The sequence below is a fragment of the Camelus dromedarius genome, unplaced genomic scaffold (assembly GCF_036321535.1).
Source record: "Camelus dromedarius isolate mCamDro1 unplaced genomic scaffold, mCamDro1.pat HAP1_SCAFFOLD_195, whole genome shotgun sequence".
NCBI lineage: Eukaryota > Metazoa > Chordata > Mammalia > Artiodactyla > Camelidae > Camelus > Camelus dromedarius.
In genome coordinates this window covers 859-72,947 of record NW_026989809.1, presented here as the reverse complement: position 1 = coordinate 72,947, position 72,089 = coordinate 859, and positions in this window count along the sequence as shown.

The window sequence follows — 72,089 nt, the reverse complement described above, 5'->3', positions numbered from 1 at the left end:
TTCTATTTTGATGAAAGTCTGGAATCCACATGCAAACAACTCTGTAGTGTATTTTTTTGAACCATTTCTGCATGTAGCGTGTTCCGAACACGGAATATCACGGTGAGCGAATCCATGGAATTTACATATCTATTGGATAGAACACGCTCCAACAGTTTTTTCCTTTGTAAACTGCCTGATTTTCAAAACTGCTATTAGGAAAAAGCTGCGAACTCAGAGGTAATATTTCTAGGTGTACATATGCCTTGTATGGTGGATGAAAGTTCTGTAATACACATGTACACAACTCATTAAAAATGTTTGTCAAATCCGTGATGAATGTAGCCTGTTCGGAACACGGACTGTCACGGTGAGGGAAACTATGTAAATTACATATCTATTGGTTAGAACACGCTCCAGGAGCATTTTACTGAGAAAACTGCCTCAGTTTGGAAACTGGTGTTATGAAAACGCTGCAAAACCTGAGTAAAGGCTTTAAGGTGACAATATGTCTTCAATGGGTTATTAAAGATGTGTAATTCACATGCTAAGAACTCAGCAGTGTATATTGGTTGAATCCGTGGTGCATGTACCGTTTTCCGAACACGGAATGTTTCGGCGATGGTATCTATGAAAATGAGATGTCTATTGGATAGAACATGCACCAAGAGTGTTTTTCTGCAAAAACTGCCTGATTTTCTTAACTGACGTTAGGAAAACCAACGAAATCTATGTAAATGTTTCTAGGTGTAAATATGCCTTGTATTGTGGTTGAAAAATCGGTAATCCACATGCTCACGGTCATTAAATAATGTTTGTCAAAGCCGTGATGAATGTAACGTTTTCGGAACACGGAATGTCTTGGTGAGTGAAACTCTGAAAATAACAATTCTACTGGATAGAACTCGCTTGAATTGAATGTTTCTGTGAAAATTTCATGATTTTTGAAACTGGATGTAAGGAAAAACCTACAAAATCAGAATAACTACTTCTAGGTTTAATATGCCTTTTATGGTGGATGAAAGTTTGGTAATCCACATGCTCACACTCATTAAAGAATGTTTGTCGAATTCGTGATTCATGTAACTTGTTTGGAATACGGAATGTCATAGTGAAGGAAACAATGTAAGTTACATGTCTATTGGTTAGAACTCACTTGAAGAGAATTTTTCTGCGAAATGTGCCTCATTTTCAAAACTGCCATTTGGAGAACACTGTGAAATCTGAGAAAATGCTTCTAAGTGTCAATATGCCTTGAATGGTGAATGAAAGTCGGTAATCCACATGTTAATAACAGTGTAGTAATTATTTTGTAAACCGTGATTCATGTAGCGCTTTTGGAAAACGGAATGTCACGTTAATGAATCGATGTAAATTACAATTCTATTGAGTAGAACGAGCTAGAAGAGAATGTTTCTGCGAAAATTGCATGATTATCGAATCTGAAGTTTGGAAAAAGCTGCAAAACGGGAGTCAATATTTGTAGGTGTAAATGTGCCTTTATGTTGCAAGAAAGTTCGGTAATCCACATTTTCACAACATACTAAATAATCTTTTTCTAATCCGTGATGCATGTACCGTGTTCAGAACGTGGAATTTCACGGTGATTGAAACAACGTAAATAACTTCTCTATTGGGTAGAACTAGCTCGGAGAGTGTTTTTCGGCGAAAACTTTGTCATTTTGAAACTGGCATTTGCAAAACGCTGCAAAATCTGAGAAAATACTTCTAAGAATCAATATTCAATGTATTGTGATGAAAGTTCGGTAATCCACATGCTTACAAATTTGTAGTGAATATTTGTCGAATCCTTTATGCATGTAGCATGTTCGGAACACGGAATTTCACGGCCAGGGGATTTATGTAAATTACATTTCTCTTGGTTACAAATCACTCCAAGAGATTTTTCCCCAGAAATTGGCCGGATTTTCAAAACTGGTGATAGGAAAACCATGCAAACCCAGATTAATAGATTCTCGGTGTAAATATGCCTCGTATGGTGGATGAAAGTTCGGTAATCCGCATGCTAACAACTCTGTACTAAATATTTGTCGAATCCGAGATCCGTGAAGCGTGTTTGGAACACAGAATATCACGGTGAGCGAATCTATGTAAAATACATGTCTCTTCGGTAGAACTCGCTCCAAGAGATTTTTCTGGGAATCTGCCTCATTTTCGAAACTGGCGTTTGATAATATACGCAAAATCTGAGAAAATGCTTCAAAGTGTCAATATGCCTTTTATTGTGATGGAAGTTCGTAAAACCACATGCAAACAATTCTGTGGTGAATATTTGTAGAAAGCGTTATGCATGTAGCGTGATCGTTTCACAGAAATTCCCGGCGATGGAATCTATGTAAATTACACGCCTATTGGTTCGAATTCGCTCCATAAATATTTCCCTGAGAAAACGGCCTGATTTTCGAAACTGGCATTAGGAAAAAGCTGCAAATTCAGAGTTAAAGTTTCTAGGTGTAAATATGCCATGTATGGTGGATGAAAGTTCTGTAATCTACATGTTCACACTCATTCGAGAAAGTTTTTTGAAACCTTGATGCATGTAGCGTGTTCGGAATTTGGAATGTCACTGTGAGGAAAACTATGTAAATTACCTTTCTATTGTGAAGTACTGGCACCACGAGTATTTTTCTGCGTATCTGCCTCCTTTTCAAAACTGGCATTAGGAAAATATTTCGAAATATGAGAAAATGCTTCAAAGAGTCAATATGGCTTTTATGGTGGATGAAAGTTCTGTAATCCTTATGCTAACAACTCTGTAGTGAATATTAGTCGAATCCGTGATGCATGTAGCTTTTTCGGAACACGGAATTTCACGATGACCGGTTCTATATAAATTGCATGTCTATTGGGTAGAACTCGCTCCAAGAGGATTTTTCTGCAAAAACTGCATGATTTTAGAAACTGACATTAGGGGAAATCTACTAAATCAGAATAAATCTTCTATGTATATATATGCATTGTCAGTTGGATGAAAGTTCGGTAATACACATGTTCACAACTCATTAAAGAATGTTTGTTGAATCCTTGATGCATGGAACTTGTTCAGAACACGGAATGTCACGGTGAGTGAAACTAGGTAAATTACATATCTTTTGGGTACAACTGGCTCCAAGAGCATTTTTCTGCCAAATCTGCCTCATTTTCAATACTGGCGTTTAAACTTAACTGTGAAATCTGAGAAAATTCTTCAAAGTGTCAGTAAGCCTTCTATGGTGAATGAAAGTGCTGTAATCTACTTGCTAACAACTCTGTAGTGAATATTTGTCGCATCCGTGATGCATGTAGCGTGTTCCGAACACGGAATATCACGGTGAGCGAATCCATGGAATTTACATATCTATTGGATAGAACACGCTCCAACAGTTTTTTCCTTTGTAAACTGCCTGATTTTCAAAACTTCTATTAGGAAAAAGCTGCGAACTCAGAGGTAATATTTCTAGGTGTACATATGCCTTGTATGGCGGATGAAAGTTCTGTAATACACATGTACACAACTCAATAAAAATGTTTGTCAAATCCGTGATGAATGCAGCCTGTTCAGAACACGGACTGTCACTGTGAGGGAAACTATGTAAATTACATATCTACTGGTTAGAACACGCTCCAGGAGAATTTTACTGAGAAATCTGCCTCAGTTTGGAAACTGGTGTTATGAAAACGCTGCAAAATCTGAGTAAATGCTTTAAGGTGACAATATGTCTTCAATGGGTTATTAAAGATGTGGAATTCACATGCTAAGAACTCAGTAGTGTATACTGGTTGAATCCGTGGTGCATGTACCGTTTTCCGAACACGGAATCTTTCGGCAATGGTATCTATGAAAATGAGATGTCTATTGGATAGAACATGCACCAAGAGTGTTTTTCTGCAAAACTGCCTGATTTTCTTAACTGACGTTAGGAAAACCTGCGACACCTATGTAAATATTTCTAGGTGTAAATATGCCTTATACTGTGGTTGAAAAATCTGTAATCCACATGCTCACGGTCTTTAAATAATGTTTGTCAAAGCCGTGATGAATGTAACCTTTTCGGAACACGGAATGTCTCGGTGAGTGAATCTCTGAAAAATACAATTCTACTGGATAGAACTCGCTTGAATTGAATGTTTCTGTGAAAATTTCATGATTTTTGAAACTGGATGTAAGGAAAACCTGTGAAATCAGAATAAATACTTCTAGGTGTAAATATGCCTTGTATGGTGGATGAAAGTTCGGTAATCCACATGCTCACACTCATTAAAGAATGTTTGTCGAATTCGTGATGCATGTAACGTGTTTGGAATACGGAATGTCATAGTGAAGGAAACAATGTAAGTTACATGTCTATTGGGTAGAACTCGCTTGAAGAGAATTTTTCTGCGAAATGTGCCTCATTTCAAAACTGCCATTTGGAGAACCCTGTGAAATCTGAGAAAATGCTTCTAAGTGTCAATATGCCTTGAATGGTGAATGAAAGTCCGGTAGTCCACATGTTAATAACAGTGTAGTAATTTTTTTCAAACCGTGATTCATGTAGCGCTTTTGGAAAATGGAATTTCACGGTAATGAAACGATGTAATTTACAATTCTATTGAGTAGAACGAGCTAGAAGAGAATGTTTCTGCGAAAATTGAATGATTATCGAATCTGAAGTTTGGAAAAAGCTGGAAAACGGGAGTCAATATTTGCAGGTGTAAATGTGCCTTTATGTTGCAAGAAAGTTCGGTAATCCACATTTTCACAACATAATGAAGGATCTTTTTCTAATCCGTGATGCATGTACCGTGTTCAGAACGTGGAATTTCACGGTGATTGAAACAACGTAATTAACTTCTCTATTGGGTAGAACTAGCTCGGAGAGTGTTTTTCGGCGAAAACTTCGTCATTTTTGAAACTGGCATTTGCAAAACGCTGCAAAATCTGAGAAAATACTTCTAAGAATCAATATTCAATGTATTGTGATGAAAGTTCGGTAATCCACATGCTTACAAATTTGTAGTGAATATTTGTCGAATCCTTTATGCATGTAGCATGTTCGGAACACGGAATTTCACGGCCAGGGATTTATGTAAATTACATTTCTCTTGGTTACAAATCACTCCAAGAGATTTTTCCCCAGAAATTGGCCGGATTTTCAAAACTGGTGATAGGAAAACCATGCAAACCCAGATTAATAGATTCTCGGTGTAAATATGCCTCGTATGGTGGATGAAAGTTCGGTAATCCGCATGCTAACAACTCTGTACTAAATATTTGTCGAATCCGAGATTCGTGAAGCGTGTTTGGAACACAGAATATCACGGTGAGTGAATCTATGTAAAATACATGTCTCTTCGGTAGAACTCGCTCCAAGAGATTTTTCTGGGAAATTTGCCTCATTTTCGAAACTGGCGTTTGATAATATACGCAAAATCTGAGAAAATGCTTCAAAGTGTCAATATACAGTCGAGCGCTGCGTAAGTTCGTAAAACCACATGCAAACAATTCTGTGGTGAATATTTGTAGAAAGCGTTATGCATGTAGCGTGATCGTATCACAGAAATTCCCGGCGATGGAATCTATGTAAATTACACGCCTATTGGTTCGAATTCGCTCCAAAAAATGTTTCCCTGAGAAAACGGCCTGATTTTCGAAACTGGCATTAGGAAAAAGCTGCAAATTCAGAGTTAATGTTTCTAGGTGTAAATATGCCATGTATGGTGGATGAAAGTTCTGTAATCTACTGTTCACAACTCATTCGAGAAAGTTTGTTGAAACCTTGATGCATGTAGCGTGTTCGGAACTTGGAATGTCACTGTGAGGAAAACTATGTAAATTACCTTTCTATTGGGAAGTACTGGCACCACGAGTATTTTTCTGCGTATCTGCCTCCTTTTCAAAACTGGCATTAGGAAAATATTTCGAATATGAGAAAATGCTTCAAAGAGTCAATATGGCTTTTATGCTGGATGAAAGTTCGGTAATCCTTATGCTAACATCTCTGTAGTGAATATTTGTTCGAATCCGTGATGCATGTAGCTTTTTCGGAACACGGAATTTCACGATGACGGGTTCTATGTAAATTGCATGTCTATTGGGTAGAACTCGCTCCAAGAGGATTTTTCTGCAAAAACTGCATGATTTTAGAAACTGACATTATGGGAAATATACTAAATCAGAATAAAACTTCTATGTATATATATGCATTGTCAGTTGGATGAAAGTTTGGTAATACACATGTTCACAACTAATTAAGAATGTTTGTTGAATCCTTGATGCATGGAACTTGTTCAGAACACGGAATGTCACGGTGAGTGAAACTTGTAAATTACATATTTTTGGGTACATCTCGCTCCAAGAGATTTTTTCTGCCAAATCTGCCTCATTTTCAAAACTGGCGTTAAAACTAAACTGTGAAATCTGAGAAAATTCTTCAAAGTGTCAGTAAGCCTTGTATGGTGTATGAAAGTGCTGTATCTACTTGCTAACAACTCTGTAGTGAATATTTGTCGCATCCGTGATGCATGTAGCGTGTTCGGAACACGGAATTTCACGGTGAGCGAATCCATGAAAATTACACGTCTTTTGCTTACACCCGCTCCAAGAGGATTTTTACCATGAAATCTGACTCATTTTGGAAACTGGCATTTGGAAAGCTCTGCGAAATCAGAGAAAATGCTTCAAAGCGTCAATATGCCTTCTATTTTGATGAAAGTCCTGGAATCCACATGCAAACAACTCTGTAGTGTATTTTTTTGAATCATTTCTGCATGTAGCGTGTTCCGAACACGGAATATCACGGTGAGCGAATCTATGGAATTTACATATCTATTGGATAGAACACGCTGCAACAGTTTTTTCCTTTGTAAACTGCCTGATTTTCAAAACTGCTATTAGGAAAAAGTTGCGAACTCAGAGGTAATATTTCTAGGTGTACATATGCCTTGTATGGCGGATGAAAGTTCTGTAACACACATGTACACAACTCATTAAAATGTTTGTCAAATCCGTGATGAATGTAGCCTGTTCGCAACACGGACTGTCACGGTGAGGGAAAACTATGTCAAATTACATATCTATTGGTTAGAACACGCTCCAGGAGCATTTTACTGAGAAATCTGCTCAGTTTGGAAACTGGTGTTATGAAAACGCTGCAAAATCTGAATAAAGGCTTTAAGGTGACAATATGTCTTCAATGGGTTATTAAAGATGTGTAATTCACATGCTAAGAACTCAGCAGTGTATATTGGTTGAATCCGTGGTGCATGTACCGTTTTCCGAACATGGAATGTTTCGGCGATGGTATCTATGAAAATGAGATGTCTATTGGATAGAACATGCACCAAGAGTGTTTTTCTGCAAAAACTGCCTGATTTTCTTAACTGACGTTAGGAAAACCAACGAAATCTATGTAAATGTTTCTAGGTGTAAATATGCCTTGTATTGTGGTTGAAAAATCGGTAATCCACATGCTCACGGTCATTAAATAATGTTTGTCAAAGCCGTGATGAATGTAACGTTTTCGGAACACGGAATGTCTTGGTGAGTGAAACTCTGAAAATAACAATTCTACTGGATAGAACTCGCTTGAATTGAATGTTTCTGTGAAAATTTCATGATTTTTGAAACTGGATGTAAGGAAAAACCTACAAAGTCAGAATAACTACTTCTAGGTTTAAATATGCCTTTTATGGTGGATGAAAGTTTGGTAATACACATGCTCACACTCATTAAAGAATGTTTGTCGAATTCGTGATTCATGTAACTTGTTTGGAATACGGAATGTCATAGTGAAGGAAACAATGTAAGTTACATGTCTATTGGTTAGAACTCACTTGAAGAGAATTTTTCTGCGAAATGTGCCTCATTTTCAAAACTGCCATTTGGAGAACACTGTGAAATCTGAGAAAATGCTTCTAAGTGTCAATATGCCTTGAATGGTGAATGAAAGTCCGGTAATCCACATGTTAATAACAGTGTAGTAATTATTTTGTAAACCGTGATTCATGTAGCGCTTTTGGAAAACGGAATGTCACGTTAATGAATCGATGTAAATTAAATTCTATTGAGTAGAACGAGCTAGAAGAGAATGTTTCTGCGAAAATTGCATGATTATCGAATCTGAAGTTTGGAAAAAGCTGCAAAACGGGAGTCAATATTTGTAGGTGTATATGTGCCTTTATGTTGCAAGAAAGTTCGGTAATCCACATTTTCACAACATACTAAATAATCTTTTTCTAATCCGTGATGCATGTACCGTGTTCAGAACGTGGAATTTCACGGTGAATGAAACAACGTAAATAACTTCTCTATTGGGTAGAACTAGCTCGGAGAGTGTTTTTCGGCGAAAACTTCGTCATTTTTGAAACTGGCATTTGCAAAACGCTGCAAAATCTGAGAAAATACTTCTAAGAATCAATATTCAATGTATTGTGATGAAAGTTCGGTAAACCACATGCTTACAAATTTGTAGTGAATATTTGTCGAATCCTTTATGCATGTAGCATGTTCGGAACACGGAATTTCACGGCCAGGGGATTTATGTAAATACATTTCTCTTGGTTACAAATCACTCCAAGAGATTTTTCCCCAGAAATTGGCCGGATTTTCAAAACTGGTGATAGGAAAACCATGCAAACCCAGATTAATAGATTCTCGGTGTAAATATGCCTCGTATGGTGGATGAAAGTTCGGTAATCCGCATGCTAACAACTCTGTACTAAATATTTGTCGAATCCGAGATCCGTGAAGCGTGTTTGGAACACAGAATATCACGGTGAGCGAATCTATGTAAAATACATGTCTCTTCGGTAGAACTCGCTCCAAGATATTTTTCTGGGAAATCTGCCTCATTTTCGAAACTGGCGTTTGATAATATACGCAAAATCTGAGAAAATGCTTCAAAGTGTCAATATGCCTTTTATTGTGATGGAAGTTCGTAAAACCACATGCAAACAATTCTGTGGTGAATATTTGTAGAAAGCGTTATGCATGTAGCGTGATCGTTTCACAGAAATTCCCGGCGATGGAATCTATGTAAATTACACGCCTATTGGTTCGAATTCGCTCCAAAAATGTTTCCCTGAGAAAACGGCCTGATTTTCGAAACTGGCATTAGGAAAAAGCTGCAAATTCGGAGTTAAAATTTCTAGGTGTAAATATGCCATGTATGGTGGATGAAAGTTCTGTAATCTACATGTTCACAACTCATTCGAGAAAGTTTGTTGAAACCTTGATGCATGTAGCGTGTTCGGAAATTGGAATGTCACTGTGAGGAAAACTATGTAAATTACCTTTCTATTGGGAAGTACTGGCACCACGAGTATTTTTCTGCGTATCTGCCTCCTTTTCAAAACTGGCATTAGGAAAATATTTCGAAATATGAGAAAATGCTTCAAAGAGTCAATATGGCTTTTATGGTGGATGAAAGTTCGGTAATCCTTATGCTAACAACTCTGTAGTTAATATTAGTCGAATCCGTGATGCATGTAGCTTTTTCGGAACACGGAATTTCACGATGACGGGTTCTATGTAAATTGCATGTCTATTGGGTAGAACTCGCTCCAAGAGGATTTTTCTGCAAAAACTGCATGATTTTAGAAACTGACATTAGGGGAAATCTACTAAATCAGAATAAAACTTCTATGTATATATATGCATTGTCAGTTGGATGAAAGTTCGGTAATACACATGTTCACAACTAATTAAAGAATGTTTGTTGAATCCTTGATGCATGGAACTTGTTCAGAACACGGAATGTCGCGGTGAGTGAAACTAGGTAAATTACATATCTTTTGGGTACAACTGGCTCCAAGAGCATTTTTCTGCCAAATCTGCCTCATTTTCAATACTGGCGTTAAAACTAAACTTTGAAATCTGAGAAAATTCTTCAAAGTGTCAGTAAGCCTTTTATGGTGAATGAAATTGCTGTAATCTACTTGCTAACAACTCTGTAGTGAATATTTGTCGCATCCGTGATGCATGTAGCGTGTTCGGAACACGGAATTTCACGGTGAGCGAATCCATGAAAATTACACGTCTTTTGGTTACACCCGCTCCAAGAGGTTTTTTACCATGAAATCTGACTCATTTTGGAAACTGGCGTTTGGAAAGCTCTGCGAAATCAGAGAAAATGCTTCAAAGCGTCAATATGCCTTCTATTTTGATGAAAGTCCTGGAATCCACATGCAAACAACTCTGTAGTGTATTTTTTTGAACCATTTCTGCATGTAGCGTGTTCCGAACACGGAATATCACGGTGAGCGAATCCATGGAATTTACATATCTATTGGATAGAACACGCTCCAACAGTTTTTTCCTTTGTAAACTGCCTGATTTTCAAAACTGCTATTAGGAAAAAGCTGCGAACTCAGAGGTAATATTTCTAGGTGTACATATGCCTTGTATGGTGGATGAAAGTTCTGTAATACACATGTACACAACTCATTAAAAATGTTTGTCAAATCCGTGATGAATGTAGCCTGTTCGGAACACGGACTGTCACGGTGAGGGAAACTATGTAAATTACATATCTATTGGTTACAACACGCTCCAGGAGCATTTTACTGAGAAATCTGCCTCAGTTTGGAAACTGGTGTTATGAAAACGCTGCAAAACCTGAGTAAAGGCTTTAAGGTGACAATATGTCTTCAATGGGTTATTAAAGATGTGTAATTCACATGCTAAGAACTCAGCAGTGTATATTGGTTGAATCCGTGGTGCATGTACCGTTTTCCGAACACGGAATGTTTCGGCGATGGTATCTATGAAAATGAGATGTCTATTGGATAGAACATGCACCAAGAGTGTTTTTCTGCAAAAACTGCCTGATTTTCTTAACTGACGTTAGGAAAACCAACGAAATCTATGTAAATGTTTCTAGGTGTAAATATGCCTTGTATTGTGGTTGAAAAATCGGTAATCCACATGCTCACGGTCATTAAATAATGTTTGTCAAAGCCGTGATGAATGTAACGTTTTCGGAACACGGAATGTCTTGGTGAGTGAAACTCTGAAAATAACAATTCTACTGGATAGAACTCGCTTGAATTGAATGTTTCTGTGAAAATTTCATGATTTTTGAAACTGGATGTAAGGAAAAACCTACAAAATCAGAATAACTACTTCTAGGTTTAAATATGCCTTTTATGGTGGATGAAAGTTTGGTAATCCACATGCTCACACTCATTAAAGAATGTTTGTCGAATTCGTGATTCATGTAACTTGTTTGGAATACGGAATGTCATAGTGAAGGAAACAATGTAAGTTACATGTCTATTGGTTAGAACTCACTTGAAGAGAATTTTTCTGCGAAATGTGCCTCATTTTCAAAACTGCCATTTGGAGAACACTGTGAAATCTGAGAAAATGCTTCTAAGTGTCAATATGCCTTGAATGGTGAATGAAAGTCCGGTAATCCACATGTTAATAACAGTGTAGTAATTATTTTGTAAACCGTGATTCATGTAGCGCTTTTGGAAAACGGAATGTCACGTTAATGAATCGATGTAAATTACAATTCTATTGAGTAGAACGAGCTAGAAGAGAATGTTTCTGCGAAAATTGCATGATTATCGAATCTGAAGTTTGGAAAAAGCTGCAAAACGGGAGTCAATATTTGTAGGTGTAAATGTGCCTTTATGTTTCAAGAAAGTTCGGTAATCCACATTTTCACAACATACTAAATAATCTTTTTCTAATCCGTGATGCATGTACCGTGTTCAGAACGTGGAATTTCACGGTGATTGAAACAACGTAAATAACTTCTCTATTGGGTAGAACTAGCTCGGAGAGTGTTTTTCGGCGAAAACTTTGTCATTTTTGAAACTGGCATTTGCAAAACGCTGCAAAATCTGAGAAAATACTTCTAAGAATCAATATTCAATGTATTGTGATGAAAGTTCGGTAATCCACATGCTTACAAATTTGTAGTGAATATTTGTCGAATCCTTTATGCATGTAGCATGTTCGGAACACGGAATTTCACGGCCAGGGGATTTATGTAAATTACATTTCTCTTGGTTACAAATCACTCCAAGAGATTTTTCCCCAGAAATTGGCCGGATTTTCAAAACTGGTGATAGGAAAACCATGCAAACCCAGATTAATAGATTCTCGGTGTAAATATGCCTCGTATGGTGGATGAAAGTTCGGTAATCCGCATGCTAACAACTCTGTACTAAATATTTGTCGAATCCGAGATCCGTGAAGCGTGTTTGGAACACAGAATATCACGGTGAGCGAATCTATGTAAAATACATGTCTCTTCGGAAGAACTCGCTCCAAGAGTTTTTTCTGGGAAATCTGCCTCATTTTCGAAACTGGCGTTTGATAATATACGCAAAATCTGAGAAAATGCTTCAAAGTGTCAATATGCCTTTTATTGTGATGGAAGTTCGTAAAACCACATGCAAACAATTCTGTGGTGAATATTTGTAGAAAGCGTTATGCATGTAGCGTGATCGTTTCACAGAAATTCCCGGCGATGGAATCTATGTAAATTACACGCCTATTGGTTCGAATTCGCTCCAAAAATGTTTCCCTGAGAAAACGGCCTGATTTTCGAAACTGGCATTAGGAAAAAGCTGCAAATTCAGAGTTAAAGTTTCTAGGTGTAAATATGCCATGTATGGTGGATGAAAGTTCTGTAATCTACATGTTCACAACTCATTCGAGAAAGTTTGTTGAAACCTTGATGCATGTAGCGTGTTCGGAATTTGGAATGTCACTGTGAGGAAAACTATGTAAATTACCTTTCTATTGTGAAGTACTGGCACCACGAGTATTTTTCTGCGTATCTGCCTCCTTTTCAAAACTGGCATTAGGAAAATATTTCGAAATATGAGAAAATGCTTCAAAGAGTCAATATGGCTTTTATGGTGGATGAAAGTTCGGTAATCCTTATGCTAACAACTCTGTAGTGAATATTAGTCGAATCCGTGATGCATGTAGCGTGTTCGGAACACGGAATTTCACGGTGAGCGAATCCATGAAAATTACACGTCTTTTGGTTACACCCGCTCCAAGAGGTTTTTTACCATGAAATCTGACTCATTTTGGAAACTGGCGTTTGGAAAGCTCTGCGAAATCAGAGAAAATGCTTCAAAGCGTCAATATGCCTTCTATTTTGATGAAAGTCCTGGAATCCACATGCAAACAACTCTGTAGTGTATTTTTTTGAACCATTTCTGCATGTAGCGTGTTCCGAACACGGAATATCACGGTGAGCGAATCCATGGAATTTACATATCTATTGGATAGAACACGCTCCAACAGTTTTTTCCTTTGTAAACTGCCTGATTTTCAAAACTGCTATTAGGAAAAAGCTGCGAACTCAGAGGTAATATTTCTAGGTGTACATATGCCTTGTATGGTGGATGAAAGTTCTGTAATACACATGTACACAACTCATTAAAAATGTTTGTCAAATCCGTGATGAATGTAGCCTGTTCGGAACACGGACTGTCACGGTGAGGGAAACTATGTAAATTACATATCTATTGGTTAGAACACGCTCCAGGAGCATTTTACTGAGAAAACTGCCTCAGTTTGGAAACTGGTGTTATGAAAACGCTGCAAAACCTGAGTAAAGGCTTTAAGGTGACAATATGTCTTCAATGGGTTATTAAAGATGTGTAATTCACATGCTAAGAACTCAGCAGTGTATATTGGTTGAATCCGTGGTGCATGTACCGTTTTCCGAACACGGAATGTTTCGGCGATGGTATCTATGAAAATGAGATGTCTATTGGATAGAACATGCACCAAGAGTGTTTTTCTGCAAAAACTGCCTGATTTTCTTAACTGACGTTAGGAAAACCAACGAAATCTATGTAAATGTTTCTAGGTGTAAATATGCCTTGTATTGTGGTTGAAAAATCGGTAATCCACATGCTCACGGTCATTAAATAATGTTTGTCAAAGCCGTGATGAATGTAACGTTTTCGGAACACGGAATGTCTTGGTGAGTGAAACTCTGAAAATAACAATTCTACTGGATAGAACTCGCTTGAATTGAATGTTTCTGTGAAAATTTCATGATTTTTGAAACTGGATGTAAGGAAAAACCTACAAAGTCAGAATAACTACTTCTAGGTTTAAATATGCCTTTTATGGTGGATGAAAGTTTGGTAATACACATGCTCACACTCATTAAAGAATGTTTGTCGAATTCGTGATTCATGTAACTTGTTTGGAATACGGAATGTCATAGTGAAGGAAACAATGTAAGTTACATGTCTATTGGTTAGAACTCACTTGAAGAGAATTTTTCTGCGAAATGTGCCTCATTTTCAAAACTGCCATTTGGAGAACACTGTGAAATCTGAGAAAATGCTTCTAAGTGTCAATATGCCTTGAATGGTGAATGAAAGTCCGGTAATCCACATGTTAATAACAGTGTAGTAATTATTTTGTAAACCGTGATTCATGTAGCGCTTTTGGAAAACGGAATGTCACGTTAATGAATCGATGTAAATTAAATTCTATTGAGTAGAACGAGCTAGAAGAGAATGTTTCTGCGAAAATTGCATGATTATCGAATCTGAAGTTTGGAAAAAGCTGCAAAACGGGAGTCAATATTTGTAGGTGTAAATGTGCCTTTATGTTGCAAGAAAGTTCGGTAATCCACATTTTCACAACATACTAAATAATCTTTTTCTAATCCGTGATGCATGTACCGTGTTCAGAACGTGGAATTTCACGGTGAATGAAACAACGTAAATAACTTCTCTATTGGGTAGAACTAGCTCGGAGAGTGTTTTTCGGCGAAAACTTCGTCATTTTTGAAACTGGCATTTGCAAAACGCTGCAAAATCTGAGAAAATACTTCTAAGAATCAATATTCAATGTATTGTGATGAAAGTTCGGTAAACCACATGCTTACAAATTTGTAGTGAATATTTGTCGAATCCTTTATGCATGTAGCATGTTCGGAACACGGAATTTCACGGCCAGGGGATTTATGTAAATACATTTCTCTTGGTTACAAATCACTCCAAGAGATTTTTCCCCAGAAATTGGCCGGATTTTCAAAACTGGTGATAGGAAAACCATGCAAACCCAGATTAATAGATTCTCGGTGTAAATATGCCTCGTATGGTGGATGAAAGTTCGGTAATCCGCATGCTAACAACTCTGTACTAAATATTTGTCGAATCCGAGATCCGTGAAGCGTGTTTGGAACACAGAATATCACGGTGAGCGAATCTATGTAAAATACATGTCTCTTCGGTAGAACTCGCTCCAAGATATTTTTCTGGGAAATCTGCCTCATTTTCGAAACTGGTGTTTGATAATATACGCAAAATCTGAGAAAATGCTTCAAAGTGTCAATATGCCTTTTATTGTGATGGAAGTTCGTAAAACCACATGCAAACAATTCTGTGGTGAATATTTGTAGAAAGCGTTATGCATGTAGCGTGATCGTTTCACAGAAATTCCCGGCGATGGAATCTATGTAAATTACACGCCTATTGGTTCGAATTCGCTCCAAAAATGTTTCCCTGAGAAAACGGCCTGATTTTCGAAACTGGCATTAGGAAAAAGCTGCAAATTCGGAGTTAAAGTTTCTAGGTGTAAATATGCCATGTATGGTGGATGAAAGTTCTGTAATCTACATGTTCACAACTCATTCGAGAAAGTTTGTTGAAACCTTGATGCATGTAGCGTGTTCGGAAATTGGAATGTCACTGTGAGGAAAACTATGTAAATTACCTTTCTATTGGGAAGTACTGGCACCACGAGTATTTTTCTGCGTATCTGCCTCCTTTTCAAAACTGGCATTAGGAAAATATTTCGAAATATGAGAAAATGCTTCAAAGAGTCAATATGGCTTTTATGGTGGATGAAAGTTCGGTAATCCTTATGCTAACAACTCTGTAGTTAATATTAGTCGAATCCGTGATGCATGTAGCTTTTTCGGAACACGGAATTTCACGATGACGGGTTCTATGTAAATTGCATGTCTATTGGGTAGAACTCGCTCCAAGAGGATTTTTCTGCAAAAACTGCATGATTTTAGAAACTGACATTAGGGGAAATCTACTAAATCAGAATAAAACTTCTATGTATATATATGCATTGTCAGTTGGATGAAAGTTCGGTAATACACATGTTCACAACTAATTAAAGAATGTTTGTTGAATCCTTGATGCATGGAACTTGTTCAGAACACGGAATGTCGCGGTGAGTGAAACTAGGTAAATTACATATCTTTTGGGTACAACTGGCTCCAAGAGCATTTTTCTGCCAAATCTGCCTCATTTTCAATACTGGCGTTAAAACTAAACTTTGAAATCTGAGAAAATTCTTCAAAGTGTCAGTAAGCCTTTTATGGTGAATGAAATTGCTGTAATCTACTTGCTAACAACTCTGTAGTGAATATTTGTCGCATCCGTGATGCATGTAGCGTGTTCGGAACACGGAATTTCACGGTGAGCGAATCCATGAAAATTACACGTCTTTTGGTTACACCCGCTCCAAGAGGTTTTTTACCATGAAATCTGACTCATTTTGGAAACTGGCGTTTGGAAAGCTCTGCGAAATCAGAGAAAATGCTTCAAAGCGTCAATATGCCTTCTATTTTGATGAAAGTCCTGGAATCCACATGCAAACAACTCTGTAGTGTATTTTTTTGAACCATTTCTGCATGTAGCGTGTTCCGAACACGGAATATCACGGTGAGCGAATCCATGGAATTTACATATCTATTGGATAGAACACGCTCCAACAGTTTTTTCCTTTGTAAACTGCCTGATTTTCAAAACTGCTATTAGGAAAAAGCTGCGAACTCAGAGGTAATATTTCTAGGTGTACATATGCCTTGTATGGTGGATGAAAGTTCTGTAATACACATGTACACAACTCATTAAAAATGTTTGTCAAATCCGTGATGAATGTAGCCTGTTCGGAACACGGACTGTCACGGTGAGGGAAACTATGTAAATTACATATCTATTGGTTAGAACACGCTCCAGGAGCATTTTACTGAGAAATCTGCCTCAGTTTGGAAACTGGTGTTATGAAAACGCTGCAAAACCTGAGTAAAGGCTTTAAGGTGACAATATGTCTTCAATGGGTTATTAAAGATGTGTAATTCACATGCTAAGAACTCAGCAGTGTATATTGGTTGAATCCGTGGTGCATGTACCGTTTTCCGAACACGGAATGTTTCGGCGATGGTATCTATGAAAATGAGATGTCTATTGGATAGAACATGCACCAAGAGTGTTTTTCTGCAAAAACTGCCTGATTTTCTTAACTGACGTTAGGAAAACCAACGAAATCTATGTAAATGTTTCTAGGTGTAAATATGCCTTGTATTGTGGTTGAAAAATCGGTAATCCACATGCTCACGGTCATTAAATAATGTTTGTCAAAGCCGTGATGAATGTAACATTTTCGGAACACGGAATGTCTTGGTGAGTGAAACTCTGAAAATAACAATTCTACTGGATAGAACTCGCTTGAATTGAATGTTTCTGTGAAAATTTCATGATTTTTGAAACTGGATGTAAGGAAAAACCTACAAAATCAGAATAACTACTTCTAGGTTTAAATATGCCTTTTATGGTGGATGAAAGTTTGGTAATCCACATGCTCACACTCATTAAAGAATGTTTGTCGAATTCGTGATTCATGTAACTTGTTTGGAATACGGAATGTCATAGTGAAGGAAACAATGTAAGTTACATGTCTATTGGTTAGAACTCACTTGAAGAGAATTTTTCTGCGAAATGTGCCTCATTTTCAAAACTGCCATTTGGAGAACACTGTGAAATCTGAGAAAATGCTTCTAAGTGTCAATATGCCTTGAATGGTGAATGAAAGTCCGGTAATCCACATGTTAATAACAGTGTAGTAATTATTTTGTAAACCGTGATTCATGTAGCACTTTTGGAAAACGGAATGTCACGTTAATGAATCGATGTAAATTACAATTCTATTGAGTAGAACGAGCTAGAAGAGAATGTTTCTGCGAAAATTGCATGATTATCGAATCTGAAGTTTGGAAAAAGCTGCAAAACGGGAGTCAATATTTGTAGGTGTAAATGTGCCTTTATGTTTCAAGAAAGTTCGGTAATCCACATTTTCACAACATACTAAATAATCTTTTTCTAATCCGTGATGCATGTACCGTGTTCAGAACGTGGAATTTCACGGTGATTGAAACAACGTAAATAACTTCTCTATTGGGTAGAACTAGCTCGGAGAGTGTTTTTCGGCGAAAACTTTGTCATTTTTGAAACTGGCATTTGCAAAACGCTGCAAAATCTGAGAAAATACTTCTAAGAATCAATATTCAATGTATTGTGATGAAAGTTCGGTAATCCACATGCTTACAAATTTGTAGTGAATATTTGTCGAATCCTTTATGCATGTAGCATGTTCGGAACACGGAATTTCACGGCCAGGGGATTTATGTAAATTACATTTCTCTTGGTTACAAATCACTCCAAGAGATTTTTCCCCAGAAATTGGCCGGATTTTCAAAACTGGTGATAGGAAAACCATGCAAACCCAGATTAATAGATTCTCGGTGTAAATATGCCTCGTATGGTGGATGAAAGTTCGGTAATCCGCATGCTAACAACTCTGTACTAAATATTTGTCGAATCCGAGATCCGTGAAGCGTGTTTGGAACACAGAATATCACGGTGAGCGAATCTATGTAAAATACATGTCTCTTCGGAAGAACTCGCTCCAAGAGTTTTTTCTGGGAAATCTGCCTCATTTTCGAAACTGGCGTTTGATAATATACGCAAAATCTGAGAAAATGCTTCAAAGTGTCAATATGCCTTTTATTGTGATGGAAGTTCGTAAAACCACATGCAAACAATTCTGTGGTGAATATTTGTAGAAAGCGTTATGCATGTAGCGTGATCGTTTCACAGAAATTCCCGGCGATGGAATCTATGTAAATTACACGCCTATTGGTTCGAATTCGCTCCAAAAATGTTTCCCTGAGAAAACGGCCTGATTTTCGAAACTGGCATTAGGAAAAAGCTGCAAATTCAGAGTTAAAGTTTCTAGGTGTAAATATGCCATGTATGGTGGATGAAAGTTCTGTAATCTACATGTTCACAACTCATTCGAGAAAGTTTGTTGAAACCTTGATGCATGTAGCGTGTTCGGAATTTGGAATGTCACTGTGAGGAAAACTATGTAAATTACCTTTCTATTGTGAAGTACTGGCACCACGAGTATTTTTCTGCGTATCTGCCTCCTTTTCAAAACTGGCATTAGGAAAATATTTCGAAATATGAGAAAATGCTTCAAAGAGTCAATATGGCTTTTATGGTGGATGAAAGTTCGGTAATCCTTATGCTAACAACTCTGTAGTGAATATTAGTCGAATCCGTGATGCATGTAGCTTTTTCGGAACACGGAATTTCACGATGACGGGTTCTATGTAAATTGCATGTCTATTGGGTAGAACTCGCTCCAAGAGGATTTTTCTGCAAAAACTGCATGATTTTAGAAACTGACATTAGGGGAAATCTACTAAATCAGAATAAAACTTCTATGTATATATATGCATTGTCAGTTGGATGAAAGTTCGGTAATACACATGTTCACAACTAATTAAAGAATGTTTGTTGAATCCTTGATGCATGGAACTTGTTCAGAACACGGAATGTCGCGGTGAGTGAAACTAGGTAAATTACATATCTTTTGGGTACAACTGGCTCCAAGAGCATTTTTCTGCCAAATCTGCCTCATTTTCAATACTGGCGTTAAAACTAAACTTTGAAATCTGAGAAAATTCTTCAAAGTGTCAGTAAGCCTTTTATGGTGAATGAAATTGCTGTAATCTACTTGCTAACAACTCTGTAGTGAATATTTGTCGCATCCGTGATGCATGTAGCGTGTTCGGAACACGGAATTTCACGGTGAGCGAATCCATGAAAATTACACGTCTTTTGGTTACACCCGCTCCAAGAGGTTTTTTACCATGAAATCTGACTCATTTTGGAAACTGGCGTTTGGAAAGCTCTGCGAAATCAGAGAAAATGCTTCAAAGCGTCAATATGCCTTCTATTTTGATGAAAGTCCTGGAATCCACATGCAAACAACTCTGTAGTGTATTTTTTTGAACCATTTCTGCATGTAGCGTGTTCCGAACACGGAATATCACGGTGAGCGAATCCATGGAATTTACATATCTATTGGATAGAACACGCTCCAACAGTTTTTTCCTTTGTAAACTGCCTGATTTTCAAAACTGCTATTAGGAAAAAGCTGCGAACTCAGAGGTAATATTTCTAGGTGTACATATGCCTTGTATGGCGGATGAAAGTTCTGTAATACACATGTACACAACTCATTAAAAATGTTTGTCAAATCCGTGATGAATGTAGCCTGTTCGGAACACGGACTGTCACGGTGAGGGAAACTATGTAAATTACATATCTATTGGTTAGAACACGCTCCAGGAGCATTTTACTGAGAAATCTGCCTCAGTTTGGAAACTGGTGTTATGAAAACGCTGCAAAACCTGAGTAAAGGCTTTAAGGTGACAATATGTCTTCAATGGGTTATTAAAGATGTGTAATTCACATGCTAAGAACTCAGCAGTGTATATTGGTTGAATCCGTGGTGCATGTACCGTTTTCCGAACACGGAATGTTTCGGCGATGGTATCTATGAAAATGAGATGTCTATTGGATAGAACATGCACCAAGAGTGTTTTTCTGCAAAAACTGCCTGATTTTCTTAACTGACGTTAGGAAAACCAACGAAATCTATGTAAATGTTTCTAGGTGTAAATATGCCTTGTATTGTGGTTGAAAAATCGGTAATCCACATGCTCACGGTCATTAAATAATGTTTGTCAAAGCCGTGATGAATGTAACGTTTTCGGAACACGGAATGTCTTGGTGAGTGAAACTCTGAAAATAACAATTCTACTGGATAGAACTCGCTTGAATTGAATGTTTCTGTGAAAATTTCATGATTTTTGAAACTGGATGTAAGGAAAAACCTACAAAATCAGAATAACTACTTCTAGGTTTAAATATGCCTTTTATGGTGGATGAAAGTTTGGTAATCCACATGCTCACACTCATTAAAGAATGTTTGTCGAATTCGTGATTCATGTAACTTGTTTGGAATACGGAATGTCATAGTGAAGGAAACAATGTAAGTTACATGTCTATTGGTTAGAACTCACTTGAAGAGAATTTTTCTGCGAAATGTGCCTCATTTTCAAAACTGCCATTTGGAGAACACTGTGAAATCTGAGAAAATGCTTCTAAGTGTCAATATGCCTTGAATGGTGAATGAAAGTCCGGTAATCCACATGTTAATAACAGTGTAGTAATTATTTTGTAAACCGTGATTCATGTAGCGCTTTTGGAAAACGGAATGTCACGTTAATGAATCGATGTAAATTACAATTCTATTGAGTAGAACGAGCTAGAAGAGAATGTTTCTGCGAAAATTGCATGATTATCGAATCTGAAGTTTGGAAAAAGCTGCAAAACGGGAGTCAATATTTGTAGGTGTAAATGTGCCTTTATGTTTCAAGAAAGTTCGGTAATCCACATTTTCACAACATACTAAATAATCTTTTTCTAATCCGTGATGCATGTACCGTGTTCAGAACGTGGAATTTCACGGTGATTGAAACAACGTAAATAACTTCTCTATTGGGTAGAACTAGCTCGGAGAGTGTTTTTCGGCGAAAACTTTGTCATTTTTGAAACTGGCATTTGCAAAACGCTGCAAAATCTGAGAAAATACTTCTAAGAATCAATATTCAATGTATTGTGATGAAAGTTCGGTAATCCACATGCTTACAAATTTGTAGTGAATATTTGTCGAATCCTTTATGCATGTAGCATGTTCGGAACACGGAATTTCACGGCCAGGGGATTTATGTAAATTACATTTCTCTTGGTTACAAATCACTCCAAGAGATTTTTTCCCAGAAATTGGCCGGATTTTCAAAACTGGTGATAGGAAAACCATGCAAACCCAGATTAATAGATTCTCGGTGTAAATATGCCTCGTATGGTGGATGAAAGTTCGGTAATCCGCATGCTAACAACTCTGTACTAAATATTTGTCGAATCCGAGATCCGTGAAGCGTGTTTGGAACACAGAATATCACGGTGAGCGAATCTATGTAAAATACATGTCTCTTCGGAAGAACTCGCTCCAAGAGTTTTTTCTGGGAAATCTGCCTCATTTTCGAAACTGGCGTTTGATAATATACGCAAAATCTGAGAAAATGCTTCAAAGTGTCAATATGCCTTTTATTGTGATGGAAGTTCGTAAAACCACATGCAAACAATTCTGTGGTGAATATTTGTAGAAAGCGTTATGCATGTAGCGTGATCGTTTCACAGAAATTCCCGGCGATGGAATCTATGTAAATTACACGCCTATTGGTTCGAATTCGCTCCAAAAATGTTTCCCTGAGAAAACGGCCTGATTTTCGAAACTGGCATTAGGAAAAAGCTGCAAATTCAGAGTTAAAGTTTCTAGGTGTAAATATGCCATGTATGGTGGATGAAAGTTCTGTAATCTACATGTTCACAACTCATTCGAGAAAGTTTGTTGAAACCTTGATGCATGTAGCGTGTTCGGAATTTGGAATGTCACTGTGAGGAAAACTATGTAAATTACCTTTCTATTGTGAAGTACTGGCACCACGAGTATTTTTCTGCGTATCTGCCTCCTTTTCAAAACTGGCATTAGGAAAATATTTCGAAATATGAGAAAATGCTTCAAAGAGTCAATATGGCTTTTATGGTGGATGAAAGTTCGGTAATCCTTATGCTAACAACTCTGTAGTGAATATTAGTCGAATCCGTGATGCATGTAGCGTGTTCGGAACACGGAATTTCACGGTGAGCGAATCCATGAAAATTACACGTCTTTTGGTTACACCCGCTCCAAGAGGTTTTTTACCATGAAATCTGACTCATTTTGGAAACTGGCGTTTGGAAAGCTCTGCGAAATCAGAGAAAATGCTTCAAAGCGTCAATATGCCTTCTATTTTGATGAAAGTCCTGGAATCCACATGCAAACAACTCTGTAGTGTATTTTTTTGAACCATTTCTGCATGTAGCGTGTTCCGAACACGGAATATCACGGTGAGCGAATCCATGGAATTTACATATCTATTGGATAGAACACGCTCCAACAGTTTTTTCCTTTGTAAACTGCCTGATTTTCAAAACTGCTATTAGGAAAAAGCTGCGAACTCAGAGGTAATATTTCTAGGTGTACATATGCCTTGTATGGTGGATGAAAGTTCTGTAATACACATGTACACAACTCATTAAAAATGTTTGTCAAATCCGTGATGAATGTAGCCTGTTCGGAACACGGACTGTCACGGTGAGGGAAACTATGTAAATTACATATCTATTGGTTAGAACACGCTCCAGGAGCATTTTACTGAGAAAACTGCCTCAGTTTGGAAACTGGTGTTATGAAAACGCTGCAAAACCTGAGTAAAGGCTTTAAGGTGACAATATGTCTTCAATGGGTTATTAAAGATGTGTAATTCACATGCTAAGAACTCAGCAGTGTATATTGGTTGAATCCGTGGTGCATGTACCGTTTTCCGAACACGGAATGTTTCGGCGATGGTATCTATGAAAATGAGATGTCTATTGGATAGAACATGCACCAAGAGTGTTTTTCTGCAAAAACTGCCTGATTTTCTTAACTGACGTTAGGAAAACCAACGAAATCTATGTAAATGTTTCTAGGTGTAAATATGCCTTGTATTGTGGTTGAAAAATCGGTAATCCACATGCTCACGGTCATTAAATAATGTTTGTCAAAGCCGTGATGAATGTAACGTTTTCGGAACACGGAATGTCTTGGTGAGTGAAACTCTGAAAATAACAATTCTACTGGATAGAACTCGCTTGAATTGAATGTTTCTGTGAAAATTTCATGATTTTTGAAACTGGATGTAAGGAAAAACCTACAAAATCAGAATAACTACTTCTAGGTTTAAATATGCCTTTTATGGTGGATGAAAGTTTGGTAATCCACATGCTCACACTCATTAAAGAATGTTTGTCGAATTCGTGATTCATGTAACTTGTTTGGAATACGGAATGTCATAGTGAAGGAAACAATGTAAGTTACATGTCTATTGGTTAGAACTCACTTGAAGAGAATTTTTCTGCGAAATGTGCCTCATTTTCAAAACTGCCATTTGGAGAACACTGTGAAATCTGAGAAAATGCTTCTAAGTGTCAATATGCCTTGAATGGTGAATGAAAGTCCGGTAATCCACATGTTAATAACAGTGTAGTAATTATTTTGTAAACCGTGATTCATGTAGCGCTTTTGGAAAACGGAATGTCACGTTAATGAATCGATGTAAATTACAATTCTATTGAGTAGAACGAGCTAGAAGAGAATGTTTCTGCGAAAATTGCATGATTATCGAATCTGAAGTTTGGAAAAAGCTGCAAAACGGGAGTCAATATTTGTAGGTGTAAATGTGCCTTTATGTTGCAAGAAAGTTCGGTAATCCACATTTTCACAACATACTAAATAATCTTTTTCTAATCCGTGATGCATGTACCGTGTTCAGAACGTGGAATTTCACGGTGATTGAAACAACGTAAATAACTTCTCTATTGGGTAGAACTAGCTCGGAGAGTGTTTTTCGGCGAAAACTTTGTCATTTTTGAAACTGGCATTTGCAAAACGCTGCAAAATCTGAGAAAATACTTCTAAGAATCAATATTCAATGTATTGTGATGAAAGTTCGGTAATCCACATGCTTACAAATTTGTAGTGAATATTTGTCGAATCCTTTATGCATGTAGCATGTTCGGAACACGGAATTTCACGGCCAGGGGATTTATGTAAATACATTTCTCTTGGTTACAAATCACTCCAAGAGATTTTTCCCCAGAAATTGGCCGGATTTTCAAAACTGGTGATAGGAAAACCATGCAAACCCAGATTAATAGATTCTCGGTGTAAATATGCCTCGTATGGTGGATGAAAGTTCGGTAATCCGCATGCTAACAACTCTGTACTAAATATTTGTCGAATCCGAGATCCGTGAAGCGTGTTTGGAACACAGAATATCACGGTGAGCGAATCTATGTAAAATACATGTCTCTTCGGTAGAACTCGCTCCAAGAGATTTTTCTGGGAAATCTGCCTCATTTTCGAAACTGGCGTTTGATAATATACGCAAAATCTGAGAAAATGCTTCAAAGTGTCAATATGCCTTTTATTGTGATGGAAGTTCGTAAAACCACATGCAAACAATTCTGTGGTGAATATTTGTAGAAAGCGTTATGCATGTAGCGTGATTGTTTCACAGAAATTTCCGGCGATGGAATCTATGTAAATTACACGCCTATTGGTTCGAATTCGCTCCAAAAATATTTCCCTGAGAAAACGGCCTGATTTTCGAAACTGGCATTAGGAAAAAGCTGCAAATTCAGAGTTAAAGTTTCTAGGTGTAAATATGCCATGTATGGTGGATGAAAGTTCTGTAATCTACATGTTCACAACTCATTCGAGAAAGTTTTTTGAAACCTTGATGCATGTAGCGTGTTCGGAATTTGGAATGTCACTGTGAGGAAAACTATGTAAATTACCTTTCTATTGTGAAGTACTGGCACCACGAGTATTTTTCTGCGTATCTGCCTCCTTTTCAAAACTGGCATTAGGAAAATATTTCGAAATATGAGAAAATGCTTCAAAGAGTCAATATGGCTTTTATGGTGGATGAAAGTTCGGTAATCCTTATGCTAACAACTCTGTAGTGAATATTAGTCGAATCCGTGATGCATGTAGCTTTTTCGGAACACGGAATTTCACGATGACGGGTTCTATGTAAATTGCATGTCTATTGGGTAGAACTCGCTCCAAGAGGATTTTTCTGCAAAAACTGCATGATTTTAGAAACTGACATTAGGGGAAATCTACTAAATCAGAATAAATCTTCTATGTATATATATGCATTGTCAGTTGGATGAAAGTTCGGTAATACAAATGTTCACAACTCATTAAAGAATGTTTGTTGAATCCTTGATGCATGGAACTTGTTCAGAACACGGAATGTCACGGTGAGTGAAACTATGTAAATTACATATCTTTTGGGTACAACTGGCTCCAAGAGCATTTTTCTGCCAAATCTGCCTCATTTTCAAAACTGGCGTTTAAACTTAACTGTGAAATCTGAGAAAATTCTTCAAAGTGTCAGTAAGCCTTCTATGGTGAATGAAAGTGCTGTAATCTACTTGCTAACAACTCTGTAGTGAATATTTGTCGCATCCGTGATGCATGTAGCGTGTTCCGAACACGGAATATCACGGTGAGCGAATCCATGGAATTTATATATCTATTGGATAGAACACGCTCCAACAGTTTTTTCCTTTGTAAACTGCCTGATTTTCAAAACTTCTATTAGGAAAAAGCTGCGAACTCAGAGGTAATATTTCTAGGTGTACATATGCCTTGTATGGCGGATGAAAGTTCTGTAATACACATGTACACAACTCAATAAAAATGTTTGTCAAATCCGTGATGAATGCAGCCTGTTCAGAACACGGACTGTCACTGTGAGGGAAACTATGTAAATTACATATCTACTGGTTAGAACACGCTCCAGGAGAATTTTACTGAGAAATCTGCCTCAGTTTGGAAACTGGTGTTATGAAAACGCTGCAAAATCTGAGTAAATGCTTTAAGGTGACAATATGTCTTCAATGGGTTATTAAAGATGTGGAATTCACATGCTAAGAACTCAGTAGTGTATACTGGTTGAATCCGTGGTGCATGTACCGTTTTCCGAACACGGAATCTTTCGGCAATGGTATCTATGAAAATGAGATGTCTATTGGATAGAACATGCACCAAGAGTGTTTTTCTGCAAAAACTGCCTGATTTTCTTAACTGACGTTAGGAAAACCTGCGACACCTATGTAAATATTTCTAGGTGTAAATATGCCTTATACTGTGGTTGAAAAATCTGTAATCCACATGCTCACGGTCTTTAAATAATGTTTGTCAAAGCCGTGATGAATGTAACCTTTTCGGAACACGGAATGTCTCGGTGAGTGAATCTCTGAAAAATACAATTCTACTGGATAGAACTCGCTTGAATTGAATGTTTCTGTGAAAATTTCATGATTTTTGAAACTGGATGTAAGGAAAACCTGTGAAATCAGAATAAATACTTCTAGGTGTAAATATGCCTTGTATGGTGGATGAAAGTTCGGTAATCCACATGCTCACACTCATTAAAGAATGTTTGTCGAATTCGTGATGCATGTAACGTGTTTGGAATACGGAATGTCATAGTGAAGGAAACAATGTAAGTTACATGTCTATTGGGTAGAACTCGCTTGAAGAGAATTTTTCTGCGAAATGTGCCTCATTTTCAAAACTGCCATTTGGAGAACCCTGTGAAATCTGAGAAAATGCTTCTAAGTGTCAATATGCCTTGAATGGTGAATGAAAGTCCGGTAGTCCACATGTTAATAACAGTGTAGTAATTTTTTTCAAACCGTGATTCATGTAGCGCTTTTGGAAAATGGAATTTCACGGTAATGAAACGATGTAATTTACAATTCTATTGAGTAGAACGAGCTAGAAGAGAATGTTTCTGCGAAAATTGCATGATTATCGAATCTGAAGTTTGGAAAAAGCTGCAAAACGGGAGTCAATATTTGTAGGTGTAAATGTGCCTTTATGTTGCAAGAAAGTTCGGTAATCCACATTTTCACAACATACTAAATAATCTTTTTCTAATCCGTGATGCATGTACCGTGTTCAGAACGTGGAATTTCACGGTGATTGAAACAACGTAAATAACTTCTCTATTGGGTAGAACTAGCTCGGAGAGTGTTTTTCGGCGAAAACTTTGTCATTTTTGAAACTGGCATTTGCAAAACGCTGCAAAATCTGAGAAAATACTTCTAAGAATCAATATTCAATGTATTGTGATGAAAGTTCGGTAATCCACATGCTTACAAATTTGTAGTGAATATTTGTCGAATCCTTTATGCATGTAGCATGTTCGGAACACGGAATTTCACGGCCAGGGGATTTATGTAAATACATTTCTCTTGGTTACAAATCACTCCAAGAGATTTTTCCCCAGAAATTGGCCGGATTTTCAAAACTGGTGATAGGAAAACCATGCAAACCCAGATTAATAGATTCTCGGTGTAAATATGCCTCGTATGGTGGATGAAAGTTCGGTAATCCGCATGCTAACAACTCTGTACTAAATATTTGTCGAATCCGAGATCCGTGAAGCGTGTTTGGAACACAGAATATCACGGTGAGCGAATCTATGTAAAATACATGTCTCTTCGGTAGAACTCGCTCCAAGAGATTTTTCTGGGAAATCTGCCTCATTTTCGAAACTGGCGTTTGATAATATACGCAAAATCTGAGAAAATGCTTCAAAGTGTCAATATGCCTTTTATTGTGATGGAAGTTCGTAAAACCACATGCAAACAATTCTGTGGTGAATATTTGTAGAAAGCGTTATGCATGTAGCGTGATTGTTTCACAGAAATTTCCGGCGATGGAATCTATGTAAATTACACGCCTATTGGTTCGAATTCGCTCCAAAAATATTTCCCTGAGAAAACGGCCTGATTTTCGAAACTGGCATTAGGAAAAAGCTGCAAATTCAGAGTTAAAGTTTCTAGGTGTAAATATGCCATGTATGGTGGATGAAAGTTCTGTAATCTACATGTTCACAACTCATTCGAGAAAGTTTTTTGAAACCTTGATGCATGTAGCGTGTTCGGAATTTGGAATGTCACTGTGAGGAAAACTATGTAAATTACCTTTCTATTGTGAAGTACTGGCACCACGAGTATTTTTCTGCGTATCTGCCTCCTTTTCAAAACTGGCATTAGGAAAATATTTCGAAATATGAGAAAATGCTTCAAAGAGTCAATATGGCTTTTATGGTGGATGAAAGTTCGGTAATCCTTATGCTAACAACTCTGTAGTGAATATTAGTCGAATCCGTGATGCATGTAGCTTTTTCGGAACACGGAATTTCACGATGACGGGTTCTATGTAAATTGCATGTCTATTGGGTAGAACTCGCTCCAAGAGGATTTTTCTGCAAAAACTGCATGATTTTAGAAACTGACATTAGGGGAAATCTACTAAATCAGAATAAATCTTCTATGTATATATATGCATTGTCAGTTGGATGAAAGTTCGGTAATACAAATGTTCACAACTCATTAAAGAATGTTTGTTGAATCCTTGATGCATGGAACTTGTTCAGAACACGGAATGTCACGGTGAGTGAAACTATGTAAATTACATATCTTTTGGGTACAACTGGCTCCAAGAGCATTTTTCTGCCAAATCTGCCTCATTTTCAAAACTGGCGTTTAAACTTAACTGTGAAATCTGAGAAAATTCTTCAAAGTGTCAGTAAGCCTTCTATGGTGAATGAAAGTGCTGTAATCTACTTGCTAACAACTCTGTAGTGAATATTTGTCGCATCCGTGATGCATGTAGCGTGTTCCGAACACGGAATATCACGGTGAGCGAATCCATGGAATTTATATATCTATTGGATAGAACACGCTCCAACAGTTTTTTCCTTTGTAAACTGCCTGATTTTCAAAACTTCTATTAGGAAAAAGCTGCGAACTCAGAGGTAATATTTCTAGGTGTACATATGCCTTGTATGGCGGATGAAAGTTCTGTAATACACATGTACACAACTCAATAAAAATGTTTGTCAAATCCGTGATGAATGCAGCCTGTTCAGAACACGGACTGTCACTGTGAGGGAAACTATGTAAATTACATATCTACTGGTTAGAACACGCTCCAGGAGAATTTTACTGAGAAATCTGCCTCAGTTTGGAAACTGGTGTTATGAAAACGCTGCAAAATCTGAGTAAATGCTTTAAGGTGACAATATGTCTTCAATGGGTTATTAAAGATGTGGAATTCACATGCTAAGAACTCAGTAGTGTATACTGGTTGAATCCGTGGTGCATGTACCGTTTTCCGAACACGGAATCTTTCGGCAATGGTATCTATGAAAATGAGATGTCTATTGGATAGAACATGCACCAAGAGTGTTTTTCTGCAAAAACTGCCTGATTTTCTTAACTGACGTTAGGAAAACCTGCGACACCTATGTAAATATTTCTAGGTGTAAATATGCCTTATACTGTGGTTGAAAAATCTGTAATCCACATGCTCACGGTCTTTAAATAATGTTTGTCAAAGCCGTGATGAATGTAACCTTTTCGGAACACGGAATGTCTCGGTGAGTGAATCTCTGAAAAATACAATTCTACTGGATAGAACTCGCTTGAATTGAATGTTTCTGTGAAAATTTCATGATTTTTGAAACTGGATGTAAGGAAAACCTGTGAAATCAGAATAAATACTTCTAGGTGTAAATATGCCTTGTATGGTGGATGAAAGTTCGGTAATCCACATGCTCACACTCATTAAAGAATGTTTGTCGAATTCGTGATGCATGTAACGTGTTTGGAATACGGAATGTCATAGTGAAGGAAACAATGTAAGTTACATGTCTATTGGGTAGAACTCGCTTGAAGAGAATTTTTCTGCGAAATGTGCCTCATTTTCAAAACTGCCATTTGGAGAACCCTGTGAAATCTGAGAAAATGCTTCTAAGTGTCAATATGCCTTGAATGGTGAATGAAAGTCCGGTAGTCCACATGTTAATAACAGTGTAGTAATTTTTTTCAAACCGTGATTCATGTAGCGCTTTTGGAAAATGGAATTTCACGGTAATGAAACGATGTAATTTACAATTCTATTGAGTAGAACGAGCTAGAAGAGAATGTTTCTGCGAAAATTGAATGATTATCGAATCTGAAGTTTGGAAAAAGCTGGAAAACGGGAGTCAATATTTGCAGGTGTAAATGTGCCTTTATGTTGCAAGAAAGTTCGGTAATCCACATTTTCACAACATAATGAAGGATCTTTTTCTAATCCGTGATGCATGTACCGTGTTCAGAACGTGGAATTTCACGGTGATTGAAACAACGTAAATAACTTCTCTATTGGGTAGAACTAGCTCGGAGAGTGTTTTTCGGCGAAAACTTCGTCATTTTTGAAACTGGCATTTGCAAAACGCTGCAAAATCTGAGAAAATACTTCTAAGAATCAATATTCAATGTATTGTGATGAAAGTTCGGTAAACCACATGCTTACAAATTTGTAGTGAATATTTGTCGAATCCTTTATGCATGTAGCATGTTCGGAACACGGAATTTCACGGCCAGGGGATTTATGTAAATTACATTTCTCTTGGTTACAAATCACTCCAAGAGATTTTTCCCCAGAAATTGGCCGGATTTTCAAAACTGGTGATAGGAAAACCATGCAAACCCAGATTAATAGATTCTCGGTGTAAATATGCCTCGTATGGTGGATGAAAGTTCGGTAATCCGCATGCTAACAACTCTGTACTAAATATTTGTCGAATCCGAGATCCGTGAAGCGTGTTTGGAACACAGAATATCACGGTGAGCGAATCTATGTAAAATACATGTCTCTTCGGAAGAACTCGCTCCAAGAGATTTTTCTGGGAAATCTGCCTCATTTTCGAAACTGGCATTTGATAATATACGCAAAATCTGAGAAAATGCTTCAAAGTGTCAATATGCCTTTTATTGTGATGGAAGTTCGTAAAACCACATGCAAACAATTCTGTGGTGAATATTTGTAGAAAGCGTTATGCATGTAGCGTGATCGTTTCACAGAAATTTCCGGCGATGGAATCTATGTAAATTACACGCCTATTGGTTCGAATTCGCTCCAAAAATGTTTCCCTGAGAAAACGGCCTGATTTTCGAAACTGGCATTAGGAAAAAGCTGCAAATTCAGAGTTAATGTTTCTAGGTGTAAATATGCCATGTATGGTGGATGAAAGTTCTGTAATCTACATGTTCACAACTCATTCGAGAAAGTTTGTTGAAACCTTGATGCATGTAGCGTGTTCGGAATTTGGAATGTCACTGTGAGGAAAACTATGTAAATTACCTTTCTATTGGGAAGTACTGGCACCACGAGAATTTTTCTGCGTATCTGCCTCCTTTTCAAAACTGGCATTAGGAAAATATTTCGAAATATGAGAAAATGCTTCAAAGAGTCAATATGGCTTTTATGGTGGATGAAAGTTCGGTAATCCTTATGCTAACATCTCTGTAGTGAATATTTGTCGAATCCGTGATGCATGTAGCTTTTTCGGAACACGGAATTTCACGATGACGGGTTCTATGTAAATTGCATGTCTATTGGGTAGAACTCGCTCCAAGAGGATTTTTCTGCAAAAACTGCATGATTTTAGAAACTGACATTAGGGGAAATCTACTAAATCAGAATAAAACTTCTATGTATATATATGCATTGTCAGTTGGATGAAAGTTTGGTAATACACATGTTCACAACTAATTAAAGAATGTTTGTTGAATCCTTGATGCATGGAACTTGTTCAGAACACGGAATGTCACGGTGAGTGAAATTGTAAATTACATATTTTTGGGTACATCCCGCTCCAAGAGATTTTTTCTGCCAAATCTGCCTCATTTTCAAAACTGGCGTTAAAACTAAACTGTGAAATCTGAGAAAATTCTTCAAAGTTTCAGTAAGCATTGTATGGTGAATGAAAGTGCTGTAATCTACTTGCTAACAACTCTGTAGTGAATATTTGTCGCATCCATGATGCATGTAGCGTGTTCGGAACACGGAATTTCACGGTGAGCGAATCCATGAAAATTACACGTCTTTTGGTTACACCCGCTCCAAGAGGTTTTTTACCATGAAATCTGACTCATTTTGGAAACTGGCATTTGGAAAACTCTGCGAAATCAGAGAAAATGCTTCAAAGCGTCAATATGCCTTCTATTTTGATGAAAGTCCTGGAATCCACATGCAAACAACTCAGTAGTGTATTTTTTGAATCATTTCTGCATGTAGCGTGTTCCGAACACGGAATATCACGGTGAGCGAATCCATGGAATTTACATATCTATTGGATAGAACATGCTCCAACAGTTTTTTCCTTTGTAAACTGCCTGATTTTCAAAACTGCTATTAGGAAAAAGCTGCGAACTCAGAGGTAATATTTCTAGGTGTACATATGCCTTGTATGGCGGATGAAAGTTCTGTAATACACATGTACACAACTCATTAAAAATGTTTGTCAAATCCGTGATGAATGTAGCCTGTTCGGAACACGGACTGTCACGGTGAGGGAAACTATGTAAATTACATATCTATTGGTTAGAACACGCTCCAGGAGCATTTTACTGAGAAATCTGCCTCAGTTTGGAAACTGGTGTTATGAAAACGCTGCAAAACCTGAGTAAAGGCTTTAAGGTGACAATATGTCTTCAATGGGTTATTAAAGATGTGTAATTCACATGCTAAGAACTCAGCAGTGTATATTGGTTGAATCCGTGGTGCATGTACCGTTTTCCGAACACGGAATGTTTCGGCGATGATATCTATGAAAATGAGATGTCTATTGGATAGAACATGCACCAAGAGTGTTTTTCTGCAAAAACTGCCTGATTTTCTTAACTGACGTTAGGAAAACCAACGAAATCTATGTAAATGTTTCTAGGTGTAAATATGCCTTGTATTGTGGTTGAAAAATCGGTAATCCACATGCTCACGGTCATTAAATAATGTTTGTCAAAGCCGTGATGAATGTAACGTTTTTGGAACACGGAATGTCTTGGTGAGTGAAACTCTGAAAATAACAATTCTACTGGATAGAACTCGCTTGAATTGAATGTTTCTGTGAAAATTTCATGATTTTTGAAACTGGATGTAAGGAAAAACCTACAAAATCAGAATAACTACTTCTAGGTTTAAATATGCCTTTTATGGTGGATGAAAGTTTGGTAATCCACATGCTCACACTCATTAAAGAATGTTTGTCGAATTCGTGATTCATGTAACTTGTTTGGAATATGGAATGTCATAGTGAAGGAAACAATGTAAGTTACATGTCTATTGGTTAGAACTCACTTGAAGAGAATTTTTCTGCGAAATGTGCCTCATTTTCAAAACTGCCATTTGGAGAACACTGTGAAATCTGAGAAAATGCTTCTAAGTGTCAATATGCCTTGAATGGTGAATGAAAGTCCGGTAATCCACATGTTAATAACAGTGTAGTAATTATTTTGTAAACCGTGATTCATGTAGCGCTTTTGGAAAACGGAATGTCACGTTAATGAATCGATGTAAATTACAATTCTATTGAGTAGAACGAGCTAGAAGAGAATGTTTCTGCGAAAATTGCATGATTATCGAATCTGAAGTTTGGAAAAAGCTGCAAAACGGGAGTCAATATTTGTAGGTGTAAATGTGCCTTTATGTTGCAAGAAAGTTCGGTAATCCACATTTTCACAACATACTAAATAATCTTTTTCTAATCCGTGATGCATGTACCGTGTTCAGAACATGGAATTTCACGGTGATTGAAACAACGTAAATAACTCCTCTATTGGGTAGAACTAGCTCGGAGAGTGTTTTTCGGCGAAAACTTCGTCATTTTTGAAACTGGCATTTGCAAAACGCTGCAAAATCTGAGAAAATACTTCTAAGAATCAATATTCAATGTATTGTGATGAAAGTTCGGTAAACCACATGCTTACAAATTTGTAGTGAATATTTGTCGAATCCTTTATGCATGTAGCATGTTCGGAACACGGAATTTCACGGCCAGGGGATTTATGTAAATACATTTCTCTTGGTTACAAATCACTCCAAGAGATTTTTCCCCAGAAATTGGCCGGATTTTCAAAACTGGTGATAGGAAAACCATGCAAACCCAGATTAATAGATTCTCGGTGTAAATATGCCTCGTATGGTGGATGAAAGTTCGGTAATCCGCATGCTAACAACTCTGTACTAAATATTTGTCGAATCCGAGATCCGTGAAGCGTGTTTGGAACACAGAATATCACGGTGAGCGAATCTATGTAAAATACATGTCTCTTCGGTAGAACTCGCTCCAAGAGATTTTTCTGGGAAATCTGCCTCATTTTCGAAACTGGCGTTTGATAATATACGCAAAATCTGAGAAAATGCTTCAAAGTGTCAATATGCCTTTTATTGTGATGGAAGTTCGTAAAACCACATGCAAACAATTCTGTGGTGAATATTTGTAGAAAGCGTTATGCATGTAGCGTGATCGTTTCACAGAAATTCCCGGCGATGGAATCTATGTAAATTACACGCCTATTGGTTCGAATTCGCTCCAAAAATGTTTCCCTGAGAAAACGGCCTGATTTTCGAAACTGGCATTAGGAAAAAGCTGCAAATTCAGAGTTAAAGTTTCTAGGTGTAAATATGCCATGTATGGTGGATGAAAGTTCTGTAATCTACATGTTCACAACTCATTCAAGAAAGTTTGTTGAAACCTTGATGCATGTAGCGTGTTCGGAATTTGGAATGTCACTGTGAGGAAAACTATGTAAATTACCTTTCTATTGTGAAGTACTGGCACCACGAGTATTTTTCTGCGTATCTGCCTCCTTTTCAAAACTGGCATTAGGAAAATATTTCGAAATATGAGAAAATGCTTCAAAGAGTCAATATGGCTTTTATGGTGGATGAAAGTTCGGTAATCCTTATGCTAACAACTCTGTTGTGAATATTAGTCGAATCCGTGATGCATGTAGCTTTTTCGGAACACGGAATTTCACGATGACGGGTTCTATGTAAATTGCATGTCTATTGGGTAGAACTCGCTCCAAGAGGATTTTTCGGCAAAAACTGCATGATTTTAGAAACTGACATTAGGGGAAATCTACTAAATCAGAATAAAACTTCTATGTATATATATGCATTGTCAGTTGGATGAAAGTTTGGTAATACACATGTTCACAACTAATTAAAGAATGTTTGTTGAATCCTTGATGCATGGAACTTGTTCAGAACACGGAATGTCGCGGTGAGTGAAACTAGGTAAATTACATATCTTTTGGGTACAACTGGCTCCAAGAGCATTTTTCTGCCAAATCTGCCTCATTTTCAATACTGGCGTTAAAACTAAACTTTGAAATCTGAGAAAATTCTTCAAAGTGTCAGTAAGCCTTTTATGGTGAATGAAATTGCTGTAATCTACTTGCTAACAACTCTGTAGTGAATATTTGTCGCATCCGTGATGCATGTAGCGTGTTCGGAACACGGAATTTCACGGTGAGCGAATCCATGAAAATTACACGTCTTTTGGTTACACCCGCTCCAAGAGGTTTTTTACCATGAAATCTGACTCATTTTGGAAACTGGCGTTTGGAAAGCTCTGCGAAATCAGAGAAAATGCTTCAAAGCGTCAATATGCCTTCTATTTTGATGAAAGTCCTGGAATCCACATGCAAACAACTCTGTTGTGTATTTTTTTGAATCATTTCTGCATGTAGCTTGTTCCGAACACGGAATATCACGGTGAGCGAATCCATGGAATTTACATATCTATTGGATAGAACACGCTCCAACAGTTTTTTCCTTTGTAAACTGCCTGATTTTCAAAACTGCTATTAGGAAAAAGCTGCGAACTCAGAGGTAATATTTCTAGGTGTACATATGCCTTGTATGGCGGATGAAAGTTCTGTAATACACATGTACACAACTCATTAAAAATGTTTGTCAAATCCGTGATGAATGTAGCCTGTTCGGAACACGGACTGTCACGGTGAGGGAAACTATGTAAATTACATATCTATTGGTTAGAACACGCTCCAGGAGCATTTTACTGAGAAATCTGCCTCAGGTTGGAAACTGGTGTTATGAAAACGCTGCAAAACCTGAGTAAAGGCTTTAAGGTGACAATATGTCTTCAATGGGTTATTAAAGATGTGTAATTCACATGCTAAGAACTCAGCAGTGTATATTGGTTGAATCCGTGGTGCATGTACCGTTTTCCGAACACGGAATGTTTCGGTGATGGTATCTATGAAAATGAGATGTCTATTGGATAGAACATGCACCAAGAGTGTTTTTCTGCAAAAACTGCCTGATTTTCTTAACTGACGTTAGGAAAACCAACGAAATCTATGTAAATGTTTCTAGGTGTAAATATGCCTTGTATTGTGGTTGAAAAATCGGTAATCCACATGCTCACGGTCATTAAATAATGTTTGTCAAAGCCGTGATGAATGTAACGTTTTCGGAACACGGAATGTCTTGGTGAGTGAAACTCTGAAAATAACAATTCTACTGGATAGAACTCGCTTGAATTGAATGTTTCTGTGAAAATTTCATGATTTTTGAAACTGGATGTAAGGAAAAACCTACAAAATCAGAATAACTACTTCTAGGTTTAAATATGCCTTTTATGGTGGATGAAAGTTTGGTAATCCACATGCTCACACTCATTAAAGAATGTTTGTCGAATTCGTGATTCATGTAACTTGTTTGGAATACGGAATGTCATAGTGAAGGAAACAATGTAAGTTACATGTCTATTGGTTAGAACTCACTTGAAGAGAATTTTTCTGCGAAATGTGCCTCATTTTCAAAACTGCCATTTGGAGAACACTGTGAAATCTGAGAAAATGCTTCTAAGTGTCAATATGCCTTGAATGGTGAATGAAAGTCCGGTAATCCACATGTTAATAACAGTGTAGTAATTATTTTGTAAACCGTGATTCATGTAGCGCTTTTGGAAAACGGAATGTCACGTTAATGAATCGATGTAAATTACAATTCTATTGAGTAGAACGAGCTAGAAGAGAATGTTTCTGCGAAAATTGCATGATTATCGAATCTGAAGTTTGGAAAAAGCTGCAAAACGGGAGTCAATATTTGTAGGTGTAAATGTGCCTTTATGTTGCAAGAAAGTTCGGTAATCCACATTTTCACAACATACTAAATAATCTTTTTCTAATCCGTGATGCATGTACCGTGTTCAGAACGTGGAATTTCACGGTGATTGAAACAACGTAAATAACTTCTCTATTGGGTAGAACTAGCTCGGAGAGTGTTTTTCGGCGAAAACTTCGTCATTTTTGAAACTGGCATTTGCAAAACGCTGCAAAATCTGAGAAAATACTTCTAAGAATCAATATTCAATGTATTGTGATGAAAGTTCGGTAATCCACATGCTTACAAATTTGTAGTGAATATTTGTCGAATCCTTTATGCATGTAGCATGTTCGGAACACGGAATTTCACGGCCAGGGGATTTATGTAAATTACATTTCTCTTGGTTACAAATCACTCCAAGAGATTTTTCCCCAGAAATTGGCCGGATTTTCAAAACTGGTGATAGGAAAACCATGCAAACCCAGATTAATAGATTCTCGGTGTAAATATGCCTCGTATGGTGGATGAAAGTTCGGTAATCCGCATGCTAACAACTCTGTACTAAATATTTGTCGAATCCGAGATCCGTGAAGCGTGTTTGGAACACAGAATATCACGGTGAACGAATCTATGTAAAATACATGTCTCTTCGGTAGAACTCGCTCCAAGAGATTTTTCTGGGAAATCTGCCTCATTTTCGAAACTGGCGTTTGATAATATACGCAAAATCTGAGAAAATGCTTCAAAGTGTCAATATGCCTTTTATTGTGATGGAAGTTCGTAAAACCACATGCAAACAATTCTGTGGTGAATATTTGTAGAAAGTGTTATGCATGTAGCGTGATCGTTTCACAGAAATTCCCGGCGATGGAATCTATGTAAATTACACGCCTATTGGTTCGAATTCGCTCCAAAAATGTTTCCCAGAGAAAACGGCCTGATTTTAGAAACTGGCATTAGGAAAAAGCTGCAAATTCAGAGTTAATGTTTCTAGGTGTAAATATGCCATGTATGGTGGATGAAAGTTCTGTAATCTACATGTTCACAACTCATTCGAGAAAGTTTTTTGAAACCTTGATGCATGTAGCGTGTTCGGAATTTGGAATGTCACTGTGAGGAAAACTATGTAAATTACCTTTCTATTGGGAAGTACTGGCACCACGAGTATTTTTCTGCGTATCTGCCTCCTTTTCAAAACTGGCATTAGGAAAATATTTCGAAATATGAGAAAATGCTTCAAAGAGTCAATATGGCTTTTATGGTGGATGAAATTTCGATAATCCTTATGCTAACAACTCTGTAGTGAATATTTGTCGAATCCGTGATGCATGTAGCTTTTTCGGAACACGGAATTTCACGATGACGGGTTCTATGTAAATTGCATGTCTATTGGGTAGAACTCGCTACAAGAGGATATTTCTGCAAAAACTGCATGATTTTAGAAACTGACATTAGGGGAAATCTACTAAATCAGAATAAATCTTCTATGTATATATATGCATTGTCAGTTGGATGAAAGTTTGGTAATACACATGTTCACAACTAATTAAAGAATGTTTGTTGAATCCTTGATGCATGGAACTTGTTCAGAACACGGAATGTCGCGGTGAGTGAAACTAGGTAAATTACATATCTTTTGGGTACATCTCGCTCCAAGAGATTTTTTCTGCCAAATCTGCCTCATACAGTCGAGCGCTGCGTAAACTAAACTGTGAAATCTGAGAAAATTCTTCAAAGTGTCAGTAAGCCTTGTATGGTGAATGAAAGTGCTGTAAGCTACTTGCTCACAACTCTGTAGTGAATATTTGTCGCATCCGTGATGCATGTAGCGTGTTCGGAACACGGAATTTCACGGTGAGCGAATCCATGAAAATTACACGTCTTTTGGTTACACCCGCTCCAAGTGGTTTTTTACCATAAAATCTGACTCGTTTTGGAAACTGGCGTTTGGAAAGCTCTGCGAAATCAGAGAAAATGCTTCAAAGCGTCAATATGCCTTCTATTTTGATGAAAGTCCTGGAATCCACATGCAAACAACTCTGTAGTGTATTTTTTTGAATCATTTCTGCATGTAGCTTGTTCCGAACATGGAATATCACGGTGAGCGAATCCATGGAATTTACATATCTATTGGATAGAACACGCTCCAACAGTTTTTTCCTTTGTAAACTGCCTGAATTTCAAAACTGATATTAGGAAAAAGCTGCGAACTCAGAGTTAATGTTTCTAGGTGTACATATGCCTTGTATGGCGGATGAAAGTTCTGTAATACACATGTACACAACTCATTAAAAATGTTTGTCAAATCCGTGATGAATGTAGCCTGTTCGGAACACGGACTGTCACGGTGAGGGAAACTATGTAAATTACATATCTATTGCTTAGAACACGCTCCAGGAGCATTTTACTGAGAAATCTGCCTCAGTTTGGAAACTGGTGTTATGAAAACGCTGCAAAATATGAGTAAAAGCTTTAAGGTGACAATATGTCTTCAATGGGTTATTAAAGATGTGTAATTCACATGCTAAGAACTCAGCAGTGTATATTGGTTGAATCCGTGGTGCATGTACCGTTTTCCGAACACGGAATGTTTCGGCGATGGTATCTATGAAAATGAGATGTCTATTGGATAGAACATGCACCAAGAGTGTTTTTCTGCAAAAACTGCCTGATTTTCTTAACTGAGGTTAGGAAAACCAATGAAATCTATGTAAATGTTTCCAGGTGTAAATATGCCTTGTATTGTGGTTGAAAAATCGGTAATCCACATGCTCACGGTCATTAAATAATGTTTGTCAAAGCCGTGATGAATGTAACGTTTTCGGAACACGGAATGTCTTGGTGAGTGAAACTCTGAAAATAACAATTCTACTGGATAGAACTCGCTTGAATTGAATGTTTCTGTGAAAATTTCATGATTTTTGAAACTGGATGTAAGGAAAAACCTACAAAATCAGAATAACTACTTCTAGGTTTAAATATGCCTTTTATGGTGGATGAAAGTTTGGTTATCCACATGCTCACACTCATTAAAGAATGTTTGTCGAATTCGTGATTCATGTAACTTGTTTGGAATACGGAATGTCATAGTGAAGGAAACAATGTAAGTTACATGTCTATTGGTTAGAACTCAATTGAAGAGAATTTTTCTGCGAAATGTGCCTCATTTTCAAAACTGCCATTTGGAGAACACTGTGAAATCTGAGAAAATGCTTCTAAGTGTCAATATGCCTTGAATGGTGAATGAAAGTCCGGTAATCCACATGTTAATAACAGTGTAGTAATTATTTTGTAAACCGTGATTCATGTAGCGCTTTTGGAAAACGGAATGTCACGTTAATGAATCGATGTAAATTACAATTCTATTGAGTAGAACGAGCTAGAAGAGAATGTTTCTGCGAAAATTGCATGATTATCGAATCTGAAGTTTGGAAAAAGCTGCAAAACGGGAGTCAATATTTGTAGGTGTAAATGTGCCTTTATGTTGCAAGAAAGTTCGGTAATCCACATTTTCACAACATACTAAATAATCTTTTTCTAATCCGTGATGCATGTACCGTGTTCAGAACGTGGAATTTCACGGTGATTGAAACAACGTAAATAACTTCTCTATTGGGTAGAACTAGCTCGGAGAGTGTTTTTCGGCGAAAACTTCGTCATTTTTGAAACTGGCATTTGCAAAACGCTGCAAAATCTGAGAAAATACTTCTAAGAATCAATATTCAATGTATTGTGATGAAAGTTCGGTAAACCACATGCTTACAAATTTGTAGTGAATATTTGTCGAATCCTTTATGCATGTAGCATGTTCGGAACTCGGAATTTCACGGCCAGGGGATTTATGTAAATTACATTTCTCTTGGTTACAAATCACTCCAAGAGATTTTTCCCCAGAAATTGGCCGGATTTTCAAAACTGGTGATAGGAAAACCATGCAAACCCAGATTAATAGATTCTCGGTGTAAATATGCCTCGTATGGTGGATGAAAGTTCGGTAATCCGCATGCTAACAACTCTGTACTAAATATTTGTCGAATCCGAGATCCGTGAAGCGTGTTTGGAACACAGAATATCACGGTGAGCGAATCTATGTAAAATACATGTCTCTTCAGTAGAACTCGCTCCAAGAGATTTTTCTGGGAAATCTGCCTCATTTTCGAAACTGGCGTTTGATAATATACGCAAAATCTGAGAAAATGCTTCAAAGTGTCAATATGCCTTTTATTGTGATGGAAGTTCGTAAAACCACATGCAAACAATTCTGTGGTGAATATTTGTAGAAAGCGTTATGCATGTAGCGTGATCGTTTCACAGAAATTCCCGGCGATGGAATCTATGTAAATTACACGCCTATTGGTTCGAATTCGCTCCAAAAATGTTTCCCTGAGAAAACGGCCTGATTTTCGAAACTGGCATTAGGAAAAAGCTGCAAATTCAGAGTTAAAGTTTCTAGGTGTAAATATGCCATGTATGGTGGATGAAAGTTCTGTAATCTACATGTTCACAACTCATTCGAGAAAGTTTGTTGAAACCTTGATGCATGTAGCGTGTTCGGAACTTGGAATGTCACTGTGAGGAAAACTATGTAAATTACCTTTCTATTGTGAAGTACTGGCACCACGAGTATTTTTCTGCGTATCTGCCTCCTTTTCAAAACTGGCATTAGGAAAATATTTCGAAATATGAGAAAATGCTTCAAAGAGTCAATATGGCTTTTATGGTGGATGAAAGTTCGGTAATCCTTATGCTAACAACTCTGTAGTGAATATTAGTCGAATCCGTGATGCATGTAGCTTTTTCGGAACACGGAATTTCACGATGACGGGTTCTATGTAAATTGCATGTCTATTGGGTAGAACTCGCTCCAAGAGGATTTTTCTGCAAAAACTGCATGATTTTAGAAACTGACATTAGGGGAAATCTACTAAATCAGAATAAACCTTCTATGTATATATATGCATTGTCAGTTGGATGAAAGTTCGGTAATACACATGTTCACAACTCATTAAAGAATGTTTGTTGAATCCTTGATGCATGGAACTTGTTCAGAACACGGAATGTCGCGGTGAGTGAAACTAGGTAAATTACATATCTTTTGGGTACAACTGGCTCCAAGAGCATTTTTCTGCCAAATCTGCCTCATTTTCAATACTGGCGTTAAAACTAAACTTTGAAATCTGAGAAAATTCTTCAAAGTGTCAGTAAGCCTTTTATGGTGAATGAAAGTGCTGTAATCTACTTGCTAACAACTCTGTAGTGAATATTTGTCGCATCCGTGATGCATGTAGCGTGTTCGGAACACGGAATTTCACGGTGAGCGAATCCATGAAAATTACACGTCTTTTGGTTACACCCGCTCCAAGAGGTTTTTTACCATGAAATCTGACTCATTTTGGAAACTGGCGTTTGGAAAGCTCTGCGAAATCAGAGAAAATGCTTCAAAGCGTCAATATGCCTTCTATTTTGATGAAAGTCCTGGAATCCACATGCAAACAACTCTGTAGTGTATTTTTTTGAATCATTTCTGCATGTAGCTTGTACCGAACATGGAATATCACGGTGAGCGAATCCATGGAATTTACATATCTATTGGATAGAACACGCTCCAACAGTTTTTTCCTTTGTAAACTGCCTGATTTTCAAAACTGCTATTAGGAAAAAGCTGCGAACTCAGAGGTAATATTTCTAGGTGTACATATGCCTTGTATGGCGGATGAAAGTTCTGTAATACACATGTACACAACTCATTAAAAATGTTTGTCAAATCCGTGATGAATGTAGCCTGTTCGGAACACGGACTGTCACGGTGAGGGAAACTATGTAAATTACATATCTATTGCTTAGAACACGCTCCAGGAGCATTTTACTGAGAAATCTGCCTCAGTTTGGAAACTGGTGTTATGAAAACGCTTCAAAACCTGAGTAAAGGCTTTAAGGTGACAATATGTCTTCAATGGGTTATTAAAGATGTGTAATTCACATGCTAAGAACTCAGCAGTGTATATTGGTTGAATCCGTGGTGCATGTACCGTTTTCCGAACACGGAATGTTTCGGCGATGGTATCTATGAAAATGAGATGTCTATTGGATAGAACATTCACCAAGAGTGTTTTTCTGCAAAAACTGCCTGATTTTCTTAACTGACGTTAGGAAAACCAACGAAATCTATGTAAATGTTTCTAGGTGTAAATATGCCTTGTATTGTGGTTGAAAAATCGGTAATCCACATGCTCACGGTCATTAAATAATGTTTGTCAAAGCCGTGATGAATGTAACGTTTTCGGAACACGGAATGTCTTGGTGAGTGAAACTCTGAAAATAACAATTCTACTGGATAGAACTCGCTTGAATTGAATGTTTCTGTGAAAATTTCATGATTTTTGAAACTGGATGTAAGGAAAAACCTACAAAATCAGAATAACTACTTCTAGGTTTAAATATGCCTTTTATGGTGGATGAAAGTTTGGTAATCCACATGCTCACACTCATTAAAGAATGTTTGTCGAATTCGTGATTCATGTAACTTGTTTGGAATACGGAATGTCATAGTGAAGGAAACAATGTAAGTTACATGTCTATTGGTTAGAACTCAATTGAAGAGAATTTTTCTGCGAAATGTGCCTCATTTTCAAAACTGCCATTTGGAGAACACTGTGAAATCTGAGAAAATGCTTCTAAGTGTCAATATGCCTTGAATGGTGAATGAAAGTCCGGTAATCCACATGTTAATAACAGTGTAGTAATTATTTTGTAAACCGTGATTCATGTAGCGCTTTTGGAAAACGGAATGTCACGTTAATGAATCGATGTAAATTACAATTCTATTGAGTAGAACGAGCTAGAAGAGAATGTTTCTGCGAAAATTGCATGATTATCGAATCTGAAGTTTGGAAAAAGCTGCAAAACGGGAGTCAATATTTGTAGGTGTAAATGTGCCTTTATGTTGCAAGAAAGTTCGGTAATCCACATTTTCACAACATACTAAATAATCTTTTTCTAATCCGTGATGCATGTACCGTGTTCAGAACGTGGAATTTCACGGTGATTGAAACAACGTAAATAACTTCTCTATTGGGTAGAACTAGCTCGGAGAGTGTTTTTCGGCGAAAACTTCGTCATTTTTGAAACTGGCATTTGCAAAACGCTGCAAAATCTGAGAAAATACTTCTAAGAATCAATATTCAATGTATTGTGATGAAAGTTCGGTAATCCACATGCTTACAAATTTGTAGTGAATATTTGTCGAATCCTTTATGCATGTAGCATGTTCGGAACACGGAATTTCACGGCCAGGGGATTTATGTAAATTACATTTCTCTTGGTTACAAATCACTCCAAGAGATTTTTCCCCAGAAATTGGCCGGATTTTCAAAACTGGTGATAGGAAAACCATGCAAACCCAGATTAATAGATTCTCGGTGTAAATATGCCTCGTATGGTGGATGAAAGTTCGGTAATCCGCATGCTAACAACTCTGTACTAAATATTTGTCGAATCCGAGATCCGTGAAGCGTGTTTGGAACACAGAATATCACGGTGAGCGAATCTATGTAAAATACATGTCTCTTCGGTAGAACTCGCTCCAAGAGATTTTTCTGGGAAATCTGCCTCATTTTCGAAACTGGCGTTTGATAATATACGCAAAATCTGAGAAAATGCTTCAAAGTGTCAATATGCCTTTTATTGTGATGGAAGTTCGTAAAACCACATGCAAACAATTCTGTGGTGAATATTTGTAGAAAGCGTTATGCATGTAGCGTGATCGTTTCACAGAAATTCCCGGCGATGGAATCTATGTAAATTACACGCCTATTGGTTCGAATTCGCTCCAAAAATGTTTCCCTGAGAAAACGGCCTGATTTTCGAAACTGGCATTAGGAAAAAGCTGCAAATTCAGAGTTAAAGTTTCTAGGTGTAAATATGCCATGTATGGTGGATGAAAGTTCTGTAATCTACATGTTCACAACTCATTCGAGAAAGTTTGTTGAAACCTTGATGCATGTAGCGTGTTCGGAAATTGGAATGTCACTGTGAGGAAAACTATGTAAATTACCTTTCTATTGTGAAGTACTGGCACCACGAGTATTTTTCTGCGTATCTGCCTCCTTTTCAAAACTGGCATTAGGAAAATATTTCGAAATATGAGAAAATGCTTCAAAGAGTCAATATGGCTTTTATGGTGGATGAAAGTTCGGTAATCCTTATGCTAACAACTCTGTAGTGAATATTAGTCGAATCCGTGATGCATGTAGCTTTTTCGGAACACGGAATTTCACGATGACGGGTTCTATGTAAATTGCATGTCTATTGGGTAGAACTCGCTCCAAGAGGATTTTTCTGCAAAAACTGCATGATTTTAGAAACTGACATTAGGGGAAATCTACTAAATCAGAATAAAACTTCTATGTATATATATGCATTGTCAGTTGGATGAAAGTTTGGTAATACACATGTTCACAACTAATTAAAGAATGTTTGTTGAATCCTTGATGCATGGAACTTGTTCAGAACACGGAATGTCGCGGTGAGTGAAACTAGGTAAATTACATATCTTTTGGGTACAACTGGCTCCAAGAGCATTTTTCTGCCAAATCTGCCTCATTTTCAATACTGGCGTTAAAACTAAACTTTGAAATCTGAGAAAATTCTTCAAAGTGTCAGTAAGCCTTTTATGGTGAATGAAATTGCTGTAATCTACTTGCTAACAACTCTGTAGTGAATATTTGTCGCATCCGTGATGCATGTAGCGTGTTCGGAACACGGAATTTCACGGTGAGCGAATCCATGAAAATTACACGTCTTTTGGTTACACCCGCTCCAAGAGGTTTTTTACCATGAAATCTGACTCATTTTGGAAACTGGCGTTTGGAAAGCTCTGCGAAATCAGAGAAAATGCTTCAAAGCGTCAATATGCCTTCTATTTTGATGAAAGTCCTGGAATCCACATGCAAACAACTCTGTAGTGTATTTTTTTGAATCATTTCTGCATGTAGCTTGTTCCGAACACGGAATATCACGGTGAGCGAATCCATGGAATTTACATATCTATTGGATAGAACACGCTCCAACAGTTTTTTCCTTTGTAAACTGCCTGATTTTCAAAACTGCTATTAGGAAAAAGCTGCGAACTCAGAGGTAATATTTCTAGGTGTACATATGCCTTGTATGGCGGATGAAAGTTCTGTAATACACATGTACACAACTCATTAAAAATGTTTGTCAAATCCGTGATGAATGTAGCCTGTTCGGAACACGGACTGTCACGGTGAGGGAAACTATGTAAATTACATATCTATTGCTTAGAACACGCTCCAGGAGCATTTTACTGAGAAATCTGCCTCAGTTTGGAAACTGGTGTTATGAAAACGCTGCAAAATATGAGTAAAAGCTTTAAGGTGACAATATGTCTTCAATGGGTTATTAAAGATGTGTAATTCACATGCTAAGAACTCAGCAGTGTATATTGGTTGAATCCGTGGTGCATGTACCGTTTTCCGAACACGGAATGTTTCGGCGATGGTATCTATGAAAATGAGATGTCTATTGGATAGAACATGCACCAAGAGTGTTTTTCTGCAAAAACTGCCTGATTTTCTTAACTGAGGTTAGGAAAACCAATGAAATCTATGTAAATGTTTCTAGGTGTAAATATGCCTTGTATTGTGGTTGAAAAATCGGTAATCCACATGCTCACGGTCATTAAATAATGTTTGTCAAAGCCGTGATGAATGTAACGTTTTCGGAACACGGAATGTCTTGGTGAGTGAAACTCTGAAAATAACAATTCTACTGGATAGAACTCGCTTGAATTGAATGTTTCTGTGAAAATTTCATGATTTTTGAAACTGGATGTAAGGAAAAACCTACAAAATCAGAATAACTACTTCTAGGTTTAAATATGCCTTTTATGGTGGATGAAAGTTTGGTTATCCACATGCTCACACTCATTAAAGAATGTTTGTCGAATTCGTGATTCATGTAACTTGTTTGGAATACGGAATGTCATAGTGAAGGAAACAATGTAAGTTACATGTCTATTGGTTAGAACTCACTTGAAGAGAATTTTTCTGCGAAATGTGCCTCATTTTCAAAACTGCCATTTGGAGAACACTGTGAAATCTGAGAAAATGCTTCTAAGTGTCAATATGCCTTGAATGGTGAATGAAAGTCCGGTAATCCACATGTTAATAACAGTGTAGTAATTATTTTGTAAACCGTGATTCATGTAGCGCTTTTGGAAAACGGAATGTCACTTTAATGAATCGATGTAAATTACAATTCTATTGAGTAGAACGAGCTAGAAGAGAATGTTTCTGCGAAAATTGCATGATTATCGAATCTGAAGTTTGGAAAAAGCTGCAAAACGGGAGTCAATATTTGTAGGTGTAAATGTGCCTTTATGTTGCAAGAAAGTTCGGTAATCCACATTTTCACAACATACTAAATAATCTTTTTCTAATCCATGATGCATGTACCGTGTTCAGAACGTGGAATTTCACGGTGATTGAAACAACGTAAATAACTTCTCTATTGGGTAGAACTAGCTCGGAGAGTGTTTTTCGGCGAAAACTTCGTCATTTTTGAAACTGGCATTTGCAAAACGCTGCAAAATCTGAGAAAATACTTCTAAGAATCAATATTCAATGTATTGTGATGAAAGTTCGGTAAACCACATGCTTACAAATTTGTAGTGAATATTTGTCGAATCCTTTATGCATGTAGCATGTTCGGAACACGGAATTTCACGGCCAGGGGATTTATGTAAATTACATTTCTCTTGGTTACAAATCACTCCAAGAGATTTTTCCCCAGAAATTGGCCGGATTTTCAAAACTGGTGATAGGAAAACCATGCAAACCCAGATTAATAGATTCTCGGTGTAAATATGCCTCGTATGGTGGATGAAAGTTCGGTAATCCGCATGCTAACAACTCTGTACTAAATATTTGTCGAATCCGAGATCCGTGAAGCGTGTTTGGAACACAGAATATCACGGTGAGCGAATCTATGTAAAATACATGTCTCTTCGGTAGAACTCGCTCCAAGAGATTTTTCTGGGAAATCTGCCTCATTTTCGAAACTGGCATTTGATAATATACGCAAAATCTGAGAAAATGCTTCAAAGTGTCAATATGCCTTTTATTGTGATGGAAGTTCGTAAAACCACATGCAAACAATTCTGTGGTGAATATTTGTAGAAAGCGTTATGCATGTAGCGTGATCGTTTCACAGAAATTCCCGGCGATGGAATCTATGTAAATTACAAGCCTATTGGTTCGAATTCGCTCCAAAAATGTTTCCCTGAGAAAACGGCCTGATTTTCGAAACTGGCATTAGGAAAAAGCTGCAAATTCAGAGTTAAAGTTTCTAGGTGTAAATATGCCATGTATGGTGGATGAAAGTTCTGTAATCTACATGTTCACAACTCATTCGAGAAAGTTTGTTGAAACCTTGATGCATGTAGCGTGTTCGGAAATTGGAATGTCACTGTGAGGAAAACTATGTAAATTACCTTTCTATTGTGAAGTACTGGCACCACGAGTATTTTTCTGCGTATCTGCCTCCTTTTCAAAACTGGCATTAGGAAAATATTTCGAAATATGAGAAAATGCTTCAAAGAGTCAATATGGCTTTTATGGTGGATGAAAGTTCGGTAATCCTTATGCTAACAACTCTGTAGTGAATATTAGTCGAATCCGTGATGCATGTAGCTTTTTCGGAACACGGAATTTCACGATGACGTGTTCTATGTAAATTGCATGTCTATTGGGTAGAACTCGCTCCAAGAGGATTTTTCTGCAAAAACTGCATGATTTTAGAAACTGACATTAGGGGAAATCTACTAAATCAGAATAAACCTTCTATGTATATATATGCATTGTCAGTTGGATGAAAGTTCGGTAATACACATGTTCACAACTCATTAAAGAATGTTTGTTGAATCCTTGATGCATGGAACTTGTTCAGAACACGGAATGTCGCGGTGAGTGAAACTAGGTAAATTACATATCTTTTGGGTACAACTGGCTCCAAGAGCATTTTTCTGCCAAATCTGCCTCATTTTCAATACTGGCGTTAAAACTAACCTTTGAAATCTGAGAAAATTCTTCAAAGTGTCAGTAAGCCTTTTATGGTGAATGAAAGTGCTGTAATCTACTTGCTAACAACTCTGTAGTGAATATTTGTCGCATCCGTGATGCATGTAGCGTGTTCGGAACACGGAATTTCACGGTGAGCGAATCCATGAAAATTACACGTCTTTTGGTTACACCCGCTCCAAGAGGTTTTTTACCATGAAATCTGACTCATTTTGGAAACTGGCGTTTGGAAAGCTCTGCGAAATCAGAGAAAATGCTTCAAAGCGTCAATATGCCTTCTATTTTGATGAAAGTCCTGGAATCCACATGCAAACAACTCTGTAGTGTATTTTTTTGAATCATTTCTGCATGTAGCTTGTACCGAACATGGAATATCACGGTGAGCGAATCCATGGAATTTACATATCTATTGGATAGAACACGCTCCAACAGTTTTTTCCTTTGTAAACTGCCTGATTTTCAAAACTGCTATTAGGAAAAAGCTGCAAACTCAGAGGTAATATTTCTAGGTGTACATATGCCTTGTATGGCGGATGAAAGTTCTGTAATACACATGTACACAACTCATTAAAAATGTTTGTCAAATCCGTGATGAATGTAGCCTGTTCGGAACACGGACTGTCACGGTGAGGGAAACTATGTAAATTACATATCTATTGCTTAGAACACGCTCCAGGAGCATTTTACTGAGAAATCTGCCTCAGTTTGGAAACTGGTGTTATGAAAACGCTGCAAAACCTGAGTAAAGGCTTTAAGGTGACAATATGTCTTCAATGGGTTATTAAAGATGTGTAATTCACATGCTAAGAACTCAGCAGTGTATATTGGTTGAATCCGTGGTGCATGTACCGTTTTCCGAACACGGAATGTTTCGGCGATGGTATCTATGAAAATGAGATGTCTATTGGATAGAACATTCACCAAGAGTGTTTTTCTGCAAAAACTGCCTGATTTTCTTAACTGACGTTAGGAAAACCAACGAAATCTATGTAAATGTTTCTAGGTGTAAATATGCCTTGTATTGTGGTTGAAAAATCGGTAATCCACATGCTCACGGTCATTAAATAATGTTTGTCAAAGCCGTGATGAATGTAACGTTTTCGGAACACGGAATGTCTTGGTGAGTGAAACTCTGAAAATAACAATTCTACTGGATAGAACTCGCTTGAATTGAATGTTTCTGTGAAAATTTCATGATTTTTGAAACTGGATGTAAGGAAAAACCTACAAAATCAGAATAACTACTTCTAGGTTTAAATATGCCTTTTATGGTGGATGAAAGTTTGGTAATCCACATGCTCACACTCATTAAAGAATGTTTGTCGAATTCGTGATTCATGTAACTTGTTTGGAATACGGAATGTCATAGTGAAGGAAACAATGTAAGTTACATGTCTATTGGTTAGAACTCATTTGAAGAGAATTTTTCTGCGAAATGTGCCTCATTTTCAAAACTGCCATTTGGAGAACACTGTGAAATCTGAGAAAATGCTTCTAAGTGTCAATATGCCTTGATTGGTGAATGAAAGTCCGGTAATCCACATGTTAATAACAGTATAGTAATTATTTTGTAAACCGTGATTCATGTAGCGCTTTTGGAAAACGGAATGTCACGTTAATGAATCGATGTAAATTACAATTCTATTGAGTAGAACGAGCTAGAAGAGAATGTTTCTGCGAAAATTGCATGATTATCGAATCTGAAGTTTGGAAAAAGCTGCAAAACGGGAGTCAATATTTGCAGGTGTAAATGTGCCTTTATGTTGCAAGAAAGTTCGGTAATCCACATTTTCACAACATACTAAATAATCTTTTTCTAATCCGTGATGCATGTACCGTGTTCAGAACGTGGAATTTCACGGTGATTGAAACAACGTAAATAACTTCTCTATTGGGTAGAACTAGCTCGGAGAGTGTTTTTCGGCGAAAACTTCGTCATTTTTGAAACTGGCATTTGCAAAACGCTGCAAAATCTGAGAAAATACTTCTAAGAATCAATATTCAATGTATTGTGATGAAAGTTCGGTAATCCACATGCTTACAAATTTGTAGTGAATATTTGTCGAATCCTTTATGCATGTAGCATGTTCGGAACACGGAATTTCACGGCCAGGGGATTTATGTAAATTACATTTCTCTTGGTTACAAATCACTCCAAGAGATTTTTCCCCAGAAATTGGCCGGATTTTCAAAACTGGTGATAGGAAAACCATGCAAACCCAGATTAATAGATTCTCGGTGTAAATATGCCTCGTATGGTGGATGAAAGTTCGGTAATCCGCATGCTAACAACTCTGTACTAAATATTTGTCGAATCCGAGATCCGTGAAGCGTGTTTGGAACACAGAATATCACGGTGAGCGAATCTATGTAAAATACATGTCTCTTCGGAAGAACTCGCTCCAAGAGATTTTTCTGGGAAATCTGCCTCATTTTCGAAACTGGCGTTTGATAATATACGCAAAATCTGAGAAAATGCTTCAAAGTGTCAATATGCCTTTTATTGTGATGGAAGTTCGTAAAACCACATGCAAACAATTCTGTGGTGAATATTTGTAGAAAGCGTTATGCATGTAGCGTGATCGTTTCACAGAAATTCCCGGCGATGGAATCTATGTAAATTACACGCCTATTGGTTCGAATTCGCTCCAAAAATGTTTCCCTGAGAAAACGGCCTGATTTTCGAAACTGGCATTAGGAAAAAGCTGCAAATTCAGAGTTAAAGTTTCTAGGTGTAAATATGCCATGTATGGTGGATGAAAGTTCTGTAATCTACATGTTCACAACTCATTCGAGAAAGTTTGTTGAAACCTTGATGCATGTAGCGTGTTCGGAAATTGGAATGTCACTGTGAGGAAAACTATGTAAATTACCTTTCTATTGTGAAGTACTGGCACCACGAGTATTTTTCTGTGTATCTGCCTCCTTTTCAAAACTGGCATTAGGAAAATATTTCGAAATATGAGAAAATGCTTCAAAGAGTCAATATGGCTTTTATGGTGGATGAAAGTTCGGTAATCCTTATGCTAACAACTCTGTAGTGAATATTAGTCGAATCCGTGATGCATGTAGCTTTTTCGGAACACGGAATTTCACGATGACGGGTTCTATGTAAATTGCATGTCTATTGGGTAGAACTCGCTCCAAGAGGATTTTTCTGCAAAAACTGCATGATTTTAGAAACTGACATTAGGGGAAATCTACTAAATCAGAATAAATCTTCTATGTATATATATGCATTGTCAGTTGAATGAAAGTTCGGTAATACACATGTTCACAACTCATTAAAGAATGTTTGTTGAATCCTTGATGCATGGAACTTGTTCAGAACACGGAATGTCGCGGTGAGTGAAACTAGGTAAATTACATATCTTTTGGGTTCAACTGGCTCCAAGAGCATTTTTCTGCCAAATCTGCCTCATTTTCAATACTGGCGTTAAAACTAACCTTTGAAATCTGAGAAAATTCTTCAAAGTGTCAGTAAGCCTTTTATGGTGAATGAAAGTGCTGTAATCTACTTGCTAACAACTCTGTAGTGAATATTTGTCACATCCGTGATGCATGTAGCGTGTTCGGAACACGGAATTTCACGGTGAGCGAATCCATGAAAATTACACGTCTTTTGGTTACACCCGCTCCAAGAGGTTTTTTACCATGAAATCTGACTCATTTTGGAAACTGGCGTTTGGAAAGCTCTGCGAAATCAGAGAAAATGCTTCAAAGCGTCAATATGCCTTCTATTTTGATGAAAGTCCTGGAATCCACATGCAAACAACTCTGTAGTGTATTTTTTTGAATCATTTCTGCATGTAGCTTGTACCGAACATGGAATATCACGGTGAGCGAATCCATGGAATTTACATATCTATTGGATAGAACACGCTCCAACAGTTTTTTCCTTTGTAAACTGCCTGATTTTCAAAACTGCTATTAGGAAAAAGCTGCGAACTCAGAGGTAATATTTCTAGGTGTACATATGCCTTGTATGGCAGATGAAAGTTCTGTAATACACATGTACACAACTCATTAAAAATGTTTGTCAAATCCGTGATGAATGTAGCCTGTTCGGAACACGGACTGTCACGGTGAGGGAAACTATGTAAATTACATATCTATTGCTTAGAACACGCTCCAGGAGCATTTTACTGAGAAATCTGCCTCAGTTTGGAAACTGGTGTTATGAAAACGCTGCAAAACCTGAGTAAAGGCTTTAAGGTGACAATATGTCTTCAATGGGTTATTAAAGATGTGTAATTCACATGCTAAGAACTCAGCAGTGTATATTGGTTGAATCCGTGGTGCATGTACCGTTTTCCGAACACGGAATGTTTCGGCGATGGTATCTATGAAAATGAGATGTCTATTGGATAGAACATGCACCAAGAGTGTTTTTCTGCAAAAACTGCCTGATTTTCTTAACTGACGTTAGGAAAACCAACGAAATCTATGTAAATGTTTCTAGGTGTAAATATGCCTTGTATTGTGGTTGAAAAATCGGTAATCCACATGCTCACGGTCATTAAATAATGTTTGTCAAAGCCGTGATGAATGTAACGTTTTCGGAACACGGAATGTCTTGGTGAGTGAAACTCTGAAAATAACAATTCTACTGGATAGAACTCGCTTGAATTGAATGTTTCTGTGAAAATTTCATGATTTTTGAAACTGGATGTAAGGAAAAACCTACAAAATCAGAATAACTACTTCTAGGTTTAAATATGCCTTTTATGGTGGATGAAAGTTTGGTAATCCACATGCTCACACTCATTAAAGAATGTTTGTCGAATTCGTGATTCATGTAACTTGTTTGGAATACGGAATGTCATAGTGAAGGAAACAATGTAAGTTACATGTCTATTGGTTAGAACTCACTTGAAGAGAATTTTTCTGCGAAATGTGCCTCATTTTCAAAACTGCCATTTGGAGAACACTGTGAAATCTGAGAAAATGCTTCTAAGTGTCAATATGCCTTGAATGGTGAATGAAAGTCCGGTAATCCACATGTTAATAACAGTGTAGTAATTATTTTGTAAACCGTGATTCATGTAGCGCTTTTGGAAAACGGAATGTCACGTTAATGAATCGATGTAAATTACAATTCTATTGAGTAGAACGAGCTAGAAGAGAATGTTTCTGCGAAAATTGCATGATTATCGAATCTGAAGTTTGGAAAAAGCTGCAAAACGGGAGTCAATATTTGTAGGTGTAAATGTGCCTTTATGTTGCAAGAAAGTTCGGTAATCCACATTTTCACAACATACTAAATAATCTTTTTCTAATCCGTGATGCATGTACCGTGTTCAGAACGTGGAATTTCACGGTGATTGAAACAACGTAAATAACTTCTCTATTGGGTAGAACTAGCTCGGAGAGTGTTTTTCGGCGAAAACTTCGTCATTTTTGAAACTGGCATTTGCAAAACGCTGCAAAATCTGAGAAAATACTTCTAAGAATCAATATTCAATGTATTGTGATGAAAGTTCGGTAATCCACATGCTTACAAATTTGTAGTGAATATTTGTCGAATCCTTTATGCATGTAGCATGTTCGGAACACGGAATTTCACGGCCAGGGGATTTATGTAAATTACATTTCTCTTGGTTACAAATCACTCCAAGAGATTTTTCCCCAGAAATTGGCCGGATTTTCAAAACTGGTGATAGGAAAACCATGCAAACCCAGATTAATAGATTCTCGGTGTAAATATGCCTCGTATGGTGGATGAAAGTTCGGTAATCCGCATGCTAACAACTCTGTACTAAATATTTGTCGAATCCGAGATCCGTGAAGCGTGTTTGGAACACAGAATATCACGGTGAGCGAATCTATGTAAAATACATGTCTCTTCGGTAGAACTCGCTCCAAGAGATTTTTCTGGGAAATCTGCCTCATTTTCGAAACTGGCGTTTGATAATATACGCAAAATCTGAGAAAATGCTTCAAAGTGTCAATATGCCTTTTATTGTGATGGAAGTTCGTAAAACCACATGCAAACAATTCTGTGGTGAATATTTGTAGAAAGCGTTATGCATGTAGCGTGATCGTTTCACAGAAATTCCCGGCGATGGAATCTATGTAAATTACACGCCTATTGGTTCGAATTCGCTCCAAAAATGTTTCCCTGAGAAAACGGCCTGATTTTCAAAACTGGCATTAGGAAAAAGCTGCAAATTCAGAGTTAAAGTTTCTAGGTGTAAATATGCCATGTATGGTGGATGAAAGTTCTGTAATCTACATGTTCACAACTCATTCGAGAAAGTTTGTTGAAACCTTGATGCATGTAGCGTGTTCGGAATTTGGAATGTCACTGTGAGGAAAACTATGTAAATTACCTTTCTATTGTGAAGTACTGGCACCACGAGTATTTTTCTGCGTATCTGCCTCCTTTTCAAAACTGGCATTAGGAAAATATTTCGAAATATGAGAAAATGCTTCAAAGAGTCAATATGGCTTTTACGGTGGATGAAAGTTCGGTAATCCTTATGCTAACAACTCTGTAGTGAATATTAGTCGAATCCGTGATGCATGTAGCTTTTTCGGAACACGGAATTTCACGATGACGGGTTCTATGTAAATTGCATGTCTATTGGGTAGAACTCGCTCCAAGAGGATTTTTCTGCAAAAACTGCATGATTTTAGAAACTGACATTAGGGGAAATCTACTAAATCAGAATAAAACTTCTATGTATATATATGCATTGTCAGTTGGATGAAAGTTTGGTAATACACATGTTCACAACTAATTAAAGAATGTTTGTTGAATCCTTGATGCATGGAACTTGTTCAGAACACGGAATGTCGCGGTGAGTGAAACTAGGTAAATTACATATCTTTTGGGTACAACTGGCTCCAAGAGCATTTTTCTGCCAAATCTGCCTCATTTTCAATACTGGCGTTAAAACTAAACTTTGAAATCTGAGAAAATTCTTCAAAGTGTCAGTAAGCCTTTTATGGTGAATGAAATTGCTGTAATCTACTTGCTAACAACTCTGTAGTGAATATTTGTCGCATCCGTGATGCATGTAGCGTGTTCGGAACACGGAATTTCACGGTGAGCGAATCCATGAAAATTACACGTCTTTTGGTTACACCCGCTCCAAGAGGTTTTTTACCATGAAATCTGACTCATTTTGGAAACTGGCGTTTGGAAAGCTCTGCGAAATCAGAGAAAATGCTTCAAAGCGTCAATATGCCTTCTATTTTGATGAAAGTCCTGGAATCCACATGCAAACAACTCTGTAGTGTATTTTTTTGAATCATTTCTGCATGTAGCTTGTTCCGAACACGGAATATCACGGTGAGCGAATCCATGGAATTTACATATCTATTGGATAGAACACGCTCCAACAGTTTTTTCCTTTGTAAACTGCCTGATTTTCAAAACTGCTATTAGGAAAAAGCTGCGAACTCAGAGGTAATATTTCTAGGTGTACATATGCCTTGTATGGCGGATGAAAGTTCTGTAATACACATGTACACAACTCATTAAAAATGTTTGTCAAATCCGTGATGAATGTAGCCTGTTCGGAACACGGACTGTCACGGTGAGGGAAACTATGTAAATTACATATCTATTGCTTAGAACACGCTCCAGGAGCATTTTACTGAGAAATCTGCCTCAGTTTGGAAACTGGTGTTATGAAAACGCTGCAAAACCTGAGTAAAGGCTTTAAGGTGACAATATGTCTTCAATGGGTTATTAAAGATGTGTAATTCACATGCTAAGAACTCAGCAGTGTATATTGGTTGAATCCGTGGTGCATGTACCGTTTTCCGAACACGGAATGTTTCGGCGATGGTATCTATGAAAATGAGATGTCTATTGGATAGAACATGCACCAAGAGTGTTTTTCTGCAAAAACTGCCTGATTTTCTTAACTGACGTTAGGAAAACCAACGAAATCTATGTAAATGTTTCTAGGTGTAAATATGCCTTGTATTGTGGTTGAAAAATCGGTAATCCACATGCTCACGGTCATTAAATAATGTTTGTCAAAGCCGTGATGAATGTAACGTTTTCGGAACACGGAATGTCTTGGTGAGTGAAACTCTGAAAATAACAATTCTACTGGATAGAACTCGCTTGAATTGAATGTTTCTGTGAAAATTTCATGATTTTTGAAACTGGATGTAAGGAAAAACCTACAAAATCAGAATAACTACTTCTAGGTTTAAATATGCCTTTTATGGTGGATGAAAGTTTGGTAATCCACATGCTCACACTCATTAAAGAATGTTTGTCGAATTCGTGATTCATGTAACTTGTTTGGAATACGGAATGTCATAGTGAAGGAAACAATGTAAGTTACATGTCTATTGGTTAGAACTCACTTGAAGAGAATTTTTCTGCGAAATGTGCCTCATTTTCAAAACTGCCATTTGGAGAACACTGTGAAATCTGAGAAAATGCTTCTAAGTGTCAATATGCCTTGAATGGTGAATGAAAGTCCGGTAATCCACATGTTAATAACAGTGTAGTAATTATTTTGTAAACCGTGATTCATGTAGCGCTTTTGGAAAACGGAATGTCACGTTAATGAATCGATGTAAATTACAATTCTATTGAGTAGAACGAGCTAGAAGAGAATGTTTCTGCGAAAATTGCATGATTATCGAATCTGAAGTTTGGAAAAAGCTGCAAAACGGGAGTCAATATTTGTAGGTGTAAATGTGCCTTTATGTTGCAAGAAAGTTCGGTAATCCACATTTTCACAACATACTAAATAATCTTTTTCTAATCCGTGATGCATGTACCGTGTTCAGAACGTGGAATTTCACGGTGATTGAAACAACGTAAATAACTTCTCTATTGGGTAGAACTAGCTCGGAGAGTGTTTTTCGGCGAAAACTTCGTCATTTTTGAAACTGGCATTTGCAAAACGCTGCAAAATCTGAGAAAATACTTCTAAGAATCAATATTCAATGTATTGTGATGAAAGTTCGGTAATCCACATGCTTACAAATTTGTAGTGAATATTTGTCGAATCCTTTATGCATGTAGCATGTTCGGAACACGGAATTTCACGGCCAGGGGATTTATGTAAATTACATTTCTCTTGGTTACAAATCACTCCAAGAGATTTTTCCCCAGAAATTGGCCGGATTTTCAAAACTGGTGATAGGAAAACCATGCAAACCCAGATTAATAGATTCTCGGTGTAAATATGCCTCGTATGGTGGATGAAAGTTCGGTAATCCGCATGCTAACAACTCTGTACTAAATATTTGTCGAATCCGAGATCCGTGAAGCGTGTTTGGAACACAGAATATCACGGTGAGCGAATCTATGTAAAATACATGTCTCTTCGGTAGAACTCGCTCCAAGAGATTTTTCTGGGAAATCTGCCTCATTTTCGAAACTGGCGTTTGATAATATACGCAAAATCTGAGAAAATGCTTCAAAGTGTCAATATGCCTTTTATTGTGATGGAAGTTCGTAAAACCACATGCAAACAATTCTGTGGTGAATATTTGTAGAAAGCGTTATGCATGTAGCGTGATCGTTTCACAGAAATTCCCGGCGATGGAATCTATGTAAATTACACGCCTATTGGTTCGAATTCGCTCCAAAAATGTTTCCCTGAGAAAACGGCCTGATTTTCAAAACTGGCATTAGGAAAAAGCTGCAAATTCAGAGTTAAAGTTTCTAGGTGTAAATATGCCATGTATGGTGGATGAAAGTTCTGTAATCTACATGTTCACAACTCATTCGAGAAAGTTTGTTGAAACCTTGATGCATGTAGCGTGTTCGGAATTTGGAATGTCACTGTGAGGAAAACTATGTAAATTACCTTTCTATTGTGAAGTACTGGCACCACGAGTATTTTTCTGCGTATCTGCCTCCTTTTCAAAACTGGCATTAGGAAAATATTTCGAAATATGAGAAAATGCTTCAAAGAGTCAATATGGCTTTTACGGTGGATGAAAGTTCGGTAATCCTTATGCTAACAACTCTGTAGTGAATATTAGTCGAATCCGTGATGCATGTAGCTTTTTCGGAACACGGAATTTCACGATGACGGGTTCTATGTAAATTGCATGTCTATTGGGTAGAACTCGCTCCAAGAGGATTTTTCTGCAAAAACTGCATGATTTTAGAAACTGACATTAGGGGAAATCTACTAAATCAGAATAAAACTTCTATGTATATATATGCATTGTCAGTTGGATGAAAGTTTGGTAATACACATGTTCACAACTAATTAAAGAATGTTTGTTGAATCCTTGATGCATGGAACTTGTTCAGAACACGGAATGTCGCGGTGAGTGAAACTAGGTAAATTACATATCTTTTGGGTACAACTGGCTCCAAGAGCATTTTTCTGCCAAATCTGCCTCATTTTCAATACTGGCGTTAAAACTAAACTTTGAAATCTGAGAAAATTCTTCAAAGTGTCAGTAAGCCTTTTATGGTGAATGAAATTGCTGTAATCTACTTGCTAACAACTCTGTAGTGAATATTTGTCGCATCCGTGATGCATGTAGCGTGTTCGGAACACGGAATTTCACGGTGAGCGAATCCATGAAAATTACACGTCTTTTGGTTACACCCGCTCCAAGAGGTTTTTTACCATGAAATCTGACTCATTTTGGAAACTGGCGTTTGGAAAGCTCTGCGAAATCAGAGAAAATGCTTCAAAGCGTCAATATGCCTTCTATTTTGATGAAAGTCCTGGAATCCACATGCAAACAACTCTGTAGTGTATTTTTTTGAATCATTTCTGCATGTAGCTTGTTCCGAACACGGAATATCACGGTGAGCGAATCCATGGAATTTACATATCTATTGGATAGAACACGCTCCAACAGTTTTTTTCCTTTGTAAACTGCCTGATTTTCAAAACTGCTATTAGGAAAAAGCTGCGAACTCAGAGGTAATATTTCTAGGTGTACATATGCCTTGTATGGCGGATGAAAGTTCTGTAATACACATGTACACAACTCATTAAAAATGTTTGTCAAATCCGTGATGAATGTAGCCTGTTCGGAACACGGACTGTCACGGTGAGGGAAACTATGTAAATTACATATCTATTGCTTAGAACACGCTCCAGGAGCATTTTACTGAGAAATCTGCCTCAGTTTGGAAACTGGTGTTATGAAAACGCTGCAAAACCTGAGTAAAGGCTTTAAGGTGACAATATGTCTTCAATGGGTTATTAAAGATGTGTAATTCACATGCTAAGAACTCAGCAGTGTATATTGGTTGAATCCGTGGTGCATGTACCGTTTTCCGAACACGGAATGTTTCGGCGATGGTATCTATGAAAATGAGATGTCTATTGGATAGAACATGCACCAAGAGTGTTTTTCTGCAAAAACTGCCTGATTTTCTTAACTGACGTTAGGAAAACCAACGAAATCTATGTAAATGTTTCTAGGTGTAAATATGCCTTGTATTGTGGTTGAAAAATCGGTAATCCACATGCTCACGGTCATTAAATAATGTTTGTCAAAGCCGTGATGAATGTAACGTTTTCGGAACACGGAATGTCTTGGTGAGTGAAACTCTGAAAATAACAATTCTACTGGATAGAACTCGCTTGAATTGAATGTTTCTGTGAAAATTTCATGATTTTTGAAACTGGATGTAAGGAAAAACCTACAAAATCAGAATAACTACTTCTAGGTTTAAATATGCCTTTTATGGTGGATGAAAGTTTGGTAATCCACATGCTCACACTCATTAAAGAATGTTTGTCGAATTCGTGATTCATGTAACTTGTTTGGAATACGGAATGTCATAGTGAAGGAAACAATGTAAGTTACATGTCTATTGGTTAGAACTCACTTGAAGAGAATTTTTCTGCGAAATGTGCCTCATTTTCAAAACTGCCATTTGGAGAACACTGTGAAATCTGAGAAAATGCTTCTAAGTGTCAATATGCCTTGAATGGTGAATGAAAGTCCGGTAATCCACATGTTAATAACAGTGTAGTAATTATTTTGTAAACCGTGATTCATGTAGCGCTTTTGGAAAACGGAATGTCACGTTAATGAATCGATGTAAATTACAATTCTATTGAGTAGAACGAGCTAGAAGAGAATGTTTCTGCGAAAATTGCATGATTATCGAATCTGAAGTTTGGAAAAAGCTGCAAAACGGGAGTCAATATTTGTAGGTGTAAATGTGCCTTTATGTTGCAAGAAAGTTCGGTAATCCACATTTTCACAACATACTAAATAATCTTTTTCTAATCCGTGATGCATGTACCGTGTTCAGAACGTGGAATTTCACGGTGATTGAAACAACGTAAATAACTTCTCTATTGGGTAGAACTAGCTCGGAGAGTGTTTTTCGGCGAAAACTTCGTCATTTTTGAAACTGGCATTTGCAAAACGCTGCAAAATCTGAGAAAATACTTCTAAGAATCAATATTCAATGTATTGTGATGAAAGTTCGGTAATCCACATGCTTACAAATTTGTAGTGAATATTTGTCGAATCCTTTATGCATGTAGCATGTTCGGAACACGGAATTTCACGGCCAGGGGATTTATGTAAATTACATTTCTCTTGGTTACAAATCACTCCAAGAGATTTTTCCCCAGAAATTGGCCGGATTTTCAAAACTGGTGATAGGAAAACCATGCAAACCCAGATTAATAGATTCTCGGTGTAAATATGCCTCGTATGGTGGATGAAAGTTCGGTAATCCGCATGCTAACAACTCTGTACTAAATATTTGTCGAATCCGAGATCCGTGAAGCGTGTTTGGAACACAGAATATCACGGTGAGCGAATCTATGTAAAATACATGTCTCTTCGGAAGAACTCGCTCCAAGAGATTTTTCTGGGAAATCTGCCTCATTTTCGAAACTGGCGTTTGATAATATACGCAAAATCTGAGAAAATGCTTCAAAGTGTCAATATGCCTTTTATTGTGATGGAAGTTCGTAAAACCACATGCAAACAATTCTGTGGTGAATATTTGTAGAAAGCGTTATGCATGTAGCGTGATCGTTTCACAGAAATTCCCGGCGATGGAATCTATGTAAATTACACGCCTATTGGTTCGAATTTGCTCCAAAAATGTTTCCCTGAGAAAACGGCCTGATTTTCGAAACTGGCATTAGGAAAAAGCTGCAAATTCAGAGTTAAAGTTTCTAGGTGTAAATATGCCATGTATGGTGGATGAAAGTTCTGTAATCTACATGTTCACAACTCATTCGAGAAAGTTTGTTGAAACCTTGATGCATGTAGCGTGTTCGGAAATTGGAATGTCACTGTGAGGAAAACTATGTAAATTACCTTTCTATTGTGAAGTACTGGCACCACGAGTATTTTTCTGCGTATCTGCCTCCTTTTCAAAACTGGCATTAGGAAAATATTTCGAAATATGAGAAAATGCTTCAAAGAGTCAATATGGCTTTTATGGTGGATGAAAGTTCGGTAATCCTTATGCTAACAACTCTGTAGTGAATATTAGTCGAATCCGTGATGCATGTAGCTTTTTCGGAACACGGAATTTCACGATGACGGGTTCTATGTAAATTGCATGTCTATTGGGTAGAACTCGCTCCAAGAGGATTTTTCTGCAAAAACTGCATGATTTTAGAAACTGACATTAGGGGAAATCTACTAAATCAGAATAAAACTTCTATGTATATATATGCATTGTCAGTTGGATGAAAGTTTGGTAATACACATGTTCACAACTAATTAAAGAATGTTTGTTGAATCCTTGATGCATGGAACTTGTTCAGAACACGGAATGTCGCGGTGAGTGAAACTAGGTAAATTACATATCTTTTGGGTACAACTGGCTCCAAGAGCATTTTTCTGCCAAATCTGCCTCATTTTCAATACTGGCGTTAAAACTAAACTTTGAAATCTGAGAAAATTCTTCAAAGTGTCAGTAAGCCTTTTATGGTGAATGAAATTGCTGTAATCTACTTGCTAACAACTCTGTAGTGAATATTTGTCGCATCCGTGATGCATGTAGCGTGTTCGGAACACGGAATTTCACGGTGAGCGAATCCATGAAAATTACACGTCTTTTGGTTACACCCGCTCCAAGAGGTTTTTTACCATGAAATCTGACTCATTTTGGAAACTGGCGTTTGGAAAGCTCTGCGAAATCAGAGAAAATGCTTCAAAGCGTCAATATGCCTTCTATTTTGATGAAAGTCCTGGAATCCACATGCAAACAACTCTGTAGTGTATTTTTTTGAATCATTTCTGCATGTAGCTTGTTCCGAACACGGAATATCACGGTGAGCGAATCCATGGAATTTACATATCTATTGGATAGAACACGCTCCAACAGTTTTTTCCTTTGTAAACTGCCTGATTTTCAAAACTGCTATTAGGAAAAAGCTGCGAACTCAGAGGTAATATTTCTAGGTGTACATATGCCTTGTATGGCGGATGAAAGTTCTGTAATACACATGTACACAACTCATTAAAAATGTTTGTCAAATCCGTGATGAATGTAGCCTGTTCGGAACACGGACTGTCACGGTGAGGGAAACTATGTAAATTACATATCTATTGGTTAGAACACGCTCCAGGAGCATTTTACTGAGAAATCTGCCTCAGTTTGGAAACTGGTGTTATGAAAACGCTGCAAAACCTGAGTAAAGGCTTTAAGGTGACAATATGTCTTCAATGGGTTATTAAAGATGTGTAATTCACATGCTAAGAACTCAGCAGTGTATATTGGTTGAATCCGTGGTGCATGTACCGTTTTCCGAACACGGAATGTTTCGGCGATGGTATCTATGAAAATGAGATGTCTATTGGATAGAACATGCACCAAGAGTGTTTTTCTGCAAAAACTGCCTGATTTTCTTAACTGACGTTAGGAAAACCAACGAAATCTATGTAAATGTTTCTAGGTGTAAATATGCCTTGTATTGTGGTTGAAAAATCGGTAATCCACATGCTCACGGTCATTAAATAATGTTTGTCAAAGCCGTGATGAATGTAACGTTTTCGGAACACGGAATGTCTTGGTGAGTGAAACTCTGAAAATAACAATTCTACTGGATAGAACTCGCTTGAATTGAATGTTTCTGTGAAAATTTCATGATTTTTGAAACTGGATGTAAGGAAAAACCTACAAAATCAGAATAACTACTTCTAGGTTTAAATATGCCTTTTATGGTGGATGAAAGTTTGGTAATCCACATGCTCACACTCATTAAAGAATGTTTGTCGAATTCGTGATTCATGTAACTTGTTTGGAATACGGAATGTCATAGTGAAGGAAACAATGTAAGTTACATGTCTATTGGTTAGAACTCACTTGAAGAGAATTTTTCTGCGAAATGTGCCTCATTTTCAAAACTGCCATTTGGAGAACACTGTGAAATCTGAGAAAATGCTTCTAAGTGTCAATATGCCTTGAATGGTGAATGAAAGTCCGGTAATCCACATGTTAATAACAGTGTAGTAATTATTTTGTAAACCGTGATTCATGTAGCGCTTTTGGAAAACGGAATGTCACGTTAATGAATCGATGTAAATTACAATTCTATTGAGTAGAACGAGCTAGAAGAGAATGTTTCTGCGAAAATTGCATGATTATCGAATCTGAAGTTTGGAAAAAGCTGCAAAACGGGAGTCAATATTTGTAGGTGTAAATGTGCCTTTATGTTGCAAGAAAGTTCGGTAATCCACATTTTCACAACATACTAAATAATCTTTTTCTAATCCGTGATGCATGTACCGTGTTCAGAACGTGGAATTTCACGGTGATTGAAACAACGTAAATAACTTCTCTATTGGGTAGAACTAGCTCGGAGAGTGTTTTTCGGCGAAAACTTCGTCATTTTTGAAACTGGCATTTGCAAAACGCTGCAAAATCTGAGAAAATACTTCTAAGAATCAATATTCAATGTATTGTGATGAAAGTTCGGTAATCCACATGCTTACAAATTTGTAGTGAATATTTGTCGAATCCTTTATGCATGTAGCATGTTCGGAACACGGAATTTCACGGCCAGGGGATTTATGTAAATTACATTTCTCTTGGTTACAAATCACTCCAAGAGATTTTTCCCCAGAAATTGGCCGGATTTTCAAAACTGGTGATAGGAAAACCATGCAAACCCAGATTAATAGATTCTCGGTGTAAATATGCCTCGTATGGTGGATGAAAGTTCGGTAATCCGCATGCTAACAACTCTGTACTAAATATTTGTCGAATCCGAGATCCGTGAAGCGTGTTTGGAACACAGAATATCACGGTGAGCGAATCTATGTAAAATACATGTCTCTTCGGAAGAACTCGCTCCAAGAGATTTTTCTGGGAAATCTGCCTCATTTTCGAAACTGGCGTTTGATAATATACGCAAAATCTGAGAAAATGCTTCAAAGTGTCAATATGCCTTTTATTGTGATGGAAGTTCGTAAAACCACATGCAAACAATTCTGTGGTGAATATTTGTAGAAAGCGTTATGCATGTAGCGTGATCGTTTCACAGAAATTCCCGGCGATGGAATCTATGTAAATTACACGCCTATTGGTTCGAATTCGCTCCAAAAATGTTTCCCTGAGAAAACGGCCTGATTTTCGAAACTGGCATTAGGAAAAAGCTGCAAATTCAGAGTTAAAGTTTCTAGGTGTAAATATGCCATGTATGGTGGATGAAAGTTCTGTAATCTACATGTTCACAACTCATTCGAGAAAGTTTGTTGAAACCTTGATGCATGTAGCGTGTTCGGAATTTGGAATGTCACTGTGAGGAAAACTATGTAAATTACCTTTCTATTGTGAAGTACTGGCACCACGAGTATTTTTCTGCGTATCTGCCTCCTTTTCAAAACTGGCATTAGGAAAATATTTCGAAATATGAGAAAATGCTTCAAAGAGTCAATATGGCTTTTACGGTGGATGAAAGTTCGGTAATCCTTATGCTAACAACTCTGTAGTGAATATTAGTCGAATCCGTGATGCATGTAGCTTTTTCGGAACACGGAATTTCACGATGACGGGTTCTATGTAAATTGCATGTCTATTGGGTAGAACTCGCTCCAAGAGGATTTTTCTGCAAAAACTGCATGATTTTAGAAACTGACATTAGGGGAAATCTACTAAATCAGAATAAAACTTCTATGTATATATATGCATTGTCAGTTGGATGAAAGTTTGGTAATACACATGTTCACAACTAATTAAAGAATGTTTGTTGAATCCTTGATGCATGGAACTTGTTCAGAACACGGAATGTCGCGGTGAGTGAAACTAGGTAAATTACATATCTTTTGGGTACAACTGGCTCCAAGAGCATTTTTCTGCCAAATCTGCCTCATTTTCAATACTGGCGTTAAAACTAAACTTTGAAATCTGAGAAAATTCTTCAAAGTGTCAGTAAGCTTTTTTATGGTGAATGAAATTGCTGTAATCTACTTGCTAACAACTCTGTAGTGAATATTTGTCGCATCCGTGATGCATGTAGCGTGTTCGGAACACGGAATTTCACGGTGAGCGAATCCATGAAAATTACACGTCTTTTGGTTACACCCGCTCCAAGAGGTTTTTTACCATGAAATCTGACTCATTTTGGAAACTGGCGTTTGGAAAGCTCTGCGAAATCAGAGAAAATGCTTCAAAGCGTCAATATGCCTTCTATTTTGATGAAAGTCCTGGAATCCACATGCAAACAACTCTGTAGTGTATTTTTTTGAATCATTTCTGCATGTAGCTTGTTCCGAACACGGAATATCACGGTGAGCGAATCCATGGAATTTACATATCTATTGGATAGAACACGCTCCAACAGTTTTTTCCTTTGTAAACTGCCTGATTTTCAAAACTGCTATTAGGAAAAAGCTGCGAACTCAGAGGTAATATTTCTAGGTGTACATATGCCTTGTATGGCGGATGAAAGTTCTGTAATACACATGTACACAACTCATTAAAAATGTTTGTCAAATCCGTGATGAATGTAGCCTGTTCGGAACACGGACTGTCACGGTGAGGGAAACTATGTAAATTACATATCTATTGCTTAGAACACGCTCCAGGAGCATTTTACTGAGAAATCTGCCTCAGTTTGGAAACTGGTGTTATGAAAACGCTGCAAAACCTGAGTAAAGGCTTTAAGGTGACAATATGTCTTCAATGGGTTATTAAAGATGTGTAATTCACATGCTAAGAACTCAGCAGTGTATATTGGTTGAATCCGTGGTGCATGTACCGTTTTCCGAACACGGAATGTTTCGGCGATGGTATCTATGAAAATGAGATGTCTATTGGATAGAACATGCACCAAGAGTGTTTTTCTGCAAAAACTGCCTGATTTTCTTAACTGACGTTAGGAAAACCAACGAAATCTATGTAAATGTTTCTAGGTGTAAATATGCCTTGTATTGTGGTTGAAAAATCGGTAATCCACATGCTCACGGTCATTAAATAATGTTTGTCAAAGCCGTGATGAATGTAACGTTTTCGGAACACGGAATGTCTTGGTGAGTGAAACTCTGAAAATAACAATTCTACTGGATAGAACTCGCTTGAATTGAATGTTTCTGTGAAAATTTCATGATTTTTGAAACTGGATGTAAGGAAAAACCTACAAAATCAGAATAACTACTTCTAGGTTTAAATATGCCTTTTATGGTGGATGAAAGTTTGGTAATCCACATGCTCACACTCATTAAAGAATGTTTGTCGAATTCGTGATTCATGTAACTTGTTTGGAATACGGAATGTCATAGTGAAGGAAACAATGTAAGTTACATGTCTATTGGTTAGAACTCACTTGAAGAGAATTTTTCTGCGAAATGTGCCTCATTTTCAAAACTGCCATTTGGAGAACACTGTGAAATCTGAGAAAATGCTTCTAAGTGTCAATATGCCTTGAATGGTGAATGAAAGTCCGGTAATCCACATGTTAATAACAGTGTAGTAATTATTTTGTAAACCGTGATTCATGTAGCGCTTTTGGAAAACGGAATGTCACGTTAATGAATCGATGTAAATTACAATTCTATTGAGTAGAACGAGCTAGAAGAGAATGTTTCTGCGAAAATTGCATGATTATCGAATCTGAAGTTTGGAAAAAGCTGCAAAACGGGAGTCAATATTTGTAGGTGTAAATGTGCCTTTATGTTGCAAGAAAGTTCGGTAATCCACATTTTCACAACATACTAAATAATCTTTTTCTAATCCGTGATGCATGTACCGTGTTCAGAACGTGGAATTTCACGGTGATTGAAACAACGTAAATAACTTCTCTATTGGGTAGAACTAGCTCGGAGAGTGTTTTTCGGCGAAAACTTCGTCATTTTTGAAACTGGCATTTGCAAAACGCTGCAAAATCTGAGAAAATACTTCTAAGAATCAATATTCAATGTATTGTGATGAAAGTTCGGTAATCCACATGCTTACAAATTTGTAGTGAATATTTGTCGAATCCTTTATGCATGTAGCATGTTCGGAACACGGAATTTCACGGCCAGGGGATTTATGTAAATTACATTTCTCTTGGTTACAAATCACTCCAAGAGATTTTTCCCCAGAAATTGGCCGGATTTTCAAAACTGGTGATAGGAAAACCATGCAAACCCAGATTAATAGATTCTCGGTGTAAATATGCCTCGTATGGTGGATGAAAGTTCGGTAATCCGCATGCTAACAACTCTGTACTAAATATTTGTCGAATCCGAGATCCGTGAAGCGTGTTTGGAACACAGAATATCACGGTGAGCGAATCTATGTAAAATACATGTCTCTTCGGAAGAACTCGCTCCAAGAGATTTTTCTGGGAAATCTGCCTCATTTTCGAAACTGGCGTTTGATAATATACGCAAAATCTGAGAAAATGCTTCAAAGTGTCAATATGCCTTTTATTGTGATGGAAGTTCGTAAAACCACATGCAAACAATTCTGTGGTGAATATTTGTAGAAAGCGTTATGCATGTAGCGTGATCGTTTCACAGAAATTCCCGGCGATGGAATCTATGTAAATTACACGCCTATTGGTTCGAATTCGCTCCAAAAATGTTTCCCTGAGAAAACGGCCTGATTTTCGAAACTGGCATTAGGAAAAAGCTGCAAATTCAGAGTTAAAGTTTCTAGGTGTAAATATGCCATGTATGGTGGATGAAAGTTCTGTAATCTACATGTTCACAACTCATTCGAGAAAGTTTGTTGAAACCTTGATGCATGTAGCGTGTTCGGAAATTGGAATGTCACTGTGAGGAAAACTATGTAAATTACCTTTCTATTGTGAAGTACTGGCACCACGAGTATTTTTCTGCGTATCTGCCTCCTTTTCAAAACTGGCATTAGGAAAATATTTCGAAATATGAGAAAATGCTTCAAAGAGTCAATATGGCTTTTATGGTGGATGAAAGTTCGGTAATCCTTATGCTAACAACTCTGTAGTGAATATTAGTCGAATCCGTGATGCATGTAGCTTTTTCGGAACACGGAATTTCACGATGACGGGTTCTATGTAAATTGCATGTCTATTGGGTAGAACTCGCTCCAAGAGGATTTTTCTGCAAAAACTGCATGATTTTAGAAACTGACATTAGGGGAAATCTACTAAATCAGAATAAAACTTCTATGTATATATATGCATTGTCAGTTGGATGAAAGTTTGGTAATACACATGTTCACAACTAATTAAAGAATGTTTGTTGAATCCTTGATGCATGGAACTTGTTCAGAACACGGAATGTCGCGGTGAGTGAAACTAGGTAAATTACATATCTTTTGGGTACAACTGGCTCCAAGAGCATTTTTCTGCCAAATCTGCCTCATTTTCAATACTGGCGTTAAAACTAAACTTTGAAATCTGAGAAAATTCTTCAAAGTGTCAGTAAGCTTTTTTATGGTGAATGAAATTGCTGTAATCTACTTGCTAACAACTCTGTAGTGAATATTTGTCGCATCCGTGATGCATGTAGCGTGTTCGGAACACGGAATTTCACGGTGAGCGAATCCATGAAAATTACACGTCTTTTGGTTACACCCGCTCCAAGAGGTTTTTTACCATGAAATCTGACTCATTTTGGAAACTGGCGTTTGGAAAGCTCTGCGAAATCAGAGAAAATGCTTCAAAGCGTCAATATGCCTTCTATTTTGATGAAAGTCCTGGAATCCACATGCAAACAACTCTGTAGTGTATTTTTTTGAATCATTTCTGCATGTAGCTTGTTCCGAACACGGAATATCACGGTGAGCGAATCCATGGAATTTACATATCTATTGGATAGAACACGCTCCAACAGTTTTTGTCCTTTGTAAACTGCCTGATTTTCAAAACTGCTATTAGGAAAAAGCTGCGAACTCAGAGGTAATATTTCTAGGTGTACATATGCCTTGTATGGCGGATGAAAGTTCTGTAATACACATGTACACAACTCATTAAAAATGTTTGTCAAATCCGTGATGAATGTAGCCTGTTCGGAACACGGACTGTCACGGTGAGGGAAACTATGTAAATTACATATCTATTGCTTAGAACACGCTCCAGGAGCATTTTACTGAGAAATCTGCCTCAGTTTGGAAACTGGTGTTATGAAAACGCTGCAAAACCTGAGTAAAGGCTTTAAGGTGACAATATGTCTTCAATGGGTTATTAAAGATGTGTAATTCACATGCTAAGAACTCAGCAGTGTATATTGGTTGAATCCGTGGTGCATGTACCGTTTTCCGAACACGGAATGTTTCGGCGATGGTATCTATGAAAATGAGATGTCTATTGGATAGAACATGCACCAAGAGTGTTTTTCTGCAAAAACTGCCTGATTTTCTTAACTGACGTTAGGAAAACCAACGAAATCTATGTAAATGTTTCTAGGTGTAAATATGCCTTGTATTGTGGTTGAAAAATCGGTAATCCACATGCTCACGGTCATTAAATAATGTTTGTCAAAGCCGTGATGAATGTAACGTTTTCGGAACACGGAATGTCTTGGTGAGTGAAACTCTGAAAATAACAATTCTACTGGATAGAACTCGCTTGAATTGAATGTTTCTGTGAAAATTTCATGATTTTTGAAACTGGATGTAAGGAAAAACCTACAAAATCAGAATAACTACTTCTAGGTTTAAATATGCCTTTTATGGTGGATGAAAGTTTGGTAATCCACATGCTCACACTCATTAAAGAATGTTTGTCGAATTCGTGATTCATGTAACTTGTTTGGAATACGGAATGTCATAGTGAAGGAAACAATGTAAGTTACATGTCTATTGGTTAGAACTCACTTGAAGAGAATTTTTCTGCGAAATGTGCCTCATTTTCAAAACTGCCATTTGGAGAACACTGTGAAAT